This window comes from Osmerus mordax, chromosome 4, assembly GCF_038355195.1.
Source record: "Osmerus mordax isolate fOsmMor3 chromosome 4, fOsmMor3.pri, whole genome shotgun sequence".
Taxonomy (NCBI): Eukaryota; Metazoa; Chordata; class Actinopteri; order Osmeriformes; family Osmeridae; genus Osmerus; species Osmerus mordax.
The window spans coordinates 13,051,190-13,119,148 of record NC_090053.1 but is presented as its reverse complement, the minus strand read 5'-3'; the positions used below and the strand labels follow the sequence as shown (position 1 = coordinate 13,119,148).

Sequence of the window (67,959 nt, the reverse complement as noted above, 5' to 3'; positions counted from 1 at the left end):
GTCTCAAGGGAGGCGTTAAAGATGTAGGTAAACACCTGAGACAGCTGGTCAGCGCAGTGCTTGAGGGTGGCTGGAGAGACAGAGTCCAGCCCAGCTGCTTTGCGGGGATTCTGCCTCTTGAAAAGTCTGTTAACTTCACCCTCCTGAATGGAGAGAGTCGTCACTGTAGAGGGGGGAGGTGGGAGGCCTCCTGGGTGGGAAGGGGTAGTTCAGGACTGTCCAATTGTCTTTCAAATCTGCAGTAGAACTCATTCAGGTAGTTGGCCAGGCGAGAGTCGTTAGTGGAGTGGGGGGCTCTGGGCTTGTAGTTGGTAATTTGCCTGAGCCCTCTCCAGACAGAAGCAGAGTCGTTTGCAGAGAATTGGTGTTTTAGTCTCTCTGAGTACAGTCGTTTAGCCTCCCTCACCGCCTTGCTAAACCTGTTCTTCGACTCCTTGAAACTGTCTTTGTCCCCACTCCTAAACGCGGCCTCTTTCTCTGACCTCAACCTTCTGAGTTTAGCTGTAAACCAGGGTGTCGTTGTTGTAGCTTACCCTGGTGCGTGTTGGTATACAGCAGTCCTCACAGAAGCTGATGTATGATGTCACAGCCTCTGTGAGCTCATCCAGACTATTGGTAGCAGTCGTGAACATGTCCCAGTCAGTGCATCAGGTGGATCATGGCGTGGTCAGAGTGACCCAGTGCTGCTCGGGGGACCGCATGGTATGCTTTGCTGATTGTAGAGTAGCAGTGATCCAAGGTGTTTCCTTCTCTGGTAGGGCATTTGATGAATTGTCTATATTTTGGGAGTTCTTGAGTGAGATTGCCTTTGTTAAAGTCGCCTAGCACAATAACCAAGGAATCCGGATTTTCATGCTCCACACTCAGTATCTGGCTGGCGAGCACACGTTGAGCCTCGTTGACGCTAGCGTCAAACTGCGCTTGTCAAACTGCGCACGACAGCAACGTCATCATTCTCAGCCACTCCCTCTGTTCGCTGATTGGACCACCAAAAATGTGGTTTGCAAAAACTGACTAATATACCAAAATCCCAGACCTAGTACAGAAGCATAACTTACATTGGTGAATTTAAAGGTCCCATTACATGAAAATGTCACTTTAGGAGGTTATTTAACATTAATATGAGTTCCCCTAGCCTGCCTTTGGTCCCCCAGTGGCTAGAAACTGACAGGCGTAAACCAAGCCCTGGGTATTCTTCTCCGCCTTTGAGAAAATGAGAGCTCAAACGCTCGGTTTTGAGGGCGTGGATTTTCAAAACCGAGCGTTTGAGCGTTTTTCGCAAAGGCGGAAAAGAGTACCCAGGGCTTGGTTTACACCTACCGAAATTTGTGTCATTGTGTTGTGTGCTAATGTTGTTCTGTTTTCAACTTTTGTTTGCTTCGCTAATGTTGTTGTGTTGTGCACCCGTGGGCCACCGTAGGGTCAGATACAAACAAGTTTTAGAGAATCAGCACGTTGAATGGAGCTGATGTACCTATCATTGCCAGATAATACTGCTTGATCCATTTTTCTGGAAACTGATAGACTGGGGGCTTCTACACAGGGGTCTTTGTCGCCATTAGTGAGTTCAGAGAGTGTTCCATAGTACAAAGGATGAAGGATATTATTTAAATGTACACAAATACAAGTTTTATTACATGGACAGCCCTCTGTGTTTACCTTGTATTTCAAGGCTACAAAACCAACTGTTTCCGCAGAGAATTGCCAACGAGTGAGTGGACAGCGAATAAAAGATAAGATTTTCATCCAACAGTGATACACATGGCAAACCATGGCAAAATGTCAAGCCTGCCCTTCATTTTGGGCTCAATAATGTGCTTGTTCACAGAGAAAAACATGTTTGTGTGTTTCAAGTAGCACACTGCAGGCCTACCGTAGTTTCAACAGTTTGTGCACTGTAAAGTGGAAAACACTTGACTAAGCAGGGGCAAAAGTAGGTAGAGACACTGTTTCACTTGCATTTGGTATTGATGACGTAATGGAAACATATAAAAGGGAACAGAATCTTTGAAAGGACACAAGGACATATGATTTATCCTACTGTAGGCAGTAGTGTACAGGATTTTATATAGTGTAATGATAAAGGATATAAGGTATCTTATAACATGGCAAACATTACATGTAAGCCAGGACATAAGGAACATGTGAAAATAACATAATGGGATATATTGTAATAGTGTTTCAGTACACCATGCAGACAAGCTAAGTCCTTCCACTATTTCAAGATCCTTGTTGGAGAGCACAAGATTCAATGAGTGAATGTTAATGCTGGGTGAAAAACGCCCTCACTATTCAGCCTGCAAATCAATCACTCAGCCTCCATCTCTCCCCTTTCCTCACAAAGTCACAATGGGAAGCTTGTACTACTGGTGGTGGTCCTAAGCATGATAGTGTGTGTGTGAGTGTACGTGTGTGTGTGTGTTTGTGTCTCCAAATGGACGCATGAAGCCTGTGGAAGGCAGCAGATTGGATGGGAAGCTCCTAGAAGCATTCAGTTCCTGGGAGGGGACCTTTTTACATGGTCAACAAGATGATAGTTAGGTCTCTAGTGTCCTGTTATTCTTGTGGAATGTGTGATGTGATATGTGTCTACAGTGAATTGCTACCATACACTAACAACTCAGGCTGGTTCTCTAGCTCAGAAGAAACTCCTCCGCAAGAATCTACCTGTGAGGACCGACACACATCCAAGACACCTGCAGCATTCCCCCAGGGACTGACATTCCAGGTGAACAGACCCACAGTCTTGTGTAAACTCCTGACATGCTATGACCCCTACTGGGACTTTCTGTGTCTTCTCAATCCTTTTGGTTGCATATCTAAACACTAACCTCAATGTACCCTTGGAACAATCAGAGGCTTTGGAGCACAAAGTCTGACATCACTGTGCATTGGAGCAGTGCTATGGAGAAGTATTGTACATGTCCCCTTCCTGATTCATCCATGGGAACATCTGCAACACTGAGCAGCTCAGAACTAGACAACACTGTGCTTCCTTCTGGATGTAACAAGGCAATGATGCTTCATCTTCAGGACACCTCTCTCTGACTGGCAGCTGAACAGACGAAGCTGATGATTCTTTGAACATAGCGGTTGGGGTGAGAATGTGCCAAGCACCGCCCCATGGTCTCTTACTCCCTGTCCTACTTCTAACCCACACCCTTCTCTCTTTCTCTCTGCCCCCCTCTTTCTCAAAGGCAGAAGTGGACATATCTCCACCACTGCCCCCTACAAGCCTTCAAACTGACTATACACCAACTTGCTGCTGGAAGCCATATTGTCACTTTACATCTCATTGATGTGTTGCACACAGTCAGCCCATATGCAGGGGAGTGAATGCTAGTGTCTATTAAGCCATAATGCATCACATTAATATTTGAACTTTATTTATTTGATTTATGCTGCAGTCGTATTCAGTAAAGTGTGTCACAATTATAATCATTCACAACATAGATGAGAGGGATCTGCATGGCTGATATTTAATTAATAATAAACATTCACACAATCAACACAATCCTCAAACTCTATTTTATTGCAACCTCACACAAATCAGCTTTCTGTTAAACCATAAGACCAGACAACTTAAGTTCAGAGATGATAAAGCAACTTCCCTCAGTATTGCCTCCCTACCTCAATGCCTCAGAATCTCTTGGGTATATAGACCAGACTAGGGTTCCAACAAACAGGCATCGACACACAGCTGTGCAGGAGCCACTTCCCTTGTAGATGAATCTGGCCTTCCTGTTGGTTGTTAGTGTGGACAAACTCACAGCTGATCTTACATAATTGTAACTTTACAGTTTAGTTAGAAACTACATGTCTGTATATTCAAAGAATCTATCAATTTATTTCTATACTCGGGGCTCTCAAGTTGTATAAAAAGTTTGCCTTGAGATAACCATAACTGTCAACATAAAAATGGGGATGGGGGATGTTTTCTGATTGGGATATAACTCTGTATAACTAGAAACAACTATCATCTCAGTATGTCTGCACCTCATCCATTAATTGTATATAGAGGGACAAGTTATCTCTTAAGGCCGATATATGCTAGCCTGGCTCTGCCCTCGTACGTACTTCTGCTAAATTTTGATTTTGCTTCTGTACTAGGTCTGGCCATGAGGTACGTAAGTCAGATGTGTCCGGTAGATTTTCTACCGGCGAATCAGCGAACAGAGGGAGTGGCTGAGAACGATGACGTTGATGTTGTGCGCTAGTTTGTGTTGTAGTTCCGTAATGGCGGCGGAGAAAGATGCGAGCAAAGCCATTTGGTCCGTTGTGGCAACACTGCCGAATATCTATAAACTAAAGCCGGAGCAAGAACACGTTTTGCTGAGTTTTGTTGGTGGCCATGATGTTGTGGCCCTCCTCCCCACGAGGTTCGGGAACAGTTTGATTTTCTAGCTAGGCAGCTAGCTCTGTTACAGTAGTGGTGAAGGAATTGGCGAACGCTAGCGATTGGTTATGGCAGATCAGAGTGGCTCTGGGCAGATCCAATAGTGTTAAACTTCAACAGAGTACCCGCCTACAAGGAAGTCAACGCTTGTCAATGGAGCGAGGCCAGACTCTCTGTACAATTGAAATGTACAAGAGTCTGGTTAGGACCAGGCTAGATATATGCTTCTCCGTTTTCCGGAGAAGCATATATCTTTTTTGAAGGACTGAGGCAGTTACCCTCAATCATAGTGTTGGGGGAGAACAGGGGCTTCGTGCACTACATGGGACAGCCAAAGTTATGCAGAAAGTGCATGAAGCATGGGCACCTCGCGGAGGCGTGCCAGGAGGTGGTTTGCGGAAAATGTCGGGAGATCGGGCACGTCTTCGCGGAGTGCCCAAATGGGAGAGCTTGCAACTTGTGTGGCGAGCTCTCCCACCTGTTCAGAGACTGTCCTCAGTCCTTCGCCAACAAGCTCCGGGCGATCAGGGCGCCCGTGGAGCCTGTGGTGGCCGAAAAGGGGCCCGTGGAAAAGAGGGCGGAGGGGGCAAAAGAGGTGGCGGAGGGAGTAAAAGAAATGGAGAAGGTGGCGGAGGAAGAGGTGGAGGAAGTGGCGGCGGACCCTGTTTTAATTCCTTTTAAGCAGGTGGCCGCCGAGCACAGACAGTCAATGGAGAAGGAGAAAGAGCAGAGCACGGGAGAGGAGGCTGGGGGATCAGAGGAGACAGGAACTTCCAGCTCCTCTCCCAGCACCAGTGACTCGGCGGCCAGCGATGATTTTATCCAGTGTGGGCAGCTTTTACTCGGCAAACGCGATAGAGATCTGTCCGCTGACATCAATCCAGCCAGTAAAAAGGGGAGGCCTGAAGTGAGCTCTGGAGAGTCAGATTCCTCTCCTAGGGTATTTCCTTCCAGCTCTCCTAACCAAGTGTCGTTTTTAAACATGAATCTCACGACTTCCACCCCCAAGGAGAGCTTAGGCCTCCCCAGACGCGACAAGAAAAAAAAAGGAGTCAAAAGCGAAGAGGTAAGTCTGATTTTATGATTTTAGTACCTGTTTTATTGTTTTACCCTCTTTTAAGATCCCCCCCTCCACGTTTTTAGTTTAAATGCACGTCCTTTTCACCCCTTTTACCCTTTTAATGGCGCTCACTTTTAGCACCATAAATGTAAGATGCATCACGACCACTTTTAGGGCGCAGTCCGTTTTATCATTTTTAAGTACTGTAAAAAGCGATGTGATTTTATTACAGGAATGTGGACTGCCTTTTAAAAACTCTTATTTTAAGTGGGAACGGATGTGGAGCCACGGGCCTTCCTGCTGGAGCGGCTCCAATGATAACAAAAATGACGGAGTGGCGGTTTTAATAAAGAATCCACATGTGTTGGTGAAGGGGTGCACTGTTTTTAGAAATGGACGGGCGCTTTTACTGAATTTTACTTTTTTAGGGAAGGATTTTAAAGTAATCAATGTGTATGGTTTTAGTGATAAAAATTAACGTTTTACCCTTTTAGAAAATCTGCAGTCCCACCTGCTAGGTAGGGCCCCCCTTATTTTAGCAGGGGATTTTAACAGTGTTTTAACCAGGGCTGACAGGAGAGGTGCAGGGGTTGATTTTAAGGTAGACAAGGCGTTGACTCTTTTAAGCAGTACAGTAAGAGACTTTAGATTGACTGACTGTTTTAAGACCTTGCATCCCAGAGAGGAGGGCCTCACCTGGTTCAGTGATGACGGCACCAAAGCCTCTCGCATAGACTAAGTTTTTACCCGGGATGCCCCCCCAACCGATGCTAGATTGACCCCGGTTTTCTTCTCGGACCACTCTATGCTGTCCTGCACCCTTTCACTATCCTCGGGTGTGACTGTAGGGAAGGGTCTGTGGAAACTGAACTGCTCCCTGTTGGAGGATGAGGAGGCCGCAAGGCAGTACAGGGAGCAGTTCAGGGACTGGCAGACCCTCCAGGACTGTTTTGACACTAGGGCACAGTGGTGGGAGATGGTGAAGGGTAGGACCAAAGCCTTTTTTAGTCAGTTAGGGAGAGTTAGGAAAAAGAAAACAGATAGGTGCATGGTGGGACTGCAGAAACGTTTAGAAAGATATTTTACTTTGAGAAACCAGGGCATTGATTTTAACGATGAGATAAAAGCAGTAAAACGAGATGGCTATTTTATCGTGGGAAAAAAGCAAGGGGGTTATTTTAAGAAGTAAAGAAAGAGATCTAGAAGAGGGAGAAAAGTGCTCCAGGTACTTTTTAAAGAAAATTTTAAGTAGGAGTGGGACTATGTCCAAATTAAAAAACAAGGAAGGAAAAATGATGGAGAAAACTGATGACATTTTAAAAGTAGTAGAAACTTTTTATGGGGAACTGTTTGGGTAAAAAGAAATTTTAAAAGAACGAACAAAAGAGGTTTTAGGGTTTTTAGAGAAAACAGTCGAGAACAAGGGCCAACTAGAGGAGGATTTTAACATAGAAGAATTAAACAAGTGTGTCAAGGGTTTTAAGGGAGGGAAGTCTCCGGGGGCAGATGGGCTGCCTCTGGAGTTTTATCTCACCTTTTGGGACATTTTAGCACACAACCTCCTGACTGTTTTTAAAGACTTAGAGGACCTCGACAGACTTCCAGACAGTTTTAGAGTAGGGATAGTGTCATTACTCCATAAAAAAGACGACAGGACTGACCTGAAAAACTGGAGACCCATCACGCTTTTAAATTTTGATTTGAAACTTTTTAGCAAACTTTTAGCAAACAGAATGTCCACGGTTTTAGGTTCAGTGATGCACCCGGATCAAACCTGCGCCATCCCGGGAAGGAAGATCACCGACAGCCTCGTACTGATCAGAGACGCCATCTGTCTTGCGAGAGACAGAAACATTCGTTTAGCAGTATTAAATTTAGACTTTGAAAAAGCTTTTGATCGGGTCTCGCACCAGTACCTGTTTCAGGTACTGCAAAAAATGGGCTATCCGGACAGGTTTATAGCGTGGGTGGGGCTGTTGTATAGGGGTATACACAGCAGAGTTCTAGTTAACGGGAAACTCACAAACGCAGTTAATGTCCACTGCAGCGTCCGTCAGGGTTGTCCGTTATCTCCCCTTCTCTTTGTCTCCTGTATCGAACCCTTGGCGCAGGTTTTGAGAAGGGACCAATGGATCACTGGGCTGGGAGTCCCGGGGAGCGGGGGGCTCTCAGCCACATGTGTTTTATATATGGACGACATCAATGTTTTATGCACCGACCGACCTTCCATCGACAGGACTCTGGACAGGACTGACTGGTTCGGACTGGCGTCAGGGGCCAAACTGAACAGAAACAAGACAGAGGCCCAGTTTCACGGCCCCTGGCGCACACAGGACTTGACAGGACTGCCACTCACCACACAAACAGACTTGAGGGTTCTAGGGGTTAAATTTGACCGGTTAGGGCTAGGCAGCGGGAACTGGGGTGGTCTACTTGGGAAGACTAGGCAACGACTGGCTTTCTGGGGACTGCGTGACTTGACCATCGAAGGACGTATTTTAATCATAAAAACTGTGATTTTACCCCTGTTTTTATTGGTTTCAGCTGTTTTTATCCCCCCAAGAAGGGTGCTTTTAGCCTTGGATCGCTTGGTCTTTTACTTTGTATGGAAGTCCAAGTGGGAAAGGCTGAAAAGAGAGGTCATGAAGCACAGCCTTTTTAATGGGGGGAGGGGCCTCCCAAATTTTGCTTTATTTTTGACGAGCAGGTACACCGCCCTCCATGTGGGCCTGGCAAGCAAGGACACAAAGACGGGCCAGCTGGTGAAATTCTGGATGGGCGGGTACCTGCGAGCACTGAGGCTCCTCCCCATCGACCTGAGAGTGCCGGTGGCCTTCGACCTCCCACCGGCCTACTCAGTTTTAAAAAAGTTTTTGAAGGATTTTAATCTTGAACAGCAGACAGAGCGAGTTTTAACTAACCATCGTTTTATTCTCTCTGTTGTGCAGGAGGGGGAGCCTGTGAGTCCAGTGCGCGGGCTCGCGCTAGGCGAGCCCTCCACGGTTTGGCGCAACGTGGCCCATCCTGCTCTGCTGAACCGGCACCGCAACCTCAACTGGATGGTGGCCCACGAGATCCTCCCGGTCAGAGCCGTCATGCACTCCCGGGGCATGGGAACAACATCGAGGTGCCCACGGCCGACTTGTGGCGGAGAGGAGACCGTGCGGCACCTGCTCTGGGAGTGCAGGGCCGCCCGGGACCTGTGGATCCAAGCGGGGCCCCTGATAACCCCGAGCCTGCCAGCAGGGGAGGTCCTAACAGCACAGCTGGTGCTCTACGGGGTGAGCCAGAGACCCATACCATCGGGACAATTCCGCCAGCTCTGGCTCACCCTGACATGCTACAAAGAGGCACTGTGGACCTCCAGAAACCTGCTGGTGGGGAAGCGCATGGAGACGGCCACCCAGGCAGTGGCGATGCTGGCTACAGGGACCCTAGGGTGGTACGTCCCACGCGCCATTCGGAAGGGGCGCCCACCCACGTGAAGTGGTCCGGGCGGCCGCGGCCTGACTGCGCCGGAATGGCTGCCGTGGTCGAGGATCTCCGCTGGGCCCCAGAGGAAGAACGGAGCGGTGACCGGTTCGGTGGAGCGGGAGGAATCGGCCCCGTTCATGGACTCCAAGCTCACCCTTCTTTGCACAACAGAGACTTTTAAAACTTTTACACACATTTCTTAACACATTAACCCTGTATTGATGTAACACTTTTTATGGCTTTTATCACACTGTGTTTTAAAGTATTGTTTTGTTTTAAGTATTGTCTTTTAACATACGTACTTTTAAATTTGATCGAGCACGTGTTTTTTATCCAATTTTATGCCTTTTTAAAGTGTTTTTAAGACATGCAAATTGAAAATTTATACTTGAAATGTGTTTTTAATGCTCTGTCTGGCTGCAAATGATCAATAAATTCTTTCAAAAGAAAAAAAAATATGCTTCTCCGTTTTCCAAAAAACGGACACATGGGAACGCCCTCCTCTACGGGGAACGCCCTCTCCAAGCTCTCGGAGAGCCCTCGGAGAGCCCCGGAGAGCTCGACATGCACCTCCTGAATTTTCTAACTATCCGTCGTAATTTTGGACAGTTACGGATACCCCTTGGCTGTGATTGGTCAGTATTAAGAACCGCTTGCGTCAGGGGCGGGGCCGGGGTTGCCGTGACCAACCAGACGAACAGAATCCTTTGACCGCCATTACTTTAAGTTTTTACAAATCATATTTCAGCTAAACAGTACATGTAAATCAGCATCTGAAATAAAATGTGACGAGAAATGGGCAGTGTAGTTGCTGAAAATGTGCTTATTTTATTGATGAAACGGCTAATTTGTAAATTTGCACAGACTTTTCGATAACCTAGCTAGCATCGCAGTGCAGCGCCACCTACTCTTCTGGCGGTGAATTGTTTTCAGCACCCACAGCCTTCGGAGTACTATAAATTCAACAAATCCGTCCGACTCCGTCCGTCTGTCCGTAACGGAGTCGGAGTAGTTTAATTCGGCCTTAAGCCCGCCCATCCGTTAACGGAGTCGGAGAAGCATACTGCGGCCTTTATTTCTCAGTGTGAGAAATGGCTGAAATGCGCGAGTCTCATGGCAAATGCGTAAAACTGTTCATGGGGATTTTCTAGATCGATAAAGATTTTTTTTTTTTGAATGAATATGGTTTAGCGGCATACAGTTTATTAAATATAATATAGAATGTTACATCAACACAATCTCATATCAGTGCAGTGACAATGTGTTTGTACGGAAGGTACAATCATGTAAATAGTTACACAGCTGAGCTACACAGCTAGGAACCCAGAGGTAATTTAAAGATATTCAGTGAAGCACCTTCCTGTCAATCTTTTCATGTCAGCTAAAAGTTATTACTTTAGAAGCTTAATAATTGCTAAATTATGTCATGACCACATGACAGAAAACTCTGACTTTCTCAGAGACAGGCTTATAATAATTGCCTACAGATTGAAAGATGGACGGGGGACATACTAGTAGTGCTTTTTGCTGTCTTTCCAGAAACTTAGATGATGTGTGTAGATTGGATATAGATGTCTCCTCAGCTGGGGCCTCATGTACAGGGCCGGATTAACCATTAGGGCAACTGGGCACTTGCCCAGGGGCACATGACATCTAAGGGGCCCTGGACAATGTCAACTAAAATGTTATATCACGTTATGAACGCAGTCCAGACTTTCCTTAATGTGAGTACTTTATTGCAACGCGTTCGATCAAAATGTTATGTTAAATCACGTCAAAAATAGTGTTTGTGTGGTCTAGTAGCCAGTGCCGCCGCTCCCATAACGCTCACTACGCGCTGTGCGTAGGGCACCAACTCCTGAGGGGGCACCAAAAAATAGCCAACTGAAAAATCATCATAGTTATAATACTTATAATACCGATATTATTTTAGTATAGAAATATTAGACACGTATATTACAAAACAGGCAGAACAAAATATGTATTTAAATGATCACTAAAAGTTACGATGGTGCCCCCCCCCCCCAAACAAAACAAAACAAATAGGCTACACACTCAACTTTCCAAGCTCGCTGTGGGTGCCCTTTCCCTCAATGGGCTGACGAACTTTGACAGTAGGCTAGGTCAACTTTTCTAAAATGGGATTAAAACGATAACAGGAGTCAGGGGAAGGAAACAAGAAAGAAAGAGACTGCGAGATGGTGCCCGTGCATCACTTTCAGGTAAGTTTAATCATTGTTAAATACGGGAAATGTGCTGCTAATTTAATGGTTAGCCTATGCATACACCTCACACTTGCTGACGTTATTGCTAATGTTAGCACACTCAAATGTTTTAATTTAGTTAGGTGCAAGCTAGATTGAGATTTTACTGTTAAACATTATCTATGCATTTTACAAGTATAACTGATGCCAGCTAGCTGTTACTTTCTTACCTACTGTCTGACAAGATTTTACCAATTGAAAAACGGCTTGTAAAATGTTTATTTTACATAAAGCTAAAAAAACTATTTTGCAAATAAAGGCCTAAAGATTCGCTCGCGCGCGAAGCGAGCATTAATTTCTGAAATCCGTAACTAGCATCACATCAAACACAGGGGGGGGGGGGGGGGGGGGGGGGCCTTGTTGCCCAGGGCACAGAAAATTGTTAATCCGGCCCTGCTCATGTATAAACGTTGCGTACGCACAAAAAGCTTGAGTACGATGGTTTTCAGGCACACTTTGGGATGTATAAAGATTTACTTGACGTGAGAATGTGCGGGCCGTCATGGAAAGTTTTGAGCAGACGTGAGAATGTGCGGATTGTCCGCAAAGTCTTGTCTGGCTCTGTAACATGGCGAATTCTAACTGAAAAGTGCCGAAACTCACCAAACATTACAAAATAAAGTTTCCACTACTACGTTTATGACGTTGACTATTCAAAAAACATGAAAATAAAAGTTTGATCATTAATGTGGATGATCACATCAAAATGCCAAAACCCAAAACGGGAAATGCTATATAGCCTTCTGTTTAATCCGCCACCACTTAATAACTTCTGTTAAACTTGAGGGTGTCAAACGAACGACAAAATCACTCAGGAAATTGCTGGTGATGTTTCTGATTGACTGGTAAGTGACATTTAACTCTGTATAATTCGGCAGAAAACTTCCTTCCGTATGCCTGCGCCTTGTCCATTAATTGTATAAAGCGGGACAAGTTACTTAACCCTTGTGTTATCTTCGGGTCATTCTGACCCATCAGTCATTGTGACCCACCGTCGTATTGCGACAGATTTCCCACATACAAAGACAAAGTGAAGCATTTTCTTTTAACAGCTAGGCTGTCTCAGATCCCCCACATTGCAAAGGTTAAAGGAAAATTATTTTAATTTGTTTTTGTATTGGGTAAAATTGGGTAAACACAACGATGGTTCGTTATGAACCTTTGGGTCATGTGACCCGAAGGCAGCACGAGGGTTAAGCGCTGGCTTTGTATATCGGAAAATTAAGGAAACGGCTGTAGCCATCAAAAGCCCCGTTAGGCTGCCCGATATGATTGATGCGATGGGCAGAGTTGTTGGAGCTCAGACTGTGAACTAACACAGCATTGATTACAACAGGGATGAGTTTGCGGCTCTGCAAAGGAAGATGGAGGACATGGAGACCTTCCTGAAGGGTGGACGTGAAAATTGAGTTGCGGCTACTCGTCAAAACAACTACCCCAATCTTATCCACTTTCGGCCCCGTAACCAACACAGGCCTTGGCCAAGGCCGTCGCTGGAAAACAACTCCCCTGGAGAGCGCTGAAGCGAGACTATCTCGCCCCCCCACCGACATCTGTGGCTTGGTCTCTGCCCGGGTCATGACCAAGGATGTCTCCTGGCCAACACAATCTGCATAGGGAGAATCGGACTGATTGTGGCCTAGGTCGAGGGCGCCAACCCAGACCTACTCACACATTAACCCTCGTGCTGCCTTCGGGTCACATGACCCAAAGGTTCATAACGAACCATCGTTGTGTTTACCCAATTTTACCCAATACAAAAACAAATAAAAATAATTTTCTTTTAACCATTCCAATGTGGGGGGTCTGAGACAGCCCGACAGTTAAAACAAAATGCTTCACTTTGTTTTTGTATGAGGTAAATTTGTCGCAATACGACGGTGGGTCACAATGACTGATGGGTCAGAATGACCCGAAGATAACACAAGGGTTAACTTTCACCTACTACAGATATCACCACCCCCCCACCCCCATCCAACGCCTTCGCCTGCTTGTTTCCCCAGGGTGGCTGGCGGGTCTGTGTCCAGCGCCTACCATGGCTGCAGGTCCAGATGCTGCTTGTCTACCCCCCCACTCCCCGTTGCAAGTCACGTGTTTTTGTAAATGTTGTTGTGCTTATGTGCTGAGGTTTTTGTCTGTTCCCACACTGTACTCCTCTAGGAGCATTGTCTGGGTGTTGCCTTTTTCTCTCCTCCTCTCTGCTCATGTTATGCTCATCCTGTCTACCCCCTTGTCATGTTTGTGTATTAGAAACTGCAAGTGGCAGCTCGGATCTAAGATGGATTCGAGAGACCGCAGATAGAGTGCGGCTAGTTTGGTTTGTTAAACGTTTTAGATCAACACTTGTATTATTGTTTTTGTTGATTTTATGTAAAGCACTTTGAGCTGCAATTCTTGTATGAAAAGTGCTATATAAATAAAGTCTTACTTTCTTACTTACTTACTTACTTCTCAGTTTGAGAAATACAGGGTGTTGCCTGAGAGCGTGAGAAATGGATGAAATGCATGAGTCTCACGGCGAATGCATGAGACTTGAGAGCCCTGATGTTTAACTGTGGTACTGTACACAACTACAGAATTTCTATAAAATTGTAATCTTTTCTTTTAACCCTAGTGTTCAAATTTCACATTCATATCATATATCATAGTTATTTTTGTGGTATGTCTGTGGATGTGATGAACCCACAAATGTGCAACATCAAATAGCCAGGTCATAATTTAAATTTTTTAAATCCTAAAAAAACGTGTTATGCCACAGTTTGGAATGAAAAGGAGAAAACAGGACAGAGTAACACGGCGGTTATTGCTCATTTAAAAAAAAGAAGTTAAGGCGGCAGGCATGTTTTACTTCCCTGTATGGAGTTATCAGACCTTGAGAGGATACCAGAAATGTGCCAAGAACAGTAGAGAGGGTGAATGACCTCGGCATTGTTGCATGAATGAGTTTAATTTAACACTTGATGAGCACTATGGCACAGCACTGATATTCTGGAGATGAAACAAAGGCAAGGCACAACGAGAAAAGTTGAAGCATTTATCAATGTTTATGAAAATGAATGAGGTACAAGACCCTCTGTGTTAATGAACAATAAAACCCAATAGGAGTTTTCCTGAAATGAAACAACATTCAGATGCTTTTATAACACAGCTGTAAACCTGTAGAGCAAATTAAAAAAAATCCAACCATTAAACAGAATACAATCAAACGAGTGCTTCTGATTACAGGAATTAGGAGGCAAGAAAGTGACAGGTAGCAGGCGGCAGGGGCAGGACCAGGTTGGGTAGAGGAGGGGCATGAAAGTGGCAAAAGGGTGCCTTCGTGTGCCTAGTGAGTCTCACAGGAAAAACATGACACTAGCAGATGTCTAGTGGTGAGCCTGTTCCCAGACTCGACACGGGACAAGTGAATTATCACAAACTCAATTAGGTAACACAACAGTGGTAGCATCCCTATCTCTGGATGGCGAGAGGTGAGAGAGGTGTGACTGTCACATACAGCAAAGCAAACAGTGGCACAAATTAAATGTAATGTTCATCTAAGGACATTGTGTAACATGGTAAAAGTGGAAGGCCATGCTAACAAAAAAAACATGCTTCTGTGTGAGTGTGAAAAACTCAAAATTCGCCATACACCTCCAGAGCACAGGCGTGGGATCTGTAGGGATGATAGGACTACAGCACTACACATGGAAAGATTCAGTCTAGAAGTTGTAAACAATATTTCCGCTTTGCAAAACTTATCGCACTTGTCCAACCATAATCAAAGCCTTTCCTGTCCTCTTGCATTCCTGTCTGTAGAGGTTGTGTTTAGATGTTTTAGGGAGGAGCCTTCTCTTATTCAAAGTATGAACTGAATTCCAGCAAGGTAAGAAGGAGATCAAAACTCTGAAAGGATATTTCATCTATGACCTTGTGGGGTTTATCCAACCAGTCTTCGGATTCCAACCGTGACAACATTAATCCAAGACATATTTACGATCTTATGCCTTTTAAAGTTTCTCTAATAAATCCCTCCGTATCCAGATCCTCATGAGCATTGCTACCTAAAGCTGATTTTGAACATCAGTTCAAGTAATCCTAATGTCTTATAAACACGTAATAGGGGTTTTAATGCGAACTACATACTTGTAGGTCAAGCTCCCTTGTTTATTTACTATCCACTTCCTAGTCCACCACCTCTCTATTAAATAGAGCCCGACAGGGAAAACTCAACGAATCAGTCACTCTTCCACTCTCTCTCATTTTCATCTGGCTGAAAGGACCCTGTTTAGCACATCCTTCTGGCCTCTAGCTGACCTCTGTGTGCCTGCAGACTGAACACTTAACATTGCTTCCCCACCTGTGGAGAGGCCTGATGAGCATGGCCCACTTCAAAGCACTGTGCAGTGATTGAGTCGTGATTGCCATGGGCCACTTGGCTTATCTCATCTCAAGGACCAAACTTTTGGGGAATGCAAGCCAATCCAATGACATTACATTTCTTTGAAAGGCAGAGTAGTGTTTAGCTGCTCATGCCATTTGATTAAGGCTTTTAGACTCTTAATCTATAGAGGTAATATGGGACCACAGTACATTCCACCCTGCCAAAATAATTCAGGCTTCAACAGGATATTCAAGCACATTGACACATTTTATCCCAAAAATTCCTGCATTCACAGCAGCGCGTTTGTGACTGTCAACAGAACATGCATTTTCAGAGACATATTGCTACAGTGACAAGAAAGCCCAACTGGGCCAAACAACAGCAGTCAGTCTTGGTCTGTTTTTCTGTAGCTAAGTGTCACTGACGTAGACTGTGTTTATTGTGTTAAGTAATCAGGTGCCAGACACTCTCCACAGGAGGATAGTAGCTAGAGGACAGAGGGCCAGTGTGGCTGAGGGCCTCTGTACTGCCAGCCAGGGGTGCAACCCCTTTGGAGATTTGGCTTGATTGTTCCATCTGTCTTCCAATCACTGTCAAGTGTCATTAAGCCATCTCACACATATTCCAGCTCTGTTTTACTGGATTTGTAAGGGTCTAAACATTCTGATGGTCTGACAAGATTCATTTTAACATCCATAATCATATAAAGACAATCTAAGTACAACTCTAAAGTGAAAACAAAAGTTATTTTCTGTCATTTTTTGTATCGAAGATTACTTCAAACTATTCTATAACTATGCCAGACATCTGTCTGTCTGTCTGTCTGTGTGTCTGTCTGGAGTCATACATCATCAAGGGGACTAAAGTACAGCACAAAACCAAAACCAAAAGTCAAGCACAGATTTGAATCAATAACAATCTTTTGTCACATTGCTATTTGTAGCATCAACAGTTGAGCATACTGAATTTTAATTTCATCATCACTGTCATATCGACACTGAGCCTAATACAGCCTATGACAAAAACAATAAACTACAATCTCCCTTTACTGTCATTCACAATCTAATTTACATCCTATGATGTAACATATTCCAGACAACAGTCCTAAATACATGATAGTTTTAAGCTCTTGGAGAGATATCCCCCTCCAAGTATTTTCAGAATAGGATAGCTACACTTGAAAGCCTTCCAATGAAACAATATTTACACAATATAAATGTATCACTGTATTGACATTGCGTACTCAATTCACTATTTTCATTTCATGAGGAAACTTATCATTCGAAACATACATATTGAAATGGAAACTGTACAGTGTCACGTTCTTGAAAATACAGTTGCACCTGCGCCGGGTCTGCAGTGGTTTATTATATAAAACCACACAGTTTCTGAAATAATGAATTCCAACCTTACCGTCTTAATTCCGGTCATTACTCCGCATCGTGATGTTTACAATAATAGTTCAGTAGTGTGATATTTCCTTCTGGCTTATTTCTAGGCGCCCACTCTGACTGCCGCTATCTTCTCATTCTCTTGTCATAATTCTCCGCTGCAGCAGAAGAACGAAGTCACGCCTTCTCAGAGCTCTACCGTCGAGTGACGTCAGTCCACGTCAGGATACGCCCTCGTCGGAAACGTCTGATAACTAAATGTCTTGCCCTGACTGCTGAAAGGTCTACAAAGTAACATACAATTTCTGAAGATTACGTTTGATGGCTGACTTTGAAATTATGGAATTGTTTAAATTCTTCCATTTCTGCACGGCTTTTATTATTTGGAAAGTCCAACGGATGGTCTGAAAGGCTGCTGTTGCTGAGGGGACAGCTAATTAAATTACAACTAATGTTTCTTTAATGTACACTAACTCACAACTCACAATACCTAATGTCCAATGACAGATTACGTACCATTTCTTGCAATATACTTAATAATATATACTCGTAACTCATTTCACATTCACAAGGACAACCACAATATGTATTTACTACGAGGCTAACTCATTGACCAGTCATACCTCATAGAACTCGTCAAGCAAGTTTTGTCTTGCATGCCTTCTGGTGGCAAGACTTAGAAAAACCCTGCTTTTGGAGGACGCGGACAGTGCATCTGTAAACTTCCCTCTACGAATTAAAAAGTCGCCATGAAGACTTCAGTGTTGTTAATATTTTTTTACTGCGTTGGATACATTCGTAGCAAACCTACATTGCTTGCTTGTACAAGTGGACAGTTCGCCTTAAATAACCAATGCGTTCTCTGTCACCCCACCTGCACAGAGTGTGACGGGCATGAGCTCTTCGATTGCACATCTTGTGGTGTTGGTAAGGATTCATCTTTTTATAGCGTCTTGTCACACTTAATATAGCATCTATAAATAGGGAGAGTTGAAGCGTCAATGTACAGACCTAAGGCAATTGTATTGGCCCTTTAATACAATGTTTTTCGTTTATATTGTGAACAAGTAAAAATCATAGCTTGGAAGAAGGCGCCAGACTTCATAACAATACATTGTTTTTTGAGGTAATTCATTGTAAGTCTGGTTTACATAGTTACTACATGTGTCATATGATGTTTTTCATTTGGAGGTATCTGGAAAATACAATCCAGTGCGCTTGAATGCCAGCTTCTTGATTTCCCTCTGTATAGGACACTCTCGTAGCCTGATTTGTGACTGCACAGCTGCCACAATCAAACAAAGACACTCATTAATCCAAATGACAGGGTTGTTTAATGGTTACACTGTTCAAAACCCTCAGATTTATCTTTCCACACTTGTTTAGATGAAAATAACCAGTGGTTGCTGACTGTGTTGTGTTTGTGTTATAGTATAACACAAAAACATAATTTCTCATGTTCCATCTGTAAACATAAGGTTGAAATCATGTGATCACTTCTTGCCCCTCTTCTGTGAAACCTGACCATGTCTGAAGGGACTCATTGTCAAGCCACGGTTTAGTGATACTACTGTCACAGCTCACAGGAGTTAACTTATGAAAGTCCTCCCACAATATCCTTCAATGTGTGTGTGTGTGTGTGTGTGTGTGTGTGTGTGTGTGTGTGTGTGTGTGTGTGTGAGAGAGAGAGAGACAGATAGGCAGAGACAGAGAGAGAGAAAGAGAGGGACAAAGAAAGGGAGAGAGATGTGGCAGTCTAGGGAGGAAAGTGGCTGGAGGGCCTCTCCTCCTGTCTCCCATGTTCTCGCTGCTGCAAGGAGTAGATGTGACAAGGCTGTAACTCAGCAGCAGTTCTGAGACCAGCCCCAGGTGGATGAGCTGGGCACGGGGCAGGTTCCAGTGCATACATTAGTGGGCTAAGACACACAACAGTGTTTGCCCACAGCTCTGATTCGCTGTTGATTGCCCTTGATTACATCTGTTAGCCACAGCAACATCAGTCAATCTGAGTCGTGTCCTCACCATGTCTCAAATTACAAACAGGTCATATCAGGAGAACACTGAAGAATGGCAACCCCTTCATGTTTTTGTCAGACATCTTATTAGTCGGTTATCTGTTATAACCACTGGCAGATCTTTAAGATTTAATCACATCATTCTATCACAGTAAGTCACATCATAACATTGGTTGTAGAAGGCATTGAACTTTCCCACAGTTAGCAGCCTGTTCAGATATCCCCCAGCTCATGTGATAGTCAGCACTGTTATTTACGCTGGGTCGGCGGGGGTGGGGTGGGGGGGAAGGCATTGATTCTCGTTCCCGCAAGAGCCCCCGGTATGAAGAGGTATTTCCTGTCAGTAGAGCTTTGTGGTCAATGCATTCCTGGAGTGACCTTGGTGGAGGAAGAGGAGGGATCTTTACATAAACCGGTCTCGTGTACCTGTACTCCTCACAGATGAAGATGGACATGAGCGCTTCCTCCACCAAGGTCACTGTCAGACATACTGCCCCCGGGGACTCTACCCTGACAGGGCTCACTATGCCTGCCTGCCCTGCATCACCAACTGTGAGCTCTGCAATGATGGCAGCATTTGTGCCAAATGCAGGGAACACTACAGGCTTCAGAATGGAGTCTGCCAAACAGCCTTTTGTGATATGGGTAAGTCAACAAGAGGGAGGTGTGAGAGGAAGAGGAAGAACAAATGCAGAGGATTAGCCTGGTGCTATTAGGAACCCTATGCTGTGTATATGTGAGTGCTGACAGGTGCTCTGTGTCTCCATATTCCAGGCCAGGTTCAGGATCCTGAAACAGGAGAATGTCTCGACTGTGAGATGGGCTGTAAAACGTGTTCCACAGGTAATTCACAGGTCTCCTGACTATCATCCCTCAATGGAAGTGGTTATCGCCTAGATCTATACCCCCCCATCTCCCTGGCTTGATTTTACCTCTTCACTCTTTGTCTTTCTTCACCCAGAAGACCCTGAGATCTGCAACAGCTGCATAGAAGGTTACTTTCTGTAAGTGTCCTTGTCTCAGTCATCAATCTCTTCTGTAGTCTAGTAGCCTGCTCTGTTATCTCCCCACTGCCTCTGTAGTGAGATAACCTCCGGTGTCAGCAGCTATATCAAACGATGGAATGGATGGTGAAACACAGATGATCAGGACACATCCTTAATCTCTGTGTATATTTCTAGAATTGGGTCCAATAATAAAAGTACTTTTCTTCCAGACCATCAAGGCTTTTAAAATTGTAAATGATAAATGGTAAGTATCCATGAATAATTTTTATGCTCTGATTGAGTTTTCCTAGGCTGCCTTGAATCTCTCCTCTTTGAAGATAATTTACTCAGTCTGATATTTTCCAACACAAGTCAGAACCTAACCAAACATACACCTTCATATGTATACCATGATCAGATACATTAATATAGCAAAACAGGGACATTTATGTGTCAGCTTGTTGTCTTACCTGCTCCATCCTATTCACATAGATCCAGATTTACAAAGGCTGCAGTGGAAGAACAAATCTTCAATTGTGCTTCTCTCCCCCATGTTTAGGCCCCCTGTTGCCGAATCAAGTTACCTAGTGCACAGAGTGCCCTGTTACCTGAGCCGTAGGTTTAGCAAAGAACAGCAACCTGCTTCAGTCCTCTCTCTCACACACACACACACACACACACACACACACACACACACACACACACACACACACACACTTCTACTCACACACCACCCGCCCCAACACACACACTCTCTCTCACACACGCATTTATTTGTTCCAGCCCATTTGTCTAGAGAGTTATGGTGCTGTTGTAGAGGTTTAATGCCTGGCCAAAGCAGGTGCATTATTGTTGGGTGGACTCTTTTCTGCAATGTATTGTTATTGTTCTTTCACAGGTGCGGCTGAACATTGCATCTTCTGCAACTATCAGTGTAACTTTGCATTCTGATGGCCTTTGCATATCCCATTCCATTTCTGCACAAAGGACCGTTTTCATCTCAGAATGTCAGTGTACGTGAAACCTGTGGCAAAGTCACCGATGATTTAGGCTTTCTCCTCATTTGAACTCAGAGTGGAGATGTGAAAGAAACTTTGGGGGCTGGAAATGCTGATGCTGTCTCCTCGGTGAACGAGCAGACTAATGTTTGCACAGAGAAGTTCTCCAGCACTGGGGAGTGTGGTATCCAGGACAGCCTCCTGTTGGCACCCAGGCTGGGCCTGCTCTCTATCAGCTGCTTTTGTGAGGGTGATGGATGCAGTGTGGCTCCGCCAGCTGTTTCTCCTCAAACAGCCGTAGCACCACCATCTCAACGCCACGGCAACGAAGCAGGAAGTGTAGGGAAGGGCTTTCATTGAGCTTCAGTGGTCAGCCTTTCATTCACGAGGGAGCTTGTGAGGAAGATTGCTTCACAATGCTACTGTACTGTAGCATTGTAATGAAATCCTCAAAGTTAATAGTTTTTTTTCTGTTGACAGGATTCTGTTTTGTTCAGTAGGCATCCAAGGCTAGACACATCAGAATCAGAATGGGATTTATTCGCCATGAAAGTTTGCACAGACAGGGAATTTGCTTTGGCAGGAAGGTGCAAACAATAAACATATAGGGACCTAAAATTTAAATATGTGGACTATCTATACTAAGGGTACATAAACTAGCAGTACTAAGTTGGATTAGAATTAAATTAAATATACAATAAAATAAAATATAAGTTGCCGTAAATTACAATATCAAAATACAAATATTACAAAAAATACAAATGTACAAGATACAATTTTGTAATGCAGTGCAAAAAGCAGTGTGTTTTAAGCAGGAAGTCATTAGAGTCACTGTGGTCCCTTGGCCTTGTTGAAGAGGCCAACAGCGGAAGGGAAGAAACTGTTTTTGTGGCGTGAGGTATTGGTCCTGATGGACCGCAGCCTTCTGCCGAAGGGGAGTGACTGAAACAGGGAGTGTCTAGGGTGGGAGGAGTCGGCCACAATCTTCCTCGCTCGCCTCAGGGTCCTCGAGGTGTGCAGGTCCTCGAGGGTAGGCAGATTGCAGCCAATCACCTTCTCAGCAGTGCGGATGATACGCTGCAGCCTGCTCTTGTCCTTGGCAGTGGCAGCAGCGTACCAGATGGTGATGGAGGAGGTGAGGATGGACTCAATGATGGCTGAGTAGAAGTGCACCATCATTGTCTTTGGCAGGTTGAACTTCTTCAGCTGCCGAAGGAAGTACATCCTCTGTTGTGCTTTCTTGATGAGGGAGCTGATGTTCAGTTCCCACTTGAGGTCCTGGGAGAGGATAGTGCCCAGGAAGCGGAAGGACTCAACAGTGTTGACTGGGGAGTCGCACAGGGTGATGGGGGTGAGTGGGGCTGTGTTCTTCCTGAAGTCCACAACCATCTCCACTGTCTTAAGAGCATTGAGCTCTAAGTTGTTCTGGCTGCACCAGGTCACCAGGTTGGCCGCTTCCCACCTATAATCAGACTTGTCTCCACCAGAGATGAGCCCAATAAGGGTGGTGTCTGGTTGACTGGATGACTGGAGGTGCAGCTGTTGGTGTACAGGGAGAAGAGCAGAGGAGAAAGGACGCAGCCCTGAGGTGATCCGGTGCTGATGGACCGGGAGTCAGAGACTTGTGTTCCCAGCTTAACGCACTGCTTCCTGTCAGACAGGAAGTCTGTGATCCACCTGCAGGTGGAATCAGGCACGTTCAGCTGGGAGAGCTTGTCCTGAAGCAGGGCGGGGATGATGGTATTGAAGGCAGAGCTGAAGTCCACAAACAGGATCCTGGCATAGGATGCTGGGGAGTCCAGGTGCTGTAGGGTGAAGTGGAGGGCCATGTTAACTGCATCATCCACAGACCTGTTGGCTCTGTAGGCGAACTGCAGGGGATCCAGTAGAGGGTCAGTGATGGATTTAAGGTGTGCCAGCACCAGGCGCTCGAAAGACTTCATTACGACAGAGGTCAGGGCGACGGGTCTGTAGTCATTATGTCCTGTTGGCCTTGGCTTTTTGTGCACAGGGATGATGGTGGAGGACTTGAGACAGGCTGGCACATGGCATGTCTCAAGGGAGGCGTTAAAGATGTAGGTAAACACCGGAGACAGCTGGTCAGTGCAGTGCTTGAGGGTGGCTGGAGAGACAGAGTCCGGCCCAGCTGCTTTGCGGGGATTCTGCCTCTTGAAAAGTCTGTTAACTTCACCCTCCTGAATGGAGAGAGTCGTCACTGTAGAGGGGGGGAGGCCTCCTGGGTGGGAAGGGCAGCAGTGTTTCCCCTACCATTATATTAGGGGGGCGCCCCGCCCCCCCAAGGCACCCCCCGCCCCCCTGGAAGGTCAAGTTATATATATATATAGTGCCAGATCACAAAATAAGTCATTTAAGGTTACCTTTCCTACAAAACAGGTCTATAGCTTGCTATTTTATTAAACAAACTAAACAGTCTTATGTTATTTATCTTTATTTACACAACGGCATGTCATTTCTGTCTCTACATGGTCAGCCCCCCCCGCTGCCCCCCCCCCCTGTAAAAGCTGTAAACCTAGGGGAAACAATTGCCAGTTTTGTGACACTTTAATTGCCAGACTGTGCCTTTAGGCTTCACGATAGAGCCAATAGTCATCTTTCTTTTTATAATGGAGCGAATAGAATTATGAGAGCCTTGAACAGAGGCAATCATGTGTTCATCTAGGTTTTCCAACTGGTTTGATGTTTGGTAGTCAGGGCTCTGGGGAATGCATTGAAGGAGACAATGCATGTGTGCAGTGCATGATGGGATGAGACTTAACATGCAGGGGGCTGTTACCTCTCTGGTTACGATCCATCAAGTCTTAGAGTTATCCAGCTGTAAACTAATGGCCTGTAGCAACATCTACAGGCTTTCAAAGTGATGTATGCTATTAAATCACAGCAGATCACACAGCAGGTGTTTGATCTCTGGAATGCTTTGTCCTGCCATGCTTTTGTCCTTTACATAAAGAGAGGCAGTGCCTTATCAAAGTAAGGATCCCTGATTTGAAATTGCGCTTTTTAAGGAGTTTTGTTTTTTCAGGTTTAGGCACCAGTGTCGCCGTCACTGCCCCCAGACGACCTACGAAGAGCAGGGCAGGGGGGGGTGTTTGCCCTGCCCAGCTCCATGCATTGACTGCAGGAGGGACTCCCTTTGTCTTGCCTGCCAGGCTGGATACTACCTCAACGGTACTGCACCTTTCTTCTGCTCTGTTCTATCTACTGTTTCTTCCTTTCAGTGAGTTGAGGAGAATTGAAAACAATATTCTTGCTGTAGCCTCAGTTCTAGTTTCAAGGTGGAACTATCCAGGGCTGCGTTTCCCGATAACGATGGATCGTAAGGATTAGGCTAATCTATGCGCTTTCAAGAGCTATGAATTTTCAAGAGACACTTTAGCTACGGTGTCTTTGGGAACGGCCCGTAAAACTAAGATTCGTTGTACGATGGATTCTACGATCAACTTAGGCTTATGACGCTTTCGGGAAACACAGCCCTTCCTACGAGCATGTTTGGGAAACACATGTAAGAAATATTGATGGTTTCGTTTTTTGCTCGATCATTGCTACGATCCATCGTTATTGGGAAACGCAGCCCAGGCCAGGGCCTTTGAGTCTGAATAATGACACAATGTACGTAGGTAAATAAAAGTGTTTTACACATCCTACAAAATCAGTGTACTTACTGTACGCATGAGGGTCATCAATCTTCCTGGTTATAGACAAGCCTAGGCAATGAGTCTTCTTTTGCCTTGCAAATCACATGCTTATTGTCATCCTAAAGCACATGGTATATGAATACAGGAAGCATTCAAAAAGGACTGGTCAGAATGGGGGGGGTGGGTGTAGGCCTACTGCAGCAGCAGGAGTTGTGTGAGATGCCATCCACAGTGAACTGCAGGTGGAATGTGAATGCTAACCTTTTATAAAAGGTTGCTGATTATTGTTGGAATGCTGCTTCAGCATTCCAAGTATTGTTCTTTGAATCTTTATTCAACTTCTTCATATTTTTATTCTATTTCTTCCGTGACACCTTTCAGCTATGGAAGCTGAAATGCATTTGCAGAAATGCTTTTTCATTTTAAGAATGTGGCTGCATTATTTGACTCATAAATGAAATTAGTAATCAATCATCCTATTTGCATTTTAATTTTCTTCTTCAAGAGTGCTCAATCTTTCACTTAATTAAAATGAAAAAGAAATAGACATTTGAGATTTAATTTTCAAAATATGCCCCAGCAAATAGATACCAAAACTCAATTTGAAATGTGTATTTCATGCCACTCAGTCTCTCACACAGGTGATTGGTATTAGCTGATTAGTGGAGTCACAAGACGGAGATATTCAGTCAACTCATCTCATTAAAAGACTAAGAGCACTACTACAGGGAGTCAGGTGGCTGAGCGGTTAGGGAGTCGGGCTAGTAATCTGAAGGTTACCGGTTCGATTCCCGGCTCTGCAAAATGACGTTGTGTCCTTGGGCAAGGCACTTCACCCTACTTGCCTCGGGGGAATGTCCCTGTACTTACTGTAAGTCGCTCTGGATAAGAGCGTCTGCTAAATGACAAAATGTAAATGTACACCACTAGCTGCTACTACTACTGCACCTGCTGCTATATCTTATGCCACTATTACAACTACTAATTCTCTTTTACTACTATTGTTAATGGAACTGTTTTGTTCTACTACGCCACTGATACTACTGTATCTGCTACAGCTATTACTATCCCAACTATAATTTCAGCTACTAAAACGAATATTCTACTTCTTCTACTACTTCTACAGTTTAACAGTTCAGCATTCAGCTTCTCACGCATTGTATTTCAGCTCTTAGCATTGTTAGAAGATGCAGTTCAGATTCCACACTGCCTCTTTTGTGTGACTCACACATTTTTTAAATTAATTTCAGCTTGCGGGTATTTCTAATTTCTGTATTTTCACCAATTAAAAAATAAATCATTTCAGCTTTCAGCATTCCAACGCATTTTCTGCAGGAAATGCACTTTATAGTTGGCATTGATCAGTGGTGTTTTTATATGTAAAAAAAATTTGTGGGGCAAAACCCATTTCAAAATATAGGATACATACCAGTAAAGCTACAAAACTCCCTCTTGCTACTGATGTGTTTATTTAACACATCAACAAACAGCGTGGCTCCACAATTTCTTTTTTTTACAACAGAGCGGCTTGCTTCTACCAGGTGTTGTAGTACAAAAACTGGAGAGAGAGACCTTCTTGTGTAATTGCTCTCCTTCTCTCTCACACACATGTAAAATTACCACTGTCATATTTACAAACCTAAATTAGAAATGCAACCAAGCTGAGAACCAATGTGCCTACAGAGCCATACGCGAACAGCAATGTGCTCAACACCACTTAAGGCCACGACGAAGCGGAAAGACAACTTTTTAGGGATACAGATCCATTCTATGACAACAACCTTAATAGATAAGCATGGACACACTGACACTCATCATTATCTATATCTATTGATCCAGCTCATAAATATGACCAATGCACGGACCAGCACCACAAAGGCAGGATGATAAAACATGCTTTCACTCACCAAGGCTGAGAGCTCACTTGAAGAGAAAGGTGCCTTCTTTTGTATGCTAACCGTTAGCCACTTTTTTTCAAAAACCACTCCACGTTAAACCTGCGGTTACTTTTACCAGCAGTTTGAGCGATGACAATATTGTGGCTAATGTGCACCACCAAGTCGCTTTACTTCAACTTTCTCCTCCAAATTAAGGGTTTAGAGGGTATATTTAAGGGTATATAACCGGTGCTCGAGTATGAAATCCACTTTATTCATTTTCTCAACTTATCTGGAGTTTGTGAAGCTAACCTAGCTAAGAAAATCTACCCTCCTCGCTCTTCTTGCCGACTAACGTTGGCGCTAGACAGAAATATAGCCAATCAGGTCTGAAATACAAAATGACGCTGTGGTGGGGCTACCAGCTGCCTGCCGCACTTGGCATCAAATTTGTGTGATCCACATTACATTACATTCTGAGCATGTGTATTAATACTTTCCCACGTCCAATGTAGCCTACATTGCATTGTGAGAGAGTGGCTAGCCCCACCACGCTCTTCTTCTTGCCGACTAATGTTGGAGCCAGACAGACAGACAGCCAATCAGATCTGAAATACGAAATGACGCTGTGGTGGGGCTACCGGCTCTCAGCCCCACTTGGCATCAAATTTGTGTGATCCACATTACATTACATTCTGAGCATGCGTATTAATACTTTCCCACGTCCAATGTACATTGCATTGTGAGAGAGGGGCTAGCCCCACCAGAGCCCAACCTTCACGATTAGCCTATGGCTGACTACTGCAAACTCGAATCGGCAGAACGCAGTCTGAAGCAGCAAGGCAGGGACCAATGAACATGAAATAAAATAATAACACAAATGAATGATATGCAATTTAGGAAGATGCTATATTCATAGATAAGAAATTATACGAAGTAATCTTCGAGAAATAAAAAATAACATAATTTTGTTGCAGTCCTTTCTGCTGACAACAGGTGGGGCGCCCCACCTGTTGCCCCACCTGTTGTCAGCAGAAAGGACTGCAACCTATTATAATCTAACATACCGTATTTCATCGATTAAACGCTGCGGCGTTTATTACACAATGATCATTTTTGGTGCGGCGTTTATTCGAGGGCTGCGTTAATTCGAGGGCGATGTTTAATAATTAGTAAGAGAGATTTAGTGAATTGTAGCTGCAGTGTGGCCATAGACAAACAAAGAATAGACAACCCAGATAGCACACATACGTCTTGCCGACGTCGGCCCGACGTATACAATATACATCGGGCCGACGTCGTATAGACATCGTTTGCACATTGGAAAGACGTCGCAGAGACGTCGGCAATTGATCGAAACCTACCTCCAGATGATGTCTGGACGATGAATCAAAACTGTACCAACCGGCCGTTCTTCGGATATTTACTCTTAACTCTACATTTATTTATTTAGTTCGGATCTCTCAGACAGCAAATATTTCACTATCTATCTGAATTGTCACTTAGCAAATGAACATACAATGGCTATTAGCAGTAGCTAGCTACTTGATTCAACCTGGATTTTCTGTGTGTGGGCAGGTCGCTTCACCCGGTGGGCCGCTTCACTTTTGGGCCGGTCGAGGATTTTTGTTGTTGTTGACATTTGCCACGTTAGTCTATCTTCTCTTAAAATAGGCTACACGCGTTCTGCATTTTGACAGCCTCTGCATGGGTTGTACCATGTGATGGAGTTCTCCCCTCTCAAATAGAGATGGTTGGGTCCATAGCCCATCTTTTCCAAAAGGTTTTCTCAGATAGCCTACCGATAGCTGGGCCGGGCGACCCTACCGTAACAATACGCGTCAGGGAGGATGGATGGGAGCAGGGCCGGAGTGATGGCATCACTAGACAAGGTTTTACCAATTGAAAAACGGCTGTGTTTATTTTACATAAAACTCAAAAAACTATTTTGCGCTCAAATAATGGCCAATCGCGCGCCATGCGCGCTCTTATTAAGTGTGGAATTCCCTTTCTAGCATAAGATCAAACCCAGAATACGTTGTTGGTTTGGGCTGAGCCCCGAATGTTTACATCGTCTGGCTCCGTGCCTGATTAACACTCGGATCGTTAATCATTCTCAAAATTGGTATCAATATAAAAAATAAGATCCCTTTCTGTAATCATGATCCTCCCCCAGAAAAGTTCACCCCCAGTCAAAGCAGGCTGCAAAGAAAAGTGGGCCGGTCTTGGGCCTGAAACTCCCGGGCTGATAAGTGGTCCCACTCCGGCCCTGTGTGTGGGTATTATAATGAAGAGACACAATTCAAGTTAATGATCTTTTATTATCAGACTGGATGTTGATGCCATCAACCTCTTAAAAGAACTCCAACACAGAAAAGAGAGATCAACGGAACAGAGAAACAAATATACAGCTTTGCCTACAGTTCAAAAATTATGAAATGAATTTATTTCAAAAGATATAGCGAGGAAACACTCAGCCATAGGCTACACAAAATCACATAGGAAACGAATGTTTCCATGTTGTGTTACGCGTATTTTGATCGTATTGTCTGGGATAGCAGCGACGTTAGTATGAATTTTTAATATGTGGTGTTAGAAGGAGCTTCGATGTCGGGGTAAATACGGCTATTGCCTCGGAACAAACCCCAAATACGTGATTAGTAGCCTACATTCGGGTAGTGTCTATGGTAACCAGTTGTTCCAGAAGAAGCCAAATCAAGATGTTACCTGAAGGCCAAGGTGGTTAGTAAGTACATAACTGATTTGAGTAATTTCCATGAGCTAGAATAGCTTGTGGTGTAAAGCAATGGCCTTTGGTCTATTATGTGTTTTGCTCTAGTGCGATCGAATCCCACTTCATGCGAGCCTGCAAATGTTTTATTTTGTCTCCATTTATTTTGTCGTTAATGGTAATGTAGTGCGTACGCAGCTTATACTTTCATATTCGCCGCAGCAAATATGAGATCCGACTTGAAAATAGCCAGTAATATTTTAATGTGAATTTGTGACGAATCTGCGAACCAGTTCTTTCTCTTTCGACAGACTGAGAATCGGAAAAGCGGTTCGTACGTGGTTCGCAAAAAGCACCACATCGGAGCTGGGCTAGATTGTGAACCAAGAAAGAACCGCTTGCGTCAGGGGCAGGGGCGGGGTTACCGTGACCAACAAGACAAACAGAATCCTTTGACCACCATTGCTCTAAGTCTTTACAATTCATATTTCAGCTAAACGGTACTTGTAAATCAGCATCTGAATTAAAATGTAACGAGAAGTGGGCAGTGTAGTTGATGAAAATGTGCTTATTTTATTGATGAAACTGCTAATTTGTAAATTTGCTCCGACTTTTCGATAACCTAGCTAGCATCGCAGTGCAGTGCAGATACTAGTTGCTGCGTTTTATCAAAATCCTATCAAATGAGTGAAATGACACACAAATGTTATGAGCTATTGAGCCTATATTTAACACAAATGTAATACACAAGCACTATACAGCAAAAGTTTATAAAATGTTGCGCTGATAATGCCAGTGTTGTCATACTGCTGCGAGTCCAGGGGCCAGTTCTCCGTACGTCGCTAACTCAGTTAGCTGGATTTGATTGTTGACGATTTGTCATTATCTTGGATTGTTCGGTTCTTCGAAGCTCATCCTGGACTTGCTGTCATAGCAACAGGTCCGTAAACTTAAACCTGCTCGGGAGCAGGTTTATTTTAAGTAAACACGATTAGATTGAGGCTTTACAAGCAGAGGTGATACAGGAAGCCTGTCACAGACATGTCTTGTCCATTTTTACTACAGGAACCTGTTGCAGAAGGTGCAAGAATAATTATCAGAATTTTAACATGAAACCGAATTGATTGCTCATTTCGTGATAGATAGGCTCCTTAAGCACAGCGCGATACAGTATGCTAGCCTATACTTTTTGAGAGGATCTTTTTTTGTGAGGGTGTCATTTACATAATACATTTGTTGAAACCACATCATATGACATTAAAGATGATAAATGAAAATATGAAAGTATGAAAAAAAAAGCTTACTGTAATAAGCGATAAAACGCGTGGTCATGAAGGATTCATTTTTCTATGTGTCTATTCCAATATGTAATGATGGTATTCAATGACACAAATCTGTGTTCTAGAAAGAGTGCTCTGGAGTCGCAGAGGTCCGATAATATCAGCTTTAATGCAGCAGTTGGAAATCAACAAGTACAGAGCTCTGGAGTTGTCTAAGTTTCCCTACCCGCAACAGAGTTTGGGCTGGTTCACGAAGTCCAACTGGCTATCTTTCCCTCCCCAGCATATAATATACAGTGCAATTAAAACAGAAAGATGAAAAGAGGGTTGAGCTTGTTCTCTCGTGCATCAGGGAGTTGTTCTTGCCTCCGCGTCCCACCTGCTCGGGTGCCATCTCCACCCAGATTCAAGGTTGTTTCTGAAAATGAAAAGATAGAGACACAAAGAACAGCCTGCTTCCCACACTCAGTGTGAGACCCAATGTTTAAGCCTGAGCACACTTCTAAGTTCATAACTTTAATAAGCACAATGCATAACTTTAATAAGCACAATATATTCTTTAGTCACTCCTCTACATTTAATTTGGTCTGCTACTTTTTGCCAGCCAGCCCTCTTTCTTGGATTTTGCAGACTTTGAGGTGTTCACTGGCGTTCTGATAAAATCTTCAAATTCGGAGTAACCTTCGAGCAAGCTGTTGCTCTGTTGGCTCTGTTGCGGAAAAAACAGGGCGCTCATTTTGGCCACAGTGAGCAGCCATAGACTTATGTGAGCAGCCAATAGCAGCGTTGCTGATCAAGGTTTCTACTATCGATACATACCCCCTTTTAGACCAACGTATAACTCAATCCAGCTATACTAATCATAAACAACAAGTGTGTTCGAAGAACCGAATTAGCCAGATCATGATAAGCAAGATGATGTCATCTTGGATGTGTCATTTGATCTAGGATGTAATAAGCGACGTACAGAGAACGGGCCCCAGGGTATTGCGCAATAGCTAAGAAAACACGTTCTTCGGATTAATAAACAGCCTTTAGACGGGCTCTGCTTTGTGTTTGGCGCTGCCGCGCTAGCGTTTCTAGGAAAGATGAGACGTATACAGTGACGTAATGACGTGGCTCTGTGGTGGCTCTTTAGGCCATGGAAAAGCAAACCGGTTCTTAGTAGGCTCTGTTCTTGAACCAACTCTGAACTGGCTCTAGCACCAGCTCCGAACTAGCTCCCGGTTAACTTTGGTGGAAAGGGGGTAAAAGAGTGATTCGTTCATTTTCTCGTGGCCGCGCATCGGGACTGTTGCACTGTAGGCTCGTCCAAGTAAAAAGAAATGATTTGTTAATTTCCCGACTCGGTCTTCGGGTACGAGTATTTGGATAATTTTTCACGTGACCTGCATAGGCTCTGTAGTGGTAGCTAGAGGGAACGCTAGAGGGAACGATTCGTTAATTTCCCGACTCGGTCTTTCTACGAGTCTTTGGATCCTTTTTTCACGTGACCCGCATTGTATTTTTATTTTTTTTACTTTATTGCCCATGATGAACATTGCAGGCATATTTTGTAAGTATACTTAGTATAAAAAGTATACTATTATCATGGTACTTAAGAGTATACACAGGGAGTCAGGTGGCTGAGCGGTTAGGGAAGCGGGCTAGTAATCAGAAGGTTGCCGGTTCGATTCCCGGCTGTGCCTAATGACGTTGTGTCCTTGGGCAAGGCACTTCACCCTACTTGCCTCGGGGGGTATGTCCCTGTACTTACTGTAAGTCGCTCTGGATAAGAGCGTCTGCTAAATGACTAAATGTAAATGTATACTAGCAGTGTACTAAAAGTGTACTTATTTTGTACTAAGTAAACTGAATTGGCCCACTTTTTAGGTCATTTAGTACACTTTAAAGTACACTTATAGTGTATTTGAGGTTTACTTTTGAATACTGTAAAGTAACCTGTGTGGTGCACTTTCAGTTCATGAAGTAAGTATACTCCTGTAAGTATACTCCTGAAAGTATACTCCTGTAATGAGACGTAGACGGCTGAAACTTTGTTGGCACTGAATGTAGCGTTTTGTTGCCTGGCAATTGTTATTGTTGTGCTGGTTTACCATATGAGTTAAGTGACTGTTGCGTAACTTACGTTTGATAAAAAGAGCTGGATTAACGGAATGTGGTAGCGCAAGCTCAGAATCCGTAGTTAGCTTCTTTCAGATAATTATCTGCATTGTGTCACTAAGCAAGGGCCCCTTTCTCGTAACGTGACGCATGATCGGCGGCGTTTGGGGGGCCCCTGACTGACGCTATCTCCGCTACTGATAGTGACCAATGCAGCGAAAATTGTGACAGTTATGAATGTTTTATTGTATTGAGTGGTAGAAATAAATTGTCAAACCAATCCTTTCTTACAACTACTTACTGGACATCAGCCACCAACGACACAAACAGATATGCAGGCATTACTGCTGAGGGCTGGGGCTGTGGATCAAACCATTGTGGGACCAAGTGCAGAGTTCGCAATCTTTTTAAACTTAAAAAAGCGCCATTGTGTCCATAATCAGCAAAGCGCTTTCATTGCATATTATCAATGTTATTGAAATTACATAGTTATGTTTACAGTGATTTATTGGGGGGGACAAATCATATTTTTCCCAGGATGGGGGGGTCGTGTCCCCCCCGGGATTTCCGCCCATGCACATGCATTGTAACAAGGCTATATTCCTATAAATCCTAAAATTCCATCACAGTGGGTAACGTTAGCACACCTTAGCAAACAAACTATCGGGATTCAACTCAGCTTCAGTTAGTTCTAGCTATCTTGCTGAAAAATAGATCTGGACAAACATGCATCTTGAATTGTAGATTTATATGACAACACTGGTTATTTATTTGAATGAAACACAGTCAGGAACATGAAATAACGTTAGCCCCATTGCCAATAAACTAAATCATCACACGTTCTACCGATGCTAGATACAGGCAGTATACGTTAGTATTGATAATAACTGTTAGCGACATCATACTACAGCTTGCGGTTGTGATGAACATAAGGTCGGAACAGCACCTCTTTACAGCAACAGCTTCATAGCAAATCCTGCTTTACAAATTGTCCTCGGTGAAATGGTTCTAGCAAATGTGTAATTGAGGGTCGAACTGCACAGGGATCTTCTCATAGACAAACATCACAGCCCGTCGAGTGTTTGGTTCCTTAGGAAGACTCAGTGTCAGCATTGTACAGCCTGGAACACTGCATTTACCACCGTAGGGTACCTCTATTTAGTATTCTGTATTTAGTTAAAGGCTGTTCCTAGTGTTAACCCAGGGTACAAGGGTACTACCCTAGTATTACATAGTAATGTGTTCTATTAGTTTAGAGTTTTAAATTGTTCTATTGGTTTATAATTTAAAACATGGTAAAATAGGAAGTCCATAGTGCTGTCTCAAGGGGGGAGGCATGTGGTAATGTGGTTTAGGCAAATCTTTATCTACAGGAGCCACTAGGTGGTGCTGTAGCATTGACGGTATGGACCAGTGGTTACCTCGGCAGCTGGGCATGGGACGTAGTCAGACATGTAGGCTTGGGCTTGATGAGGCCTAGCAAGTTAATAAATGACTCATGTTCTAGACATTACCTGGTATTCATTTCACCTTATAAGTGGTCCTTGGAGTTATTACAGCCAGTTTTCCCAAAATACATTTCAAGCTTATTTAAGTTTTTGGAGGCATATTTTCAGTTTGCAGATGGTAATGTTGGAATAGGGATTCCTGCTGAGATACTGCCAGTGAAAACGTTGTTAAAATTTGCTCGTTTCAAAGTGGGTTCTTTATGAATGAATGCAATATGAGTAAATGCTTAAAAATATCACTAGAATGGAAAAACTTAAGGGGTCACATAGGTTAGGACAATTTCTACACCAGTTTCTTGGTTTTCATGTAACTGTTTCAACTATGTGAGGCTGCCACATAGACTATGACCATCCCCTTTTGCAGGGTATGAGAAGAATAGCAAGTAAGTAAGAAGAGAACACTTGAATTTACACTTCACACTACACTAATCTATGTAATGTTCATAAATAATAAGTAAGCATACTTATTTAAATTGCCAAACTATTACCCCAAACATTTTAGTTAGTCTCTAGTTAGTATTATTACTGAATTGTATAATGATAAGGGCTGTGGTATGTCATACTGTAACATATAATCTATGTAGGTATCCTCTAATTCCAGGGTTAGTACCAGATTTAGACTCATGATTATTTCAGGGCTGGGCAGTCAGATGGAATGTCGAGAGAAAGAGAGAGAAAGTGAGGGGTGGGAGAGAGGGAGAGACCGGGGGAGAGTGATAAAGAGAAGAGAAGATAAAAAGAGAGAAAGGGTGAAAAAATATGTGTTTCTGTTTGAAAGATGAGGACTTCAGTTCCAGCATAGTTCTTTTTTACTTTAACGTTTCATCTTAGCGTGTGCATATTTTACAAACAAACAAATACTAATGAGGACCTGTGCGCTTTTGTGTGGATCTGTGTTCGGACAGAAAGAGAAGGGTCAGAAGATAATTCTCACATTTTCTCCTTTGTCCTGCCCTCTCAGAGGGGGAGTGTGTAAAGCAGTGTCCTCAGCACACCTTCAGTGATCCCCGTGGGGGGCGCTGCCAGGTGTGCCACAGGTCTTGTCAGACATGCCACGGTCCTCAGGGGGCTGACTGTGACCTGTGCCCCAGTGGAAATGCCCCTCTACATGGGCAGTGCCCCCTGGTCAACTGCCGGCAGGACCAGTTTTTTGATGGTGAGTGAACCAGTTGTCATTGGTCCATCTGGATGTAGATCACTTCTACTTAGTGTCCTTTGATTTGACCAATTAAAACACTTTTGCTTGGCTCAGTTTTCTTTGTTGAAAGGTATCTATTGTAGACCATACAGTCAAAAACTACTTTGGTCTACTTGATACCCAGTTTTACAATTTACCATGTCTCTTATTATGCTCACAAGCAGCCCAGCTTTACTCACAGCTCTCACAATATTGCCCTCTCGTGAAAAGATTCAAATAGTACTCAATTTTTACTCAATTCTGCTTATCTGTTCAGTTGGTTCAACTGTATGGTTTGATAGGGGTGTGATATCATAAATACAGATTGTATTTTCCTGTGCTCTAAGAATCTGAACTTGAGTGTCACTCCTGTGATGCATCCTGCAAGACTTGCTTTGGACCTCAAGCCCTGGACTGTTCTTCTTGTTTTGAAGGTAGCCTGGCCTTCCCTTCCTCTCCTTCTCTCTCCCTTTCTCCTCGATCCACATAATGTACTGTTTATCTCACTTTTAAGCCTAATAAGTCCATCTATCTCTCATTGTCTTTCTGTCTGTCTCTGTTGTTTCTTTCTCTCACTCCATGTGGTGCAGGGTATGTTCTGGACCAGGAGGGTTCGTGTGTGGATCACTGCCCCTCAGGGTCCTATGCTAATCCATCCTCCCAGCTGTGTGAGGAGTGCTCCCCCAACTGTGAAACCTGTGAGCGGACTAGTGATAACTGTGTCAGCTGTCCCACTGGCAGCTACCCTCTGTTCCTCTACCTGGGGAGGTGCTGGTCCAACTGCCCAGAGTGAGTCATCTTTCTTGGCCAAAGATTTGTTTGCACTGGGTGGTCTTGTGGATATATCATTTCTGTCTCTCTACATACATGTACCCATAGTGGACAGAAAGAAATTGTCCAATACTTGTTTTATCCTAACCCTGTATATTTGAATCATGAGTGCTATGTGGTGTTTTCAGAGGTTTCTTTGAGAAAGAGAAGAGTTTGTGTGAGGTCTGTGACACCTCCTGTCTGACCTGTGAAGGCACCAAGTCTCAGTGCCTATCGTGTGCAGACAACCACTTCCTGGAGAGTGGTCAGTGCAGACCCAACTGTTCCCTGAGGACCTACCCTCGGGATGATGGCACCTGTAGACGCTGTCCTGCCCATTGTGACATCTGCTCAGATGACAGGACCTGTTTCAGTGAGTGATAGCCAGAGATTGATTCTTATCTAACAATTTATAGCTGTCATACAATTTCGATGGCAGACCTTTGCCTTTCTTTTTTATTGTTTAATAGAGTGCAGTTTCCTGTACCTGATTTTAAATGGGGTGTGCAAAGCCAGTTGTCCCATGGGCTACTATGAGGACATGGAGGAGGGCCGCTGTGGTCAGTGCCACGCCACATGTGCCAGCTGCTCTGGGCCACTGGCTGACGACTGTGAAACTTGCTCCGCTTTCACTCCCAAGCTGTACCAGGGCATTTGCTCCAAAGAATGCCCCACAGGGACGTATTATGAAAGCTTTGTTATGGAATGCCAGGGTGAGAGCAAAATAACATAGAACCCACTGGAAGACCGTCTTCAAGCACAAGCTGTTACCTGATTGTGTAAATGTGTTAATTGGTGATATATTAGGGCTGGTCATTTTATGTTAGCAAACATTGGAGGAGATTGATGGTCAATATTTATCTACTGTAAAGTCAGTCATTGTTCACAAAACAATAAGGAAATGTTGGTGTTTTAATTGATTATGTAGAGTGTCACCAGACGTGTGCCAAGTGCTCTGGGTCTGAGGCCAACCAGTGTACCCAGTGCGAGAAGGGTCTGGTTCTGGACCCAAACACACTGCTGTGTGGGGTAACGGGAGACACAGACTGCCCACCCAGAACATTCCTACATGATGACCAGTTCACCTGCAAAGCTTGTCACCGCTGTTGCCAATCCTGTGGAGGACCAGGGCATAATGAGTGCCAGACCTGCGCTGTGCCCAAATACCTTCAAAGTAAATACCTTCCACCAGGGTTACCTCCATTTGAACACCAGAACCAGCGAGTGTAACGTTCTTGTGACATTGCAGTGTGTGTGAGTGTGTGTGTGTGTGTTTTTTTGTGTGTATTTGTGCATCTGTTCTCAGACAGCACCTGTGTGAGTGAGTGTCCTGCAGGTACCTACAGCTCCAGACAGCAGGCCGATGGGGCCGAGCTGGGCTTCTGTTCTCCATGTGACCACGTGTGCGCCAGCTGCTCTGGAGCCTCCCCTAAAGACTGCCTGACCTGCGCCTCAGGATACTTCAACCTCCTCCACCTGTGTGTTTCCAACTGCCCCACTGGGTGAGGGATGATAAAGCCATATCACATTCATGAGGTGTTCCTGCAACAAGTTCAAACATTTACTGTAAATTAGGCACAGTCATAACCTTTGGAGTTTTGTGTTTTTAAACCTTAATGCCACCACCCTCCTGTTCTCTGATGCAATGCTTCATCCTGGTTGTCAGTCATCAACTGACGTATGTTTAGGAGTGACAAACAAGGAACTCAAATACCGTTTGCCTTGTTTCCCAATCTTTTAATTTACATTTTGTGTTGGCCATCTGTTTGGAATCTTCCTTACACTCCCTTTCAACAAACAGTGCATTCTTTCCTTGTAACTTATTATTCCAGTAGCATACTGTCAAAATGAAGGCATTCATACTTATTAATCAGGAAACTGCTTCTGTCCTCAGCTACTATAGTAAGAGCTCCAACTGTGAGAAGTGTGATCCCTCATGTGAACTGTGCTCTGGGTCGGGGCCTGAGTCCTGTCGGGTCTGTCTGCCTCCCCTCTTGGAGCTCCAGGGGACCAGGCTGTGTGTGGAACGCTGCCCACATCGCTTCTACCCACTCCTTCATGTCTGCAGACAGTGTCACACCAGCTGCCGAACCTGCACAGGTAACCCAAACACTATCCACATACTGTATCTGTACTCAGAGGGATCATTAGTACTCACTGCTCACTTCAGTTCTTTAATCACACCATAGAAGTGCCTTTGGAACAGTGCCATGTGTGCCCCTACGTCAGAGACCTCTGAATTCATTTTTCTGTAAGCGCTCACAGTGTGTGTGTGTTTGCAGATTCCACGCCCCAGGGCTGTTTGACGTGTGACAGGGGTAGCACTCTACAAAACAATGTCTGCTACCCACACTGTGAGGAAGGACGCTACTTTTCAGAGAATGTGAGTTCTTTGTTACAGCACTATTTCATTTTGCCATGGAGTGCAAAGAAGGGAAAGTAAATACATTAAAATGGGATGCCATCTATCTTATTATAAATTAAGACTGAACAGAGGTGCCACATTATCCCCACAACAGTTTTTGGCTCTCAGTGCTTTTGTTAAGCGATACAATATTTACATTCTAAGTGAAGCAGCATAATGCTGTGGACAACATTAATCACCTCTCATTAGGTCCTGAGAACTTTTGGTTACTATACTTTTCTGTCACCAACATTGTCATCCATGTCTTTAAGGAGACCTGTGAACCATGTGACAGCTCATGTAGACACTGTACTGGTCCCAGACCCAACCAGTGTTTAAGCTGCTATGCTGACTCTGCCCTCCATGCTGTGGAGAACCGCTGTGCTCCCTGCTGCCAGTCTGATGGGGAGAATAGCACAGATTGCTGTGTCTGTGACCTCCACTCTGGTAGGGTATCACAAAGAGCTTATATCAAGTTTTGGTTGACAAACTGGCTTACTGTGTTTACGCAGTCTTGACTTCCACACAGGGGTGTCGCTAGACACCCCTGTGTGGCACACAAGTCAGAATTGAGGTAGGCTAAGAAAACATTACTAAACTGAAGAAAGTTTCTAAACAATAGGCCAACCGATCATCTTATTTGGACTCAAACACAGTAATAACATGAGTCCAACATAGTCCTATTATATTACATGAAGCTCAAAAAACGATTTGCTCTTAAATTGTGGCGCACGCACACATTAACTATTGATATCCCTGCCAAAGCTGATATAAAACTTATGTCCCTGAACTGTATGTATAATGAGGAGGCACCTGTCCCCCAGTAGAGCTTCATGTCTAACAACGCACCTGCTTCCACATATTCTCTTCCTCTTCTCTGTTTTGAAGTTATTTGCACAAGCAACACATGCGGTAATTTAAGGATGGGGCAGAATACTTATTTGTCTTTCAACTTATTATCCTTGAAACAGTTTCCTCTTTACTTGGAATAGTAGACGTGTACGTGTAGTTAACTGACTAATCACATCCCCTCAGAGTTATTGACATTGTGAACACTTGGAATGTATAACTTTTGCAACTTTAATTTCATCACTCACATAGCAACCAACATGATATGTTTGACAAGCAGTAAGTGACTAACTTCTGTTTCCATGTGCTAGCACTGTGTGTGGAGGCCTCTGAGCCCAGGCCGGGGAGTGGCCACACGGTCGACCTTCAATTGCCCACTATAACTCTCCAGCACACCTCGGCCGCCCTGCCCATGTCCCTGCTGCTGGCACTAGGCCTGGCACTGGCTGTGTTTGGCCTGGTCCAGGCCCGTGCCAGGAAGAGGCTGTGCTGGAGCCAGAGCTACGAGAGACTGAGTGGCAGTGGAAGCACTAGTATGCCCCATGGTGTGCCTGAGCCAGACAGTGGGGATGAGGCAGATGTGGTGTACAGCAGTAAGGATGGTTCTGTGTACCGGCGCTACAGCTTCATCCATGACCAGGACGAGAACAAGGAACAGGACCAAGACGTGGATGAGAGCACGTATCTGAATAGATCCTAAATGCAGTGTAGCCCAGCCTGTAGTACATTTACTGTACTGCCCAATGTTATGATCTGAAAGTTAGAGGTTTCAAATAGATATCCATGTCTATATATTAGAAAAATTCAAGGGGAGTCAGGTTATTTTTATCTTTCGATGTTAATAGAAGTTGTTTAGTATAAATTGTCGTTATATGAAATTGTTAATGTGCTTTCCAATGCAATAAATTCATTTTTTAAACTTTTTTTAGACCACAACTGGTCTCTGATTGTTATTAAGGAACATCCAGTTTGAAATTGTCAAAAAAGTTGAAAGTCATGGATGTTACCTGCCCTAAATAAGAGACAGCATCACCCAACAAAAAGAAATTCAAGGTAATGTGGTTATTTGATTATACTTATGACAGAGTTGACTTTTTTGAGTTGTCCATAGATGTCTGGTTGATTGACAGATGTAGGATAGATAGACAGTTAATTAGTCAAAAGTATTTAATGACGTAGAGAAAGATTGTTGAGTATGGATTGTACAGTCCTTAATTACAGATCAGTAATCAAGCAACATGCTTTTTACACTGACAGCTCCTCTTCCATAACATGCCAGACAAACAGGTTCAATTTCACTCAAAGAAGTTCACCAGGATACAAAATATCACATTTCAGTGTCAAAAGAGGTAAGAAAAGTGTAACTGTTCCATTATGTACCCTTCCCGCTCTTCGATTGCATACCTTTAGTCAATGGTATGACACACCTCTTATGTAAATGCCGACTATCCCAGATAAAAGGGCACTGGGAGTGTCCTTGAATAGTTTCACTGGAGAGCTGGCATGGTGATTGTTGGGATCTGGCATTGATTAAAAAAATCACTTTTGAAAGCTCAGCCCCAAAATCTTTTTCCATGGTAGGATCAAGGTTTCGGAGATTCATCCTGAATCTCTTTCTCATACTAATGACCACATCTATGTACTTTCTTCTCTGGCAAACTCACAGACAGACATGCTCACAGAAGAGATCCCTGATAGTGGCAGATGTCGCACCCCAGGAGTATGTCGATGACCTACCCACCTGCTCTGCCATCATCAGTGGGGACATCGAAGGCCTGGGGAAAGGTAACCTTAGTCGGCTTCTGACCTCCAGGAGGAAGAGCAGGCTTCACTCTGAAGAATTCTACCTCAATGTTACTCAGGATTGTAAGGCATATGTCAAAGACCGAGGGTTCCTCACAACACCACTGAGTGAAGAAGAGAGAGACTTCCCTATTGCCTATTCTATGGTGATCCATGAGAAGATTGAGATGTTTGAGCGACTCTTGCGTGCCGTTTATACTCCTCAGAATGTATACTGTGTACATGTAGACCAGAAGTCTTCTAAGGAATTCATGAATGCAGTGAAAGCCATCATATCCTGCTTTCCCAATGTGTTTGTGGCCAGTACACTGGAGAGTGTGGTTTATGCATCTTGGTCTCGGGTGCAAGCCGATTTAAATTGCATGAAGGATTTGCTGAACTCAACCGTTAAGTGGAGATACCTACTCAACACTTGTGGAACAGACTTTCCCATTAAAACCAACGCAGAGATGGTTCAGGCTCTTAAGTTACTCAATGGTAAGAACAGCATGGAGTCTGAAGCTACAAATGACTATAAGAAAGGCAGGTGGCAGTTCCACCACAATGTTACTAACACTGTGATTTGGACCAGTGTGAAGAAGAGTCCCCCTCCCATCAGCACACCCATGTTCACAGGTAATGCCTACTTTGTGGTCACAAGGGACTTTGTGCAACATGTGATGGAGAGTAAAGAAGTCCACAACCTTTTAGAATGGGAGAAAGATACATACAGCCCAGATGAACACCTGTGGGCTACTCTTCAGCGTATGCCTTCAGTTCCAGGCTCAAAGCCTGCTAATGAGAAGTATCATGAATCCGACATGATCTCCATTGCTCGTCTGGTAAAGTGGTCTTACATAGCAGGAGATGTGAAAAGTGGTGCCCCCTACCCACCATGTACTGGCACCTACAGAAGAGCAGTGTGTGTCTATGGGGTCGGAGACCTACAGTGGCTGCTACAACAACACCACCTCATAGCTAACAAGTTTGATCCAGAGGTTGATGATGTTACCATCAGATGTCTGGAGTCAGTCCTCCGCCATAAAGCAATGCATAGTCAATCTCAAGAACTGATGATTTTCTAAAATGTTATTTTCTTTGTAAATATGACAAAATAATATATTTATGTGTATAAATGATCTGTTTACATTTGTTCCATGTAGTTTGTATGTTAAATGTGAAGAGTGCCATCTAATGGAAGAAACAATTACCATGCAATTTGACAGCCATGGACTTTTTCTTCCCTGTTCAAGATTATTTTATTACAGCATTGACTGTCTGCTGATACCAAACATCCAAAACATTATATGCACAGTCACCATCGAAAAATAACTGCTGTGTAGTTACATTCATATGAGTCTTACATAAATCCAGTTTTATGTAAGAAATTCCTTGTACAGTACAGGCCTTTAATGTTTATTCATTTTTACATGAATAGCAGCTACTGTGTAATGCATGCATCCTACTGTAAAACACATTCCATCAAAATTATTTTTGATAAGCAGTCATTTCTAATAAATAAAAGCATACAATTGGGTTCAGAAATGTACAGTATCCACTCTAAAATACTCAATCAACATACTACAGAATTCAAAGAGATTTATCCTTATTCGTGTCACTACTTCTTTATGATTGGTTCAGGTTTCACATACACTCTCACTATTAAATGGCACCCACCCACAACACTCAGATAAAACTATTTCAGGTGGGATTCTTGCAGCAGTAAAGTATGTTCTATGAGTGTTCAATGAAACCTGCTCTAAGCAATGCCATGCAACAGTTGTCTAATAACGTAAAATATGGTTCAAATTCAAATCAAACATAAAAAATATATTAATCTCTGTCCTTTATCACCTTTTGAATATAAATATATATTTAAATGTAATAAAGAACATGCATCAACCATTTGAAACAGAGTGCCTTAAATACATGGCAACAGCAACTGTGACAACATAAAAATATATCTATGTTTGGCTTGATATACAAGAGATTATAAAAACATCTGAAAGAGAGCCGTGAGAGAACAACCAGATATCGGGCAAATGGCACACTAACACAGCTGACAGATAAGTTCCATAATGTAACAGGCAGCATAGTCACAAAAAGGCACTCTGACACAAAGAGCTAGACTTCAGTCGCAGCACACAGGAAACAAGTCACTGTGTTTCTATCCATGTTTTTGTCTGTGTGTTCCTCCGTCCTGGCCTGGCAGTGCTACGGCTCTCACTCAGGAAGTGCGGCAGCAGCCATCTCCACTCTGCCATGCATGTCCTGATCAGTCCTGAGGGAGGAGAGCAGGCAGACATCACACCTTTGTATTACTGAAACCAACTTAGCAATGCATTAGAAGCCTTTAAACCCTTTTGTCTCTCCTCATAATAAGTTGATGTGCCAATATCATATTCATATCAGAGACACTTGGTGAGGAAAAAATAAAATAAAAACACTTGTTTGATTTAGTCAACTGAAACCATTTGCATGAGTGATGGGTTGTTAAGAGAATACAAAGAGTGAAAATATTTGGTTTGCATAGGCAAGGCAGGCATCACAGAAGGGTGTAGGGTACACTGAGGTAGAACTAAGGAATGCAGAGTCATGCGGCCAGCAGTGTGAAGGGACAAGCTAAGTGTGGGGTGAATACTGGTTAGGAGGGACACGTGCAGCCATGGTAACAGTGCAATCCAAACCCTGGTGACTTGACGCCAGTCCAAACCCTTCAGTCTCAACACTGCATTCTACAACCCAAACACCAGAAGTCGTACTCTCTTACCAACCGACCACTTCAATTCAAAACCTGTGAGTTTTAAAGAAATTATACTTAACTAGAGAGGGTACAATTTCTGGGGAAATTGTAGGGTGTGCTTGCGTCTTTTGCACAGGGGTCCGTTTTTAATGAAATTTTTACAACTGATATTTCTGTATATTTTATATAAAAATGCATAGGGCCTACTTATTATTTATAAGGATTACATAGATTTAAAAGGATCTTTTTTTTGCTGCTCAATTACAACTCAAAATACGAGTGAAGTTTAGAATGAAATATGATGTCTTCTCATTTCCCCTGCAAGATGCAGCCTCATAGCTGAATCAAAACGAATACATTTGGCAGACCAGTGTAAAAAATGACCTAATCTCTATGACAACGCAACGCAAAATGCGATATAGCCCTGTGTGGAGAAGCTGCCCCGGTAAATTGTACTACAGTACAGTACTAGACTACTGCTGTGTTCGTCTTGGTAGCGATTGTGTTGGTTGAATTCGATGTAACGTTCCGTTGTACGGTTTAGGCTGAAATTAATTATTTTCATGAAAGATTGACAAAGTTTAGGCTGTGGCAATGTCATAATAAATCCTACAACGAAAATGTATTTGTGAGGAATGTTTATTTTAACGATTGAAAACCGATGCATCATAGACCACTGTAGTATGTGTTGCCCGGGCAACAGAGGCTAATGTCATGATGCTAATGCTTCAGTGAAATAGTAGACTACCGTTTCCGAAAGTAGATGTGGGCCTACTTCCTTAATAATATCAGCTAATATTGTACATTACATTTCACATCACAAAGTAAAAGGAGTAAATAGTTATCACCCTGGCCTCTTTGCTTGTGGCGTTTCTGCAGCTGCCTTGCAGTAAAGCTATAGTTAGCCGAGCTATCCCCCAAGTTAACAGATGCGAAACGAATGTTGTGCTACAGGTAGTCACGCGTGTTTTCGTGACGTTAGTGACGTTAGTAATGTCAGTGACTGGCTAGCAAGTTAGCCACCATTAGCTTCACCTTCCGCCACAAAAACGTAATTTGAACTTCAACCATCCAACGGAACGTAAATAAAAATACAACCAACGCAATCGAGACCAAGACGAACCTTTTGACACCGCCGTTGTCTATGTAGTCCAAATATTGACTGATCCTTAGGGGGGCGAAAATAAACAATAACTAGAGAGGGTACAATTTCTGGGGAAATTGTAGGGTGTGCTCGCTTGCGTCGGTTGCAGGTGGGTCCTTCCCCTTAAGTTTTTCCCATCTAGTGATATTTTCAAGCATTTAGCCTACTCAAGAATCCCATTTGAAACAAGCTACCGTAAAAACGTTGTCACCGGCAGTATTTCAGATGGAATCGCGATTCAAACAGTATTGTCTGCTAACTGAAAATATGCCCCCAAAAACGTAAACAAGTTTGACATTAATTTAGGGGGAAATGGCTAATTCAAAAGAAGTTTGCTACGAGCAAGCTAGCTGCTGTTGCTAGCCAAACGTCACTGAGGGGATTGTTTGAATACGACAGAAATTAGAATGTTTCTTTTGACATAAAGTTTAGGCTGTGGCATTGAAGACAGCGACGCACCACACAAGCTTGAGTTTAAATACATTATTTAATGTGACATTACTTACTGTACCTGCAAGTCTTGATTTGCTTGAATGTACATGTGCTGCTAGTACACCACAGCACGATACTCGCTGTGCAACTGCACATCAATCTATGCGTCGTTGCTAACATGTGCTGACATAGCTAGCACTGAGTACCCTTCATTGACGAAAGGCACTTTTTGCCACAAAAACGTTGTAACCTCCTAAACCGTGCAACGGAACGTAAATAAAAATACAAGCAACGCAATCGAGACCAAGACGAACATTTTGACACAGGCGTTGTCTATGTAGTCCAAATATTGACTGATCCTTAGGGGGGCGAAAATAAACAATAAATATATATGTGAGAGAACAATGGTTGTGCTCGCCTAAGGCGTGAGCACACCCAACTAGATTCTCACTGCTGTTTCGCAGAAACAGCAGTGAGAATGCTTAAAACCTGAATGGGGATAGCTGACCATGCTAAAAAAGCGGAAAATTGTGAACATTTAGTAGAAAGTTATAAGCTGAAGCACCTGAAAGGTATTTTTGAAAGGGGCTGGAGCTGGACGAAGGTATAAAACTACAGAAAACAGAAGAAAAATGCAAAAAGAGAAATAATTCTGAAGAATTTGAAAGTTTAGCAGAAAATTATTTGCTGGAGTTTCAAAAGTCCTGAAATGTATCTTAGAAAGGACCTGCAGCAAGATGAAGGCAGAAAAGTACAGAAAAGATAAGAAAAATGCAAAAGTACTGACAGTTGGAAGGTACTGCTGTGAAAGGTATTTTTGAAAGGACCTGGAGCAAGATGAAGGCAGAAAACAGAAGAAAAGAGAAGAAAATAATAAGAAAAATGCAAAACAATAAGGGCAAAAATTCTGAAAGATGAGCTGCAGGAAAATGTGAAAATTTAGCAGAAAACCAGTTGCTGAAGTCTGGGTTGAACGAATTTGAAGGTAAAAGGACAACACTGGAATGACTTGAACTTGCTGGAAAAACGTAGCAACCGTTGGTCATTAGCAAAAGACTGGCAACATTTCTAACCTAGAATCTAGGTTTCAGGTTCAAGACGGAAGAGAAACTAATCATGTGTGCCTGCACACCCAGTCCTGTTCAGACACTTAATTTAAGATGACATCTAAATAATAATTCATAGAGCAGGGTTGCCAATGTTGTCGTTGTCCCTGGTGTTTTTTTATACTTAAATAATAAGATCATGCAACATCTAACCAGCGGATCATTTCTTGCAAGTGTGTCAAAATTGTATTTTTACAGACTGTATTAACACCGTAGGCTTGAATAATAACCGAAGGCGTGAAGCTAGAGAGGATGCAATGGAAAATGTCCTACATAAGCTAGATCTACTGCTTTAAATTGAAAACTGAGACCATCTTTTGATTAAAGACAAGTTCCTTAACCTCTGTTGTCAATATCGCCAATAAATAGTAAATACTCTTCAGTTACGAAGCATTTGTTTGTAGCTAGGTACTGAATGATAGTTATTAGACCGTATGTGACCTGGTTTCGCTGTTCTATTAGCAGCCATGATGACAGTAGAGTCACTAGAATGGCCATAACTAACAAAAGATCTAATATCGAATCTGTCCGCTGTTCTACATTGCCCACATAATTACGTATATTTCATTCAAAGACTGCCGAAACCATAGATATCCTTTATGTGTCTGTGCCGTCAGAAATACAACTCCTTTGGCAGTTTCAAAAACGTTCATGGTGCATGTCTGTTTGGTTGCCACGGCGATGGCGCAGCTGTGATAGCTAACGAGCTAGGCAGAGAGAAAAACAAACATTTACCTAGCATCCACACCTCAAACAAGTTGACCTACACGCAAAACTACACGTCCAATATATAAAATTAGGATATTTTCCGAGACCTAAGACTCTGCCGAAACCAGAGAAATACGACTCTACCGGCAGTTTCAAAATCTTGTTCTTTTTGCTTTCTCTGACGATTTTGTCACCAGATTTGCATTGGTCTCTATGGGGCGAGAGTTGGACTTTGTCTCGCTTTCGTGGGGCTCTGAACAAATGTGTACGTCTGTTGGATTCAACAGACAACTGTCTACGACCAGCACAAAATTAGCTATCTATTGATCCAAAAACGAAGCATGAAGAGCGAAAATTGTGGCAATGCTGGCAAACTAGAAATATTTTTTCAATGACATCCGAAGCTGCCCTCCACTCTAAGCATTTCAGTCTGCACTCTAGGGTTTCACGTAAACACCCATGTAAATCTCAGAAACGGCTTGAAAAAGTCATGAAACATAATCAGTGATATTGAAAAAAGTTGAATAGATATCAAAAAGCTGAATTATTTAAAAATAGTTTAGGGTTTTGTCAACATTTTAAAGTTTAAATGGTGGCTCTAGCTGAAAGATTGAGGAAGAAGGATTTGGAAGTTGAAGAAGTTTAAAGAAGTTTGAGAGGATTTGAAAGAAAACTCCATTGGAAACCCATGTTAAAAATATTATGAATATTGATTTATATTAATTCAAGCATAAGAGGTACAAAGCTGAAAAGTCATAGCACCCATGGCCTGAAACTGCTGATTTTTTTGATAGCTGAACGGTTTTAATAGCTGAAGATTTGAAGGCGCTGAAAGGTGCCACGGAAGAAACAGAAGATAAATAATAAAAACTAGAAACGGCTGTTCCTGCGAAACAGCAGTGAGAATGCTGAAAACCTGAATGGGGATAGCTGACCATGCTAAAAAAGCGGAAAATTGTGAAAATGTTGTAGAAAGTTATAAGCTGAAGCTTCAAAGCAACCGAAAGGTATTTTTGAAAGGGGCTGGAGCAGCATTCCAACAATGATTTGAAAGGATTTACCATTACTTTTAAAGGGAGAATAATTAGCACAAAAACCTTAATATTTAAAAAATATAAATATATAAAAGTGATAAATGAGAAAATACCCGCAAGCTGAAAGCTGAAATTAATTTCAAAAATGTGTGAGTCACACAAAAGAGGCAGTGTGGAATCTGAACTGCATCATCTAACAACGCTAACAGCTAAAATAGCCTACAATGCGGGAGAAGCTGAAAGCTGAACTGTTAAACAGAAGAAGTAGGCTAGCTAGTCGTAACAAGAATATTATCGTTTTAACAGCTGAAATTATAGTTGGGATAGTAATAGCAGTAGCAGATGTAGCCTACCATTGAGTGTGTTTACTCGGCTTTCTTAGTAGGATTCAATGTGTTGATGGAATGAAACATACAGCAGTAGAGCCGATACAGGAAGACACGGCGACACTTTGTTGCAGAAGGATGATGGTGCACGTTTTGGCCGTGGAGCATACAACGATTAATAAAAAAGAATCATGTAGACGCGTTTATTGAGTAATCGCATAACTAATTACACATGTAAACGGAGTAATCGTATTATTGGTATAAACCGACAATTGCTAGTAATCGGGTTTCTCATGGTCAAGTAAACGTACCAATCACCTGTGTGAGAGACTGAGTGGTGCGTGTCTGTCGTTAAGGTGATGGTGCAGCTATGATTGCTAACGCTCTGAGGGCAGAGAATAAGAGAAATGTAGCTAGAATCCACACCTTAAACAAGATAACCTAGACGCAAAACTATACGTCCAATCCAAAAAATAAGGATATTTTCCGAGACCCAAGACTCTGCCGAAACCAGAGATGTCCAGATGACCAGAAATACGACTCTACCGGCAGTTTCAAAATCTTGTTTCTTTCGCTTTCTCTGACGAATTTTACCCACCTCTCCATTGAAGTTAGTGAGAGAATTTGAAAGGCTGCTCTCGCTTCAAGGCTCATAGCTGAAAATCTGTAAATGTGAGCTCTTTAGTAGTTACATTGGCTGAAAGAGGACAATTTTTCCTACATTTTAAGGTATAACTTGTTTCTGTAAGTTAAACTATATGAACGTTAGAGGAATTTGTTTGACAATTTAGTTGAATATCAGAAAAAGTGTGCCACTCTGCCGAGAAACAAGAAAACACTGCAGCTGCCTTGCAGTAAAGCTATAGTTAGCCTAGCTATCCCCCAAGTTAACAGATGCGAAACGAATGTTCTGCTACAGGTCACGCGTGTTTTCGTGACGCAGTGACGTAAGTAACGTCAGTGACTGTGGCTAGCAAATTAGCCACCGTTAGCTTCACTTTTTGCCACAAAAACTTAACTTGAGCCTAAACCATGCAACGGAACCTAAATAAAAATACAAGCAACTCAATCGCTACCAAGACGAAACTTTTGACACCTAGGTTGTCTATGTAGGCCAAATATTTACTAAGATTTAGGGGGGCAAAAAAAATATATATATATATATATGTGAGAGAACAAAGGTTGTGCCCTTGCCGAAGGCAAAGCACACCCAATAAAGATTCAAAGAACAAAGCAGCATTCCAACAATAAAGAGAAACAGGAAGCAGCATTCCAACAATAAAGATTCAAAGAACAAAGCAGCATTCCAACAATAAAGAGAAACAGGAAAACAATAGTGAGAATGCATTAACAGCATTCTCACAATTATTTCAAAACTGTACTTGAGGCCTATGAAATCAATGCATTGGTTAGCTTTGGGACAGACAGACATCATGGTTACCACCACCACATATCAATTAAGAACCCCTTGTCTTTGATTTATGAGGAAGTATCTTAATATTCCATAGGACGGTACCACTCAGGTTATCTAGTTCAGAAGGTGACAATGCCCTTTACAGTAGGGATATAGCCTGAGGGGTTTAGTTGCATTCCTCAAGCCAAACAACAGATTTTGTTGTTAGTGTCAAGCAATGCAACAGATGCCTAGACACCTGGCCTCAGCTCTGGTGTGAAAGTGTAGATACCTTTTATGGCTTTTCCTATTTTTTTCGTCGTCAAACCTTAGGAGGGGTGTAGGGAAAAGGGGTTAGGGTATAGAGAAATATAACAGCCAACAGCAACCAAATATCTAAAGAAGCACTATGAACAGATACCAAGAGAGAAGTAGCCAACTGCTGAAGCACAATCAGCTACCATGCTAATGCATTTCTAGAAAACAGGTTCTTGGAAAAGCTATTTACCCACCCTATTTGAGAAAATCCATGTTTGTCTTACTCAACGCCTTCTCAATTCAGCTATTTACCTTTAACAAATCTTAAGTTCTCAGCTTGGCGTAAGAGGCTTCAGAACAATGGCTTTGACAGGACAGAGGAAGTCAGCAGACGAAAATGTTCAGTCCTTCATACAGGTCCCCAAAATGTACCCTCTGTGTTATTCCTCTGATACAGTACGATCGACTGATGCCCTTGACAATAAGCTGATGGTGTCTGGGCAGAGCTTACTTACTGTTTGATGCACTCTGGTATAGACACATACTCCATGGGGACCAGCACAGCCAGGTCAGTAAGGCTGAAAACATACTTGATCTTCTGGGTAAACTTGGAGCTGAGAAAACACAGCAGGGATGTTAAGTCTGTGAGTGACAACAGTGCGGTAGAGCTGACCTTGTTGTTATTAAGCACTTGAGCGCCTACCTTATAAAAGGCTTAGTAATGGCCAGGAGAGTTCGTATGAACCAGGATGGGTGGACAATGATCAAAGACTTTAGATTTTTTCTTAACCTGGCAAAATAAAGTATTGTTACCCTGATGGAACATCATCTTATGTATCTGGGATCTGGTTATATAGACACTCCTGTACATGACAGATGGTGGCAGTGACTCACCTCCTGTCAACCTGTTGATAGCACTTTCTGAGCCAGCCGACACCAGGCATCTTCCTCCGAGACGTGGCCCCGTTCAAATACACAATCATGTAGTTCTCAGCCACCAGCAGCTCCAGTGTTCCAATAACATACCTGCACAAGGAAACTGCATCAGCTGGGGCACTAGGTGGGGATCTTAAGTCAAGATACAAATATAGAAATAAAAAGGCCTTACTTGAAGAGATTGTCCATGATGTATCTGTAGTTTGGTTGATTGCTTTCAGGCATAAAGCACACAGCAAACACAATGATGGCATTCAACCCATCTCCATAGTAACCTGCACACACACACACACAAATAAAACAACAACGGTAACTGGACTGCTCTTTCCAGAGCCATAATTCAGGCTCTCTTGTCCATGACAGACCATGCCATGCCCCTGACCTCCGTGGCTGATGACTCTCTTGTAGGGCTCAATGGCCTTCATGTCCACGCGGTGCTCCTGCTCCCCAATGCGGAACACCCTCCAGCGCCGGCCCTCATCCCTCTCCTCTGAGGCAGAGTACTCCTGGACCGACTCCACACCTTTACGCAGCAGCTCTGTGGCCTTGGGCTTGGGCAGGTCATCTGAAACAGAAACAACTTCTTCAGCCAGTCGGTCATCTGGCACATCCTGAGCTAGTGATACCCCAGTTTATCATTCCTCATTCAATGTACTCTGACACTGTATGTGGAGCACAATATAAAAAACATGATAGCTTATAGACTAGTATCTACAGCTGAATTGTATCCATGGTGGATGGACGTCTTTGAAACTTACCTGAACACCTGCAGTACTAATAACAAATATCCAGAAAATATTACAATATATAGATAGAAAATATCCAGCCTTTGATCCATTGCCTGATCAACAATGTCCCCCAATCAAACAAGAGAACCAGTAATCACGTATCATACGGTGTTTGGAATGTTGAACATGCAATGAGTAGGCGGGACAAAATGTATAAGATTGCATAAAGCTAAAACAATCTCCAAAAAAGCAAATCTTCCCTGTACACTTCAGCTATCTGTCTGAGAAGTGGGATATAAACCATAGACGATTTGAAAGGGATAAGGAGTGAGGGCATGCTTATTAAAAAAAAAATGACTTCAATGCATCAGACAACACCATTAATTTGTTCAAATAGTGGAATTGGAGGCAGAAGAACAGAATCTGGAACGTTTTGGTTGATTGAGCCAATGCAGAGAGGAAACCAGGGGCTGTCCAGGAGACCTTACCACATGGAAGAGAGAGACCTGCTGCTGGCCTGGGGCCTGTTTCCAGGCAAAGAACGGAAACAATCCTTCCAAGCGACAGAGGAAAGCAGCAGTGTGGAAACACAAAAACACAACAGCACATTTCAACCACACTCAGAAAAGTTGTTCACACCACTGAAAGGTTAGGTAAGGAAAATTAGTTTCTCCACTGAGGGGGTTCACCACTGGGAGAAACAGACCTGAGAAAGAATAGTATTGTCCAACTTTAAGGCTGACCAGGAAAAAAGGCCGCTATGCTTGGCTGTCTGTCAAGCCATTAACCTCTTCAAAAAGCCTGTCATTGCGCCAACAACGCATTTCACTCCATTCCGAGTGCGTCTTGAGATTTTAAACACAACCTGCCAACTCAACACAAAAAGTGGACTATGCTGCAGGATAATATATTGCCAGCGGGTGTTAAATTCCAATTTATACCTTCCCATTCAAACTCATTGCTGTTATCTGAGGGTGTGTCTATGTCATCCAGGTCCAGCTCAGTGCTCTCGTCCAGTTCGTCTGAGAGAAGAGAGCCCTCACTGCGGTCTAGTGTTAGGCTGATGTCTGGAGCAGCCAGTTTCTTCTTGGTCTTCTTACCACTGTTCGCAGCATAGCCTGCACCTTCAGGGGGGCAAATAAAACACAATAAACAATAACACTTAATCATTCAATCACTTCATATGTAATCACTGGAAACAATGGAGTGAGAAGTCTGAAGGGTGATGTTTGACAAGATCCTGTACCAGGCTGTTCTTCTCCAGATGTGCCAGTGAAGAGATCATCATCCAGATGAATGTCCTCTTCCTCCTCTTCAGGTAATGGCCTACAAATGCAGAATCACAGTCAGGTCTTTATGTCTAGAGAAAAGGCTGGAACCATCTCCCAATGTGCTACTCAGGCATTCATGAGAACTTGTTACAAAGATTGTGTGGTTGGCATGGGGGGGGGCAGCCACACCTGGGGAAATCCTCATCCTGCCATTCCTCTTTCAGCTCCACCCCTTCCATTCTCAAACGAGCCTCTGTCGTTGCCACAGACTCCTGACGCTCCAGACTGCCAAACAGAAGTCAAATTCAAATGTCATTTGAATTTCCTCTGACCTATTCTCCCTATGAGATCCTCAGTGTTCCCCAAAACATTTATAATTTAAAGAGCACGGACACAGAAAATCAGCCAGTCTAATTATTCATTTGTAAACTGTGGCTTGTGACTCTTACACTCCTTAACAACTGCCTTTCAAGCCAAGTTCATAGTTCACATTTAGTCATTTTTTACATTTACATTGTCATTTAGCAGACGCTCTTATCCAGAGCGACTTACAGTAAGTACAGGGACATTCCCCCCGAGGCAAGTAGGGTGAAATGCCTTGCCCAAGGACACAACATCATTTGGTTGGCATAGCCGGGAATCGAACTAGCAACCTTCTGATTACTAGCCCGATTCCCTCACCACTCAGCCATCTGACTCCCCGTTCAGCATATAACAGATGGTGTGTGTGGACAATCGATACCTAATTCAGCCAGCTAATTAAAAAATCACTCTGACCTCAGCTTGTAAGTGGAATCACAAGCAGGCCATTGGCTTCTAAAAAGGCTTCAAGGTTAAGAAGCAGTGTGTTATACAGTCAGGGTTTAGATTATAAACCATTAGGCTACTTTCTAATGCCTCTCCATCTGTTTCCTTGCAGTATACAGAGCTCCTTTAGTGCGTTAATCAGTAACACTAATGTACTTGCACAACCAGACACAAAAACATTCACAGCATTTTTCCATTCAAGAAATTCCACAACATCAGTATAGCAGTTATGCAGTGTTAATCTCCATGTTACAATGCAATCCAGCTAAGAGAGGGAGCAATGTAAAAAGAATTTCAATGAGATTGAGGAACCTAAGGACCATGCACCAAAACACAGCATCACTTGGGTGTTTTGCACAATTGGCCACATCCTTTGAGATAGGGGCATAGGCTTGTTTTCAAATGTGGGTGCCTAGGTGGGACAGCTTCTTTTATTTTTTTACTGAGGATGCGGCCATTTTCGTAATATAAACTGTGTGTTTGTGAGAGGGGGGTACACATATTTGCCGTTTTCAGTGTATATGAAACCTACGCCCCTGCATAGGTTTCAAACATGCTTTGACATGTTGATACAGGAATTCCCTTAAGGAAACGTTGATATGCACTATGAATATTTGAAACAACCTCATTTGCTAATTACAGCTCTGTTCCAGCACCCCTAATCAAACACAGGGAAACTCTTCAGAATGCAAATTACAACAATGGAATGGGTATGAGGTGACTCAAGCATAGGTCCATATTAAGTGTACTGTTAGTGTCCTCATAATCAGAAAAACACAAAAACAGAAAGGACATCAGACCTTCCGTTGTGTGCAGACGCTGGGCTTTGCTGGGGTAGACTGATGGGAGTAGAGCTTCGCTGCGCTTCTTGTTTTTGTCTATTGTCTAAAGTTGCCGTTTCCTGAAGTGGACCTCCTGTTTGGGTTGGACTCCACGGCGCTGCCTCTTCGCCATTTTCCAAAGTAAAAGTAAACTTGCTGTCTTGCAGGTCGTCTAGTGCTTCGTCCTCACACTCTTCTCCACATACTCCAAAAGATGAAGGACTCTTAATCTCCCTAACGTTACTTTCCAGTGTCTCATAAGTCTTACAATCCGTGTCTAGCACTTCGCTGCTATTGTTGTTCAGACTCCTTTCGCCAGCACTCTTCAGCACCACCCCACTCTCAATCACATATGTAGCCATAGGAGATTCTCGCCTGCTGTTTTCCACATAGAAATCTGAGTTTAAAAAAAGAGATAGCAATAAAATGACTCAATCCCACTATCTATGGCCTACCCAAAACCGAGCCTAGCAAGCTGGCTATCAAGCACAAAAGTGCAACTCAGAAAGACCCTTAACTCTAACAGGACAAGACTTGTTGCTAAATCACGGTGACTGCTAGCACGTAGTGGTGTGACTAGTTGGTGCTAACAAATAAATGCTCAAAAACTGTATTCTGGTAGAGAAATAATATCGCGCAAGGATAACTACCACATTTATTTTTTACTGTTGAACACAAGAATTGTCATAAGACAAAAAGCTAGCTCAGGAATTCACTTTGCATTCGCACAGTACGTGTAGCCCCAGCTAGCTGGCTGGCTAGCTAGTCTGCAACTCCCTAAATTCTTCCTCCTTCCTTTTCGACTCCTGTCCTGCGAATCCCGTTAGCCAGCCACTGACCAGCTACTGTAGGTCTATTCGTTTTGGTCGATGTGCAGTATGTGTCAGAGTAACGGGCCAGCTCCACATACACAGAATAAACAAAGTAATCACACACCTTCAAATCAGCATCTCAGAAACTATACAGCTAGCTATAGTTAATACATAACTGTGCAACGTACATAACTTACGTCAGCGTGTAAACGGTGAAAAAAAATTAAGATTAGGGAGTCCCCGTCGCCGGGCCTGAAAAAGAATTAAATATACTCCAACTCTACACCGCGAGGAGGCACGATCTTATAAAACGGTACGCAATAGCTACAGCGACTTCTGGTCCATAAACACAGCTTTTATGAACAAAATTAGGAGCCAATCAGCTGCACTTGTGAGCCTGACTGTCCAGAATCTTAGGTTGGCTCATGTTAAATGGAGTAAACTCCCATTTAAACGGTCAAAAACAAACTAAATCAACTTCAACTGGGGGTCCGGCTCAACTCCACACTATTTTCCCGAGTTGCTAGCCACACGTCGTTATCACCACCCCTCCAAACAAATTCTACGACATTGCCCTCTGTTGGTTTAGTAAATAGGGAACGCTAACGTTTCTTGGTAAGTAAAACGCACATAGTAAACTCTACAACAAGAACAACAACAACAACAAAAAAGAGACATCCCCTTTTCAGGACACTGTATTTTAAAGATAAAAGACTAATTTCTAGTTCATTCGGTTTCATAAAGCTAGCTCAACGTAGTTCGAACTCGGTTACTATGGCAATTTAGGCTGCGAAACTAGTCTGGTCCGGGGCAGGCTAACAGTGCATTCACACTGCAGCGGAGCGGGCGGCGCACAGCGTCCAATTCATTTTCAATGAAGCCAGGCATTGACGCTCGCGTAGGGCATTGTGGGAAGGCGAGCGGAGCGGAGCGTTGCAAGTTGGATTTTCTCAACTTTATGTAAATGAGGAGCGTGAAAACGCTAGTGTTGGCCAATCGGATTGGTTTCTTGTTTCTTGTAACGTAGCAACCGTTGGTCATGATAAACATTTCTAGGTTTCACAATTTCAAGATGGAGGAGAAACTTTTCGTATGTGTCTGCACACCCAGTTCTGTTCAGAACAAAGTTACTAATGTGACGAGCCTGAATTTAAAGATTACATTAAACTAATAATGCATGGTGCATGGTTGCCGATGTCATCATTGTTCCTAGTGTGTTTTTATAGCCTACTTTTAAATTCAGTCTCGTGACATTACGTGACTGTTCTGTGCCACTGCTAGCTCGCTAGCCCAGCCTACAAACGACCTTAGAGAACTACAACTCTGTATTAACTTGTCTAACACGCCCCCGAGCGTGGTGTACTGTGGGAAGGTAAGCGATGCAGAGCGTTAAAAAACGCTGCAGTGTGAACGCAGCGTAACAGTGCGTTCACACTGCAGCGGAGCGGGCGGCGCGGGGCGTCGGCTTCCAATTCATTTTCAATGAAACCAGGCGTTGACGCTCGCGTAGGGCATTGTGGGAAGGCGAGCGGAGCGGAGCGTTGCAAGTTGGATTTTCTCAACTTTATGTAAATGTTACAGTCGTTTGTAGGCTGGGCTAGCGAGCTAGCAGTGGCACAGAACAGTCACGTAATGTGACAAGACTGAATTTAAAAATAGGCTATAAAAACACACTAAGAACAATGATGACATCGGCAACCATGCATTATTAGTTTAATGTAATCTTTAAAGGTGACATGACATGAAAACGTCACTTTAGGAGGTTATTTAACATTAATATGAGTTCCCCTAGCCTGCCTTTGGTCCCCCAGTGGCTAGAATTTTCGATTGGTGTAAACCAAGCCCTGGGTGTTCTTCTCCGCCTTTCAGAAAATGAAAGCTCAATTGCTCTGTTTGAAAATCTCCTCTTTGTTACGTCACAAGGAGGAAGGTTACCTCCCCTCTCTCTGCTTTGCCCGCCCAGAGAATCTGGCCCGCCCATAAGAAACTGAGCTACGACTGTGCAAGTGTTTTTATCCTCGAGAGACATCATGGCTTGCAAACGAACGAAGCATTACATTTGCTCAGTTTGAATGTACAAAGGAAAACAAAAATCTTTTTACAATGCCTTCATCCGAGCCTCTGAAGACCCAGTATCTTAATTTTATTTTCTCTGGAAATGCGCCTACACAACTTCTGTTGTAGGCGCAATTGTTTTGTATGTCTGCACCAAACAGGTCCGTGTACTTTGCGGCCAGTGGATTTTTGTTTTGAAATTAGAAAACCAAAATCGTGAAACGAGCTGTTTCCTGACTACCATTTAGAAATAGGAAAACAAAAAATGGAACACTACCTAATCCGTGTATCATTCGTTCTTTCATTTTTCAATTGATAAAACAAAAACCAAAAATTCTTCGTTTTTCCGTTATTCAATTGAAGAAACCAAAAACGAGAAACCAAAAACGATTGTTTTTCTTGTTATTCAATTGAGAAACCAAAATCCAAAAACCAAATCCAAAAACGGGGCACTGACCCAAAATGATTTAGAAATTGTGTTTTTGGTGACCCGGAAGTTGTTACTCATACGCCCGTTGTCTGCGCGCAGTTTGCAGTGTAACCAGAGCGTGAAACCATGGAAACGAGCGTCCACCAGAAAACACAAGGAAGAATGTAGATAGATCCCAAACTTGAAATGGAATGTTTGCACTTTCAGTGTATATTTTGTTGTATGTATTGTACTTGTGTTTTTCATGCCAACAATGTTAATAAAATGATCAAATGCATTCAGTGGCACTCATAATTTCTCTTTCACCGAAAAAATGTGGTTAGTGGAAATTCTGATTGTTACCATAGCCACATTGGCTGGTGATCAAAAAAGTTAATTTAGAACACTGATGACAACCGAAAAAATCGGCAGGACCTTCCAGGTTAGCCTATCTATATTTGCCTATAAACCCAGCGCTGCGATAAGAGCCACTTTGAGTAACAGTGGTGTCGACACCATGGCCGCACGTTTTGTTCCTCTAAACAATATAAAACTCCATGATTGATTGAGTAGGCTATCTAGATTAAGAGACATTAGTGGAATACACGAAGAAGTCATTTGGGTCACAACTTCCGGGTCACCCAAAACAAAATTTCAAAATCATTTTCACAAAGAATCGATGAGACTTTTTATTCAATTGTATAACGTATTTTCATTGTTTAAAGTAGCCTATATGTTGACAAGCCTCTATATTACCTCTCCTCTGGCTTCCCCAATATTATAGGTGCAATATACTGTCCCCATGGGTGTATCCAGGCCCATTGGAAGACTCGGGGTGACTGCCTGGTGCCCCCATGGTTGAAAGTGTTTCTAAAATGCCCAGAGTGGCAAAAATTATACCAAGTGCCCTACTGTCATTCACATTGTGAAATATGCTTGAGTGCACAGGATGCCCCATGCAATAAATGACAGTGTGCCCTCTATAAATGTAAAAAAATGTCTTTATGAGTTCCTTTATAGTATAGAAAATGTGATGCAGTACCCTATAAGGTGCCCTTACAATGGCCTAAATTGGACTGTTCCCATGCCCTTACTTCCAATGGAAAAAGGTGCTGTTATGAAGTGCCCTTTATGCTGCCCCTACATGACAGTGTCCCAAATGTTGCCCTTTCCAAAGAAGACAATTAGATTCTGTGCCCAACAGTCTCCCCTAATGTTCCCAGTAGGGCATGCTTTCCCAAAATGAGGCTGTGACAACACTTGGCACAGCCACAGTCTGTCACTGTCCAAGCCTCCTCTGGATCTGTGGAGGCAGACTATGTTAATTGGAAATACTCGTAATATAATAATGATAGTCATGCTGAGCAATTTTAAATGACTGTTCTGCCAAACAAAGTGTGCAGTTTGGGTCACCTTCTGATCTAAAAAGTCAGTGCTGGATCTGTGCAATACTAGTCATTTCAGTGAATCCCCATTTAAGTCATGGTTATCTTTCCCTTTTATCTTAAAGCTCAGCATTTAGCCTATCAGTTAATAAATGTGTGTGGCAAAGTTATTTTGAAGTAATTTTTGATTTTGTTCAAGATGTGAAGACAAAAACATTAACCCACATCAAGTGCAATTAACCATGGCCTTCTTCAGTGTTCTGAATTTTATCCTACAATTTTCAATTGCTGCCACGTTCTTTTTTGGGCTATTATTCTCAATCTCCTGTTGAGAATATCGACCATAGGCTAGCCTGTCAGAACGGTTTCAGACAGCTCATCAAATTACGGTAATTATCAGTAGGCCTAAATGCATATATATATATATGTTAAGTAGATTTGGTAGGTCTACAATTTACGCATTTTAACGGTCGTAATGGTTTGACAAGTTGTCTCCCATGTTAATTGCGGCAACATTGCCCTTTTTGGGGACAAAAAAACTCAAAAAATTTACGCTGCTGAAACAACACACCTCTGCTGCTTTACGCTATACTTTTTGCGACATAACTCCTCTTTTCGACGATCGCCTGATCTGGGCTGCACAGTCTAAGCTTATTGAGGTCTAGCTTGAATTAGCGTTGCCTGTTAGTGGAACGGAACGTTAGTGGAACGGCTTGAGGCTTAAGTCTAAATTGACGTTTACCCAAGTGAGACTTATTCGTGTTAGCGCGACTTGCGTTAGCGACGTTGATGGAACACCCCCCTGGGCTCCTGACTTCTCATCAACACACTTAGTGCTAACTAACTCTTCAATGTGTTGATGGAATGAAACATACAGCAGTAGGGCCGATACAGGAAGACACGGCGACACTTTGTTGCAGAAGGATGATGGTGCAAGTTTTGTCCTTGGAGCATACAACGATTAATAAAAAATAATCATGTAGACGCGTTTATTGAGTAATCGCATAACTAATAACACATGTAAATGGAGTAATCGTATTATTGGCATAAACCGACAATTGCTAGTAATCGGGTTTTTGCGGTGCTTGCGTGGTGCATTGTGGGTAGCGACGCGACGCGATTCAAGCGATTCGAGTTGAGATTTTCTCAACTTGATGCAAATGAGGAGCGATTTTCGCTAGCGATGGCCAATCGGATTGTTTTCCTGTTTCTCGTAACGTAGCAACCATTGTAAACATTTCTAGCTCTCAGTTTCAGAATGGAGGAGAAAATAATTGCTTGTGTAGCTGCTTACCCGGTGTTGTACGACACATCTCTGTATTCGTACAGAAATGTTAATAAAAAAACGATGCATGGCGCAAGGTTGCCGAAGTTGTTGGTGCTTGTACTTTCAAATTCAGTCTAGTCACATTACGTAACTTCGTTCTGTGGTAACTACAGTAGCTAGCTAGCCCGGCTGGAACTCCCTGTCGTATCGACAGATTAGCAGACTTTGAGTAATATAATAAAACGTTTTTTACACATGTCAACGTTTATGTCTATTAAACAGTTTTGTATTTTGTATACAAGTTGTATTTTGATCGATGTTGCGAGTATGTAAACCCAAGTCTGCACACTTGGCCATGACAACTACAACAGTGACTTTAGAGAACTACATTTTACATTAATCTGTTTGAAACGCCCCGAGCGTGGTGAACTGTGGGAAGGCGAGCGATGGCAAGCGATTCGCGTCGCTGCAGTGGACACGCACCGTTAAATGAGCAACTTCAAATTTACGCCGCTAAACTAGACCTTATAAGACTTTGAATATTGTGTTACTGAATGCGGTTATGTTACTGAAGCCAGCAATCTTAAACAGTTGTTTAACAAGCTTTGTTGTAGTTAGCCTACCACTCGTCATCACACTTGTAGTGCTAACTCTTTAATAATGAGCAAGCTCAAATTAATGCTATTAAACTAGACCTTATAAGGCTTTGAATATTGCGTTACTGAATGCGGTTATGTTACTGAAGCCAGCATCTCAAAGAGTTGTTTAACAAGCTTTGTTGTAGTTAGCCTACCACTAATATATTTTGTCATGCTAAGAGGTTGGAGATCATGGCGACGAGCGTTCGCTGGAGCAGAGGGCGACTGCTTCAATCTGAAGTGGTTGATGAAATGCTTTTGCTCAGCGAGTTAATTCGGGAAGCCAACGATCAGCAACAACAACGTGGTAATGTACTCGTCCTATTTAAACATGATCTGAAGAAGCAAGATTCAAAACACGATGCCTCACATAACATTTTTCTCTTGAACTGCAGTTGCTCCTGGTTTCACCGTACCTCGAATGGGAGGACAGACTGGAGGAAGGCCTGTTTACCAAATCGCCCAAGAGCAGTTGCAGATGTTGTTGTCCTAACTTCTCTGCTAAACAGATTGCGGAGATCTTGGGTGTCTCAAGAAGAACAGTGAACCGACGGTTAAGGTATGTGTCAATTGAATGACTAGTTCAGGAGAGATCTAAATAATGTCACCCCTTTCTCACTGAGCAATACACAATTTTGTTTTTCTTTACAAAGCACATGAAACACTGCAGAATTACCCTTTCTATACATTTCATAAAGAAATTGATATACCGTGATAGCTAGAACTCTTTCATATCCCATATCTTTGGAGAAAAAAGCTGTCATGCGCATGTACCATATAGCTGCCTTGTCACTGTTCCTTAAACACATTGTTTTGTTCAGAGTTATTATTAGGGATGAATGTAAAAAATGTATCTAAGTTCTAATATGTATACATTGTCTTCCATAGACAGTACATACAAATTCTCTTTTAGAGGTCGCTACACAGACCAGATGATGCACTTGATCTGAAGGTTCTGCTATTCAGAGTATGTCCCACAGGCTTCGGAGGAGAACATATCGAGTGGCAGGGTCAAATTCGCTGTGGCATCTTGATGGCAACCACAAGCTCATAAAGTAAGTGGCTTGTTTTACTGTGATTCGTTAATTTGCCCTAACTGTGTCCCTAGCAAATGAGAAGCTGATTTTATGAGTTTTGAATTTAAAATAAGATTTTCAGCTTCACATGAATGCAATAGAGGTTAGGACTTTTCTTTCTGTTAAACGCCCAGAAATGTATACAAATCATTTTAGCTGCATTCAAGCCATTCATATTTTTTTTGTTATTTATAAAATAAGATGTGCAAGTGAAATCTTTTATTTCCCTTCCTTCATCTCTTAGGTGGAGTATTGTAATCCATGGAGGAATCGATGGGTTCAGCCGACTGATGGTTTTCCTGAAGGCTTCTAACAACAACAGAAGGGACATTATAATGGACCTGTTTTCGAAAGCAGTCGCCCAGTTTGGTGTCCCATCCAGAGTCAGATGAGACTATGGAGGGGAAAACAACGCCATATGTCTCTTCATGGATGTCTTCTGAGGATCAACCCGAGGGAACACTCATAATCAACGCATTGAAAGACTGTGGGGCGATGTCTGGAGAGGCGTGACAAAAAAAACGCAAGGTCCTACGTAGTGTGGTCAGGTCTGTTGAGTTTATCATCGACAGGAAGTTCCCAGCCCTACAGGACACCTACCACACACGATGCCTCAGGAAAGCTGGCAGGATTCTAAAAGACTGCTACCACCCATCTTTCAGTCTCTACCCCGCTGCCTTCTGAACAACAGTTTCTATCCAAGGGCCAGCAGGCTTCTGAATGAACATTTACATGGACTTTTCTATCTAGCCACCTTACATTGATGCATTTCTCACTAGTCACTTTACACACTGTCACTTTCAGCTACTGGTTGCACTATCAGCAATATTACACTATATATAATATTACACCTCACTTGTCTTAGGTTAGTATAGGTCTAAGGTTAGTATAGGTCATTATCTGTATTAGAGGTCTAATATTTTGTATATTTAGGAGGTTTATAATTTATTATCATTTTTCTTTTTGCTTATCATAGATGTAATCTAAGTACTTATTATGTTATGCCAGGTTGCTTTGCATTGTCTTGTCCCAAAAATGTCAGTGCCCAGTCTGACGTGTTCTGTGTACCTGACAATAAGACTTGAAACGGATGTCTACCACTCCTTGTTTACATATCTATATAGAAAATGAAGGAATCATTATTGCCAACAACGAAAGGCATCTTTGGGCTCTTCACTTTGTTTACCTGCCTCGTATAAAACGTGACCTGAGGACTGCCAGATACATGTCGCCATATAATTTTTGTGCAAGGCTGTCTGACACAACAGTTGCAACATCACACTGGTATCCAAGGTATATTTGGAGCAGCCAGTTCCAGGGGGTGGCTGACCAGGGGGCGGCTGCATTTGCCTTTGACTGGCTACAAAGAGTTGTGGTTAAACCAATTTCAACCAAGTGACGAACAGTTGGAACACCTCAGGCAACACACAAATCCTTTGGGTGGAGATAGAGACAGTTTGGGAACTGATCAGGTCCTCAATGTCCTGTCTTAAATACAGTGCACACACATAATTTAACTGTTGTAATCACATTGTCAATAGGCCTTGGAATGAGTAAACAGTCTCAATCACGTCAATGTAATAAAGATTAGCAGACCAAATACAATTTTGTGTGTTTAATGTTATTGCATTATGTAACTGAAAATAGGATACATGTAGGACGAATAATATTCAGCCCTCCCAACGGATCAGCAGATCACATACAAAACAAATTCTAAGATGAGTATCACGCCTTTGAAATCCATACACTTAAACAGAACAAAACACGTGTTCATGTAAAATAAAATTAATTTATGACTACATTTAGCCCTCCCCAAACTGATCCGCAGAACCTATTCCAAGCTACACCTTTTAAAGTTAAGTCTGGCCCACAGGTAAGTATAGCACCAGCGCGCACGTGTTTGCCTTTGGGAACCTGGCCAGTCCATCTTCTGGGTAGAGAAAGGCGAGCTCTGGCTGTACCGGAAATATGTAATATATACATGTTATAATCATAATAATAATAATTAAGCCTCTATAGTGCGTCGCCTTGTTTTGTGGTGTGTTCGGCCTCCGACAGTAAAAAAAAAAAAAAAAAGAGCAGAGAACTGATGTTTAAATATACAGTGCATTAAGTACACTGCATAATATACTAACCCCCTTGGGTTAGAATATTAAGGTAGGCCTACATAATCTAAGTTGGCCAACTTTAGACATTTCATAAACAATGTGTTGAACTTTATGCATAAATATATGTGACTGTGTCCTACACATAAGCCTACAATTTGTTTTTCTAGTCAACAAGACAAGCATTTCACAACTATTCAGTGTCATTCATTTTACGAAAATGATGCACCTCGACTGGGGAACAGGGATGAATGCAACTATAGCCTATAATGACTCCAAGCGCAGAGCATGCAAGGAGATGAGCTGCTCAGGCAATGCAACATAGCAGCATGGAGATTAAATCTGATCACATTTGTTACATACTGTATTTGTTATTGCAGCCGATATGGCCCAGTTTCCCAGACATGGATTAAGCCTAGGCATTTTTCTCTTACTTTTGGACTAGGACTACAGGTTTAATCCACGTCTGGGAAACTGGTCCATTAATAATGTGCGCTCCTTGCTCAGGTTTAATTAATGGCACTCTGTTCCTTGCTCCAATAATTTACAACTCCGTTCAAACATGCTCTGACTAATGCTGGGTACACACCACAAGATAATCGGGCTGATTTTGGGCCGATTTCCCCCTTCCGACAATCCTAGGTAATGTCCCGACAATCCTAGTTTATGTCCCGATTATTTACAGATTATTTTATCAGATTTTCCCTTGATGTGAGGTGTGTTAAGAGTAGCCGAATTTGCTCGGAAGAACGTCGGAGCCGCTCCGAAATCATGATGTGTGAGGGGAACCCCGAGGACAAACACCACACACTATAGGATCAAAAAGGTTACATTTAGGATTTTCTTGTCCTCATGTTTGTGATCACTCACATTTTAAAAATCTTAAAAGATTAAAAAAATATTTTAGTGTGTATCCAGCATAACACAGGTCTCTATCCTCTATAGACCGGGGGGGGTGTTCCATCAACGTCGCTAACGCAAGTCGAGCTAACACGAATAAGTTTCACTTGGGTAAACGTCAATTTAGACTTTAGCCTCAAGCCGTTCCACTAACGTTCCGTTCCACTAACAGGCAACGCTAATTCAAGCTAGACCTCAATAAACTTAGACTGTGCAGCCCAGATCAGGCGATCGTCGAAAAGAGGAGTTATGTCGCAAAAAGTATAGCGTAAAGCAGCAGAGGTGTGTTGTTTCAGCAGCGTAAATTGATTTTTTGAGTTTTTTTGTTCCCAAAAAGGGCAATGTTGCCGCAATTAACATAGCAAGGGAGACAACTTTTCAAACCATTACGACGGTTAAAATGCGTAAATTGTAGACCTACCAAATCTACTTAACATTTGTAGCGATAGCGCTAGAGGGCTATAATGGAATGGATGCTCAATGATGTGACACGGAGAAGTAGACCTTTTTATCCTATGTCCCATACACCACAAGACTACAGGTTTTATTACTACACCTCCCCTTACATATGATTGCCAACAACAACTCATTAACTCACATACAATTCCCAGTTATGGCAACAACGACAACTTATAGTTACTAACATCGATACATCATCCACTAACAAACCTAATCGACAGAACAACAACACTCAACTCAAACATGCATGCAACATTAACTAAACATGAAACAAGTATGTGAATTGCGCCACCCACAATCCTTTGCGCCAACAGCGCGAGTTAACAGCGACCAATCCGTGGGTCGCTACAATATATATATATATGCATTTAGGCCTACTGATAATTAGCGTAATTTGATGAGCTGTCTGAAACCGTTCTGACAGGCTAGCCTATGGTCGATATTCTCAACAGGAGATTGAGAATAATAGCCCAAAAAAGAACGTGGCAGTAATTGAAAATTGTAGGATAAAATTCAGAACACTGAAGAAGGCCATGGTTAATTGCACTTGATGTGGGCTAATAATGTTTTTGTCTTCACATCTTGAACAAAATCTAAAATTACTTCAAAATAACTTTGCCACACACATTTATTAACTGATAGGCTACATGCTGAGCTTTAAGATAAAAGGGAAAGATAACCATAACTTAAATGGGGATTCACTGAAATGACTAGTATTGCACAGATCCAGCACTGACTTTTTAGATCAGAAGGTGACCCAAACTGCACACTTTGTTTGGCAGAACAGTCATTTAAAATTGCTCAGCATGACTATCATTATTATATTAGTATTTCCAATTAACATAGTCTGCCTCCACAGATCCAGAGGGGGCTTGGACAGTGACAGACTGTGGCTGTGCCAAGTGTTGTCACAGCCTCACTTTGGGAAAGCATGCCCTACTGGGAACATTAGGGGAGACTGTTGGGCACAGAATCTAATTGTCTTCTTTGGAAAGGGCAACATTTGGGACACTGTCATGTAGGGGCAGCATAAAGGGCACTTCATAACAGCACCTTTTTCCATTGGAAGTAAGGGCATGGGAACAGTCCAATTTAGGCCATTGTAAGGGCACCTTATAGGGTACTGCATCACATTTTCTATACTATAAAGGAACTCATAAAGACATTTTTTTACATTTATAGAGGGCACACTGTCATTTATTGCATGGGGCATCCTGTGCACTCAAGCATATTTCCCAATGTGAATGGCAGACAGTAGGGCACTTGGTCTAATTTTTGCCACTCTGGGCATTTTAGAAACGCTTTCAACCATGGGGGCACCAGGCAGTCACCCCCTGAGTCTTCCAATGGGCCTGGATACACCCATGGGGACAGTATATTGCACCTATAATATTGGGGAAGCCAGAGGAGAGGTAATATACAGGCTTGTCAACATATAGGCTACTTTAAACAATGAAAATACTTTATACAATTGAATAAAAAGTCCTCCTTGATTCTTTGTGTTTCAAGATTACCTGAAAAACTGATGATAATATTCAGGTACTGCTTTGGAGCATGGTATACCCTTCATATTTCCTGGCATAGTTGCCCGTTCAAGAATGTCCCACATGCAAAGACACAGACAGATGCAGACAGACTGAACAGTGTCAAGGCTTGGCTACAGTGGGTTTGCTTCCTTGTGTGTGATTCCAGCAGACTACATAGTCTAGGCCTACCTACATAGACTGCAGTCTACTACCCTCCTTTCTACTATTATAGTCTACTCTCCTTTCTATTACTTTTTACAAAGGATGGTAGGCTGCTCTTATGTGTTCATTGCCATCCTTAAGAGTTGCTAAAGTGTTATTTCATATATATATATTTATGTTTTTTTTTTTTTAAGAATGACAATTACATTTATCTAGTTAAACTATGCTGGGCCTGCTGAACCTATACTTCTTCCACAGATACTGGTCAGGGAACCATTACTTCTGTCTCTGAAGACCCTTGGGGCTGGTGGGATAAACGCTCTTTGAATAATCTGAG

General features: G+C 42.9%; 3 protein-coding genes and 1 long non-coding RNA gene across 8 annotated transcripts; 3 read left to right on the top strand and 1 right to left on the bottom strand.

The window, feature by feature from the left end:
• Positions 1-17,697: 17,697 nt before the first annotated feature.
• On the top strand, positions 17,698-40,236 carry LOC136941712 (proprotein convertase subtilisin/kexin type 5). Its single transcript, XM_067234269.1, has 16 exons — positions 17,698-17,875; positions 19,405-19,608; positions 19,738-19,806; positions 19,928-19,967; positions 23,988-24,133; positions 35,061-35,255; positions 35,624-35,710; positions 35,867-36,065; positions 36,236-36,459; positions 36,557-36,799; positions 37,015-37,260; positions 37,393-37,588; positions 37,981-38,186; positions 38,369-38,469; positions 38,763-38,937; positions 39,651-40,236. The coding sequence occupies exons 1-16, from the start codon at positions 17,698-17,700 to the stop codon at positions 40,037-40,039; spliced, it is 2,898 nt and encodes a 965-aa protein (XP_067090370.1). The 3' UTR covers positions 40,040-40,236.
• A 623-nt stretch (positions 40,237-40,859) lies between these two features.
• On the top strand, positions 40,860-42,229 carry gcnt3 (glucosaminyl (N-acetyl) transferase 3, mucin type). Its single transcript, XM_067234411.1, has one exon. It carries the CDS (start codon positions 40,914-40,916, stop codon positions 42,204-42,206), a length of 1,293 nt encoding a protein of 430 aa, XP_067090512.1. The 5' UTR covers positions 40,860-40,913; the 3' UTR covers positions 42,207-42,229.
• Positions 42,230-42,352: 123 nt separating this feature from the next.
• bnip2 (BCL2 interacting protein 2) lies at positions 42,353-56,159 on the bottom strand. Of its 4 annotated transcripts, none has more exons than XM_067234408.1 (12): positions 55,829-56,159; positions 54,808-55,225; positions 53,390-53,485; positions 53,176-53,255; positions 52,871-53,053; positions 51,584-51,766; positions 51,374-51,476; positions 51,160-51,291; positions 50,969-51,055; positions 50,781-50,879; positions 50,300-50,335; positions 42,353-43,402 (listed from the first exon to the last, which is right to left on the bottom strand). In XM_067234408.1, exons 2-12 carry the CDS (start codon positions 55,188-55,190, stop codon positions 43,345-43,347), a joined length of 1,440 nt encoding a protein of 479 aa, XP_067090509.1. In that variant the 5' UTR covers positions 55,191-55,225; positions 55,829-56,159; the 3' UTR covers positions 42,353-43,344. The 4 variants fall into 4 exon arrangements, with proteins under 4 accessions (XP_067090509.1, XP_067090508.1, XP_067090510.1 ...); XM_067234407.1 differs by having other exon boundaries at positions 55,838-56,159; XM_067234409.1 differs by having other exon boundaries at positions 54,808-55,206; positions 55,838-56,159.
• A 5,001-nt stretch (positions 56,160-61,160) lies between these two features.
• Positions 61,161-64,059, top strand: LOC136942259 (uncharacterized). 2 transcript variants are annotated; one of them, XR_010876586.1, is made up of 4 exons: positions 61,161-61,701; positions 61,790-61,953; positions 62,283-62,449; positions 62,715-64,059. It is a non-coding gene; the product is annotated as an uncharacterized lncRNA (long non-coding RNA). The 2 variants fall into 2 exon arrangements; XR_010876587.1 differs by having other exon boundaries at positions 61,202-61,701; positions 62,308-62,449.
• The last annotated feature ends 3,900 nt before the right edge of the window (positions 64,060-67,959 follow it).

What these genes read in the sequence shown, in the direction of transcription:
- LOC136941712 (XM_067234269.1), top strand. Translation starts at nt 17,698, where the DNA reads ATGAAGACTTCAGTGTTGTTAATATTTTTTTACTGCGTTGGATACATT. An exon ending in AGATGACAGGACCTGTTTCA is followed by an intron (nt 36,460 to 36,556) that starts GTGAGTGATAGC and finishes ATTGTTTAATAG; the next exon opens with AGTGCAGTTTCCTGTACCTG. An exon ending in GACGCTACTTTTCAGAGAAT is followed by an intron (nt 38,470 to 38,762) that starts GTGAGTTCTTTG and finishes CATGTCTTTAAG; the next exon opens with GAGACCTGTGAACCATGTGA.
- gcnt3 (XM_067234411.1), top strand. Translation starts at nt 40,914, where the DNA reads ATGGTAGGATCAAGGTTTCGGAGATTCATCCTGAATCTCTTTCTCATA.
- bnip2 (XM_067234408.1), bottom strand. Translation starts at nt 55,190, where the DNA reads ATGGCTACATATGTGATTGAGAGTGGGGTGGTGCTGAAGAGTGCTGGC. An exon ending in CAATGAGTTTGAATGGGAAG is followed by an intron (nt 51,767 to 52,870) that starts GTATAAATTGGA and finishes TTTCTGTTTCAG; the next exon opens with ATGACCTGCCCAAGCCCAAG. An exon ending in ATTACTAAGCCTTTTATAAG is followed by an intron (nt 50,880 to 50,968) that starts GTAGGCGCTCAA and finishes GTGTTTTCTCAG; the next exon opens with CTCCAAGTTTACCCAGAAGA.